The sequence below is a fragment of the Ascaphus truei genome, chromosome 1 (genome assembly GCF_040206685.1).
Source record: "Ascaphus truei isolate aAscTru1 chromosome 1, aAscTru1.hap1, whole genome shotgun sequence".
Classification (NCBI taxonomy): domain Eukaryota; kingdom Metazoa; phylum Chordata; class Amphibia; order Anura; family Ascaphidae; genus Ascaphus; species Ascaphus truei.
In genome coordinates this window covers 459,482,029-459,554,117 of record NC_134483.1, presented here as the reverse complement: position 1 = coordinate 459,554,117, position 72,089 = coordinate 459,482,029, and the positions used below count along the sequence as shown (strand labels likewise).

The 72,089-nt window shown below is 42.5% G+C and overlaps 1 pseudogene; it reads right to left on the bottom strand.

The window, feature by feature from the left end:
- Positions 1-26,745: 26,745 nt before the first annotated feature.
- On the bottom strand, positions 26,746-59,422 carry LOC142502744 (AP-2 complex subunit alpha-1-like; annotated as a pseudogene).
- Between the last annotated feature and the right edge of the window lie 12,667 nt (positions 59,423-72,089).

The window sequence follows — 72,089 nt, the reverse complement described above, 5'->3', positions numbered from 1 at the left end:
TATATATCTTTTGCGGGGTTCGTTTATGTGCTAATGTGCACTGTAGGTGTTTATATTTGTATTTGTTCATATAGATTTAATCTTTGTTATTTATGTATATTGTATTCTGTCATTTGATTTATTATTTTTTTATATTGGTTATTTATTGGTTTATATTGGGTTTATATTTTATGCATTTGCTCTATATTTATTTAGCCCAATATTTATTAATAATATATTATTTCTTATATATTTAAATGGGATTTAATATTGATTTATTTTGATGGTTCAGTTATTCAATTTTATTATTGTTATTTTAATATGTTTCATGACTTATTTGTTATATCTAATAGTTCATTTTGAACATTCATTAAAGATATGCATTTCAGGTGAAATGGTTATTATGTCAATCCCTCCATATTGACCAATCAGGTTAAAACTAGGTCTTTATATGTTGATTGACATTTCCACAGGACACACCCTTGATGAAGTTGGCGCAACAGCTGACGAAACACGTTCGTTTACATCACTGTGTCCAGTAGCTGTGTGAGGAGTGAGGAGGGAAGATATTTTAAGTACATGCTGGTTGTATCAATTGGAAGTCTGCAACTTTGTTACATCTGTGGCCGAGACTGATACTTTCTCCTATTTGAATTGGAGACCCACACATTGGAGTGTGCATCTTTAAATCTACATATCTGTGCCAGGCTGGGGGAAAAGGCAGGAGACCGACTCTAGTGTTACCCAGATCAGCAACACATGGTCATCGAGCATCGTCTTTTCGCGTGGTGCAGCTGACGGAAGGACGCGTGGACCATTTGGGGTTCATTGTGTATACACATTGTGGTGAGATCGTCCCTCTATCCCCAGTCCCTGCTAGTGCTTGTCGTCTGTTTTCAGCATATTAACTATCACTGTCACTCTTCTTAACCAGCTCCCACCAGTTTCAATTTTTCTTATTTGGCTTTACACTTATGACTTTAGTTTCATTTTTATTGTTTGTTCATTATGGATTTTGATGGCAAGGAAGAGCAAAGACTTGTTAGCGCAGATGTTATTTTCTCTATTGATCAGGAATTAGATGTAGTAATTACACCTGTGGTTGACAGCACTGAGATTGATCTCATTAAAGTTTTGAAAGTATTGCTGATTAAGCAAATGCGCACAGGATGGAACAAAATATCACTAGAGAGATATCAACAAAATAGATTCATCCCACGGGGACTCCGAGTACAAGTTTTCCCTGCTTTTCCATTCCTTAATGATGAAATGAAAGCAAAATGGGAGCTAGCACTTACAACTTGCTCGCTGGAATTGATCGACACCCCGATAATACATGATACGTCTATTTTGCAAGATATTTCACCACAAATTGCAAACCTTAAGAAAGGATTGAGCAGTCTGAACCCAGAAAGTATTTCTCATTTGGAACAATTTGAGGTGTATGGGAGGTGATTTGAGGTGCATGGGGGTGATTTGAGGTGCAAGGGTGGTGATTTGAGGTGCAAGGGGGGAGAGTGATGTGAGGTGCAAAGGGGGAGAGTGATGTGAGGTGCAAGGGGGGAGAGGGATGTGAGTTGCAAGGGGGAGAGTGATGTGAGATGCAAGGGGGAGAGTGATGTGAGGTACAAGGGGGGAGAGCGATGTGAGGTGCAAGGGGGGAGAGGGATGTGAGGGGCAGGGGGTTGTGATGTGTGTGCTGTGCAGGGGGGTATTGTGTGTTTGATGTGGAGGGGGAGTATTATGTGTGTGGGTGAGTGGGAGAGATGGGGGTATGAGAGATAGATGGGGAGTATCGCAAAGGTTGATAGTGAGGGGTGCTGGGGGAGATATGAGGATGATGATGAGGGAGATATGAGGATGATGACGACGAGGTGCTGGAGGAGAGATGATGATGAGGTGCTGGAGGAGAGATGGTGATAATGATGATTTTACCCGTGCGGCCCAATTTTTTTTTCCTTGGAGCAGTTCGGCCCTTCTCACTTTACGAGTTGTGCAGGCCTGCTGTACACTATAAACTATTTGTTAGTCACACTACCTGCTTTTTTCTTTTATCTTTTTTTGTTCTTTACTTTTTCACATGTCCTTCAATAATCCACTTTTTGGTGTCACATTTCCTATTATGTGCTAACATGCCTCACAAATGTAATCTTCCTTAAATGTCATATCTTCAATGACTGTACTTTTACTCTTTGTTGTGGCATATTAGGACAGAATGATCTGTGTGTGACTTTGACCTTATCAAAACTCATACTCGCAAAAGCCTCCCATTGCTATGTGATTGTAGGATATAAATGCATATTTACTACATAAATGTACTGGTGATATATAGTAGTTTCATGTATAAATATACTTACGACTAAAAAAAATGCAAGTAGACAAAGCTCAAATGTGAACATTTTCTATAGCTCACGGTGAACATCAATTACTCATGCTTAAGCATTTAAACCCCTTTAGTGCCAACAACCAAAACAGTAAGTTGATTACATTTTAACAAAAATGGTAATCAAATTATAACCATTGAAAATAAATTAAGGGACACATTGGATTACAGATTAAATAGACATAATAATTGGAATTCACTTTGGAGTCTTCTAACCCTGGACAAAGCAACCATAAAGGGCTACACATTAATAGAAATAATACAGGTTTTTATAGTAATAATGGTGGGGTTTGCTCAAGTGAACATAGAATTCAGGCAGAGAAACAAAAGACGAGGCTGGGTACAAGAGATCAGATAAATATGCAATATGAGAATTCTGATCAGGAACTTAATTTGATAAAATTTTTTCACTAGAAATCAATATAAATTACAACAGACTGATGTCAGAAAAAATCACTCAAAAAATGGAATTTGGAGATCCAGAGTTGATAATGGTCTAAGAGGGAAATTTCATAAGAGAAGGGATTTCCTTCGAGAGAATCCACATAATAGAAATTGTAATAAAAAAATAATTGTCGAACTTTTGATCATGGGAACTAAGTAATATAAGTGAGCTGTTGATAATTGTAGATCAGATGACATTAATGAAGAACACGAATCACATTTTAAGTAACAGACGACTGAGAAAAACAACCTGGTTACTGGACAGACCACCGCTTCTAAATGTATGAAGTCCACTCATACGAAACAGAAATATTTCAGATGAGCTAAGAAAGGTTGGAGCCTTCCCTTCAAGAAAGCCAACCAAACTCTGAAATATTTATTTCTAATGTTTTTTTTTCAATCTGTCTTCTTTAAAATTGGATTATAATCCTATGAAAGTACTTAAGAGAGGGTTATTTTTCTCATCTTCCACCTTTCCAAGTGATTTTGATCTATATATTAATCTCCAAAAATATATTCAAAAACTCACGTTACAAAGACACTATTTTGGTAATAATACAAAAAGTCAAGATAAACATATACTGTAATTAATCCTATCATATTACAAAATCATAAGGAGCTACAGATAAGATTTGATTCATCTGTTGGAAGATAATGGTTTACAAGATATAACTGTAACAAATGTTTTACATACTGTACAAAATTCAAACCTAAATCTGTTTTTTTTCCCCTTATTAATCCAAAGGTAATTTTGTTAAATAGTTTGGAAATTTAGTGGAGCAATTTTTTTTATCAATTTGTATTCCAAAAAACAATTCCATCATTTTAATTAGAATTTGAAAGAAAATAAATCATTAAAAGAACTGCCATCTAATTTAGATATAGGGACATGTGAGGTTGATAAAGGAGGAGGAGTAGTGCTACAAAACAGAGAAGATTGTCATGAAGCAACTCGGCTTCTTTCAGACACGGTCTCATATTGCCGATTAGCTAATGTAGCCCCTCTTTATTTCTATTGATATGAAATGTGGGGGCCTGAGTCCACCTCCCCTGAATATGCGACTAGTCGACTGGCTGAGGTCAGACAATACAGGGCAACACATGTCTTTTGGGGGTAACAGTATATATATATATATATATATATATATATATATATATATATATATATATATATATATATATATATATATTTATATATATATATATATATATATAAACAAAATAGAGAAAAAAGTGTCCCCTGGAGCACTCAAGTATACTCAAAGATATTATAAACATATACATTTTATTAGAAACGTCACATAAAATAACATGTAAGTTTAAACAGTCCCTGACGCTCACCTCTATAGGTTAAATAGAGAGATAAACCCCTCATCGAAAGGAGAAAAGCATTAAAAAGTAAACTACTTTGGTGCAGGAGGGTTTACAGTAAAACCCTCCACCTAATAAGACTGGCCAATCAAAGGATAGATGAATGAATACAGCAGGATATATAAGCATGAATTACACTAAGTGCCAACAATAATGCTAGTGCAGTATAGTAAAAACAGTATTACCCCAGGTGAATCCTAATATACAAGGACAACATTTCCCTCCCCCACATACCAGTCATGAAAGGCAAAAGTAGACACCTCCCTGAATATAATTAGACCTGGAGGTAGTATAGAAGGGAGTCCATAGATGTGTAGACAGCACTGATATACAGTACATGTGCTGTAACACTGCACAACATGAAATGAAGTGTTGATTCAATCTGAGTATCAATTTTTATTTTTACCTGCACCCACTGTCCATATTATGTTATGTTATTTATTTATTGATAAAATGTTTTACCAGGAAGTAATACATTGAGAGTTACCTCTCGTTTTCAAGTATAGTATGCCCTGGGCACACAGTTATCATGACAGATACATGGTTATGTAGCCAGGTCCCCCTCTGCTCAGCGGAACCCCTTCCCTCTCCATGTACTCACCGCCGGTCGGGAGTAGGGCGGCCGGTCGCGGGTGCAGGAGCGGGTACGGGTGCGTGTGCGCGCATGGCGCGCATCATCAGTAAGCAGGGGAGAGACTGGGCAGTAGCGGAGCGGCGTTAGGGACTCCCGGTGCAGGGCACCGCCATCTTAGATTGTGCACGCATGCGCAGTAAGGGTTCTATCGCGGTGGCCAGCCAGGAAGCTCGTGCATGCGCAGTGGAAGCGTGCGAACTGCCACCAATGAGGAGAAGGCTCTAAGCAGGGACTACAAGTCCCATGAGCCTTAGGGGACACCACATGATGCCAGGGAGCCAATAGGGCTGCAGTATCTCCCTGCTCACAGGGATTGATACATTTTGCAAGCTGGGAGACAAGTCAGTCGGCGCCAGGAGAGGCTAAGGGGAAGGAGGTGAGGGTGCAGGGGTCAGTGACCCACTGCACTAGGCCAGCAGCCCCTAGGCCCCAGTTAGCCCTGAGCCACCCAGTAGATTGTAGTGCTTCAGGGACAGGCCCCAGGTTAGGGACCCTGCCCCATTAATATATTAAAGTGCTAGTTAGGGACACAGCGGACGCTGCGCTTCCCATCAAGAGGCTTGGGATCAAGCCTACTCCGCAGAGAGAGCGGAACTGTACCAAGGGTGGACGGTCCTGACCGATCTTCTCACCGGAGGAACCGGACTTCGCCAGGAAGGTTGTCTGATCCTTTGTGAAGATCCTTTGAACGCCCAAGTGCTGTCGCACTGGGCAGGTATTGTTACGCACGTGCACCACACGAGTACTCGCACATAGTGGCAGCATTGACGACGGGACAAGGGGGGTTATACTGTGGACACGGTGTGGGGGTACACGGTGGTGGGAGCGGGGTTACGTTATACTTTACCACAGTGCTAGCATTGAATGTGATATGTATAGAGTATAAGTAATGTACACATGTTTAGTAAAGCCAGTCCTGTTTTACACCAGTGTGCTTATCATGATTGTTTCCTGTGAGGGCCTCCTCCCACTCCATTGGGATCCCTCCCAGGTGGAGGCGTTGCACCACGAGATAGTTATATGTATGTACCCTAGGCTCCCCGAGCGGAGGCTTAGGCTCCTGAGAGCCATACAGGTAATATACAGTATCAGTAGCGTCTGTATTCACAGGGAATACCCATTAAATTTGGAGGCGCTGCTGAGATCAGCCCTGGGGTGCCCTACTCAGTAGTTCAAGTAGTATCATATCAGTCAGCATGCCTGCGCTCACGCCACAACAAGTGGGCGACTGGGCCAAGAGACTAGGAGAATTCCTGAGACACGTAGTCGCCGTAGGAGGGGTACCTGCCGATGTACCCATGTTTACTGTCTGCAGTGCAGTTAGGACATTAAACACAAAAAACAAAACTGTGCGCTACTACCTAACTACCTATAAAGTTTAAATGTATAAATATATACAGTGCAGTGACAATACCATCAATTTAGTGATAAAAATTTTTTATAAAAAATTAAACCACAACTCCCACAGTGAGATAATTAAACATTAAATAATAAGTGCCACATAACCGTGTTGGGGATACTGGCGTCTGCAGCTGTAAACGCAGGGGTGGCTCAGCACCCCACACACACTAAGAGAATGGAAACAAAAGAAAACAGCGCACAACGCCAAATAGTGAAGCAAATTCAACAATATATTATAGAATTAAAAAGGGGGTAATATATCTGCGTACATGAAAAAAGTTGGTAAAAGGCATGTAGTGTGTATCACACTGTTTACCACTCGGCAGCTGTTAGCTGTAGATTCAGGTGCTTGCTTCCCTCTGCTGCTGCAGCTCAGTTGATTCTGGGGCAGGACGTCAGTCTTTTCACTCCCAAGGGGATTTCCCTTCATGCAGCCAGGTTCAGCAGCTGGTACTGGGGCTCGGTGAAATCGCTCCTGCTTCCTGGCCGATATGAAGCTGCTCCTGTACCTCGGCAGGTGTATCCTCTGCACAGAGGTTAAAACGCAGCTTGCTGGGGTGCCCTCAGCGTGCCACGATGCAGCAGTGGTGGATTCAATAGGGAAGTTTGAACAGTCTTACAAAGTCTCTCACAAGTGTCCAAAACAGCACACAGTATGAAATAAAAACAGGACAGGCCAATATATAGACAAAGGCCAATGTAAGCAGATATAAGGCAATAGAATGTAACATGGTACCAGCTGCTGAACCTGGCTGCATGAAGGGAAATCCCCTTGGGAGTGAAAAGACTGACGTCCTGCCCCAGAATCAACTGAGCTGCAGCAGCAGAGGGAAGCAAGCACCTGAATCTACAGCTAACAGCTGCCGAGTGGTAAACAGTGTGATACACACTACATGCCTTTTACCAACTTTTTTCATGTACGCAGATATATTACCCCCTTTTTAATTCTATAATATATTGTTGAATTTGCTTCACTATTTGGCGTTGTGCGCAGTTAGGACATTACCTGGTCTGGCGGGAGCCCGCCTCATCAGTAAGCACTACCACCTTGACCAGCAAGAGAACACCCTACTACTGGCCACAGAACAAGCTCTACACCCTGATAGAGGCCCACAGGTAGTGTATCTACCAGAGACCTTACCGCAAGGATGCCCTCTCATTTACCCTGGAACCGTCTCTAGTTGCGCAACTTCCCCTACTAGACATGCGGGTTGGGAAGGCCAAGATATGGCTGCCAGTACTCCCATCAGATCGGACGTATCCCTACCCCGAGTGACTTTCTTTTCTGAAGCTAGGCAAGGGGCCACCTACTGGGCCGGTAGCCCACCAACATCACCGGCCCCTAACAGATTAATGAGCAGCTTCACACCAACCCCTAACATGGCAGCGGGGAAAGCTAGTTCCTCAGCTAGTGGCGGCTCCATGCTGGGAGTGACATTACCGCAGCTTGTGGAAGCTAGAACTACGTCAGCACAAGCTCAGAATTACCGGAAGCTGAAGGCGTTTTCAGGAACGGTTCCTGTCCCCGCAGGTGAAGAAAGCATTGAGTCTTGGAAGGAACACACCCTTAAGGTGATCGATGAATGGCCCTGCTCTGAAGCGGTAAGACGGCAGAGAATCCTGGAAAGCCTCAGACCCTCGGCATCCACCATGGTCAGTGCACAGCGTGACCAAGACCCTGATCTCTCTGCTCATCAGATGGTAGAGTTGTTAGTCCAGATCTATGGCAAAGATGAAGAGGAAAGTGAGCTGTGGTTCAAATATTATGGTCTCAGACAGAAAGAGACAGAAGACCTGTCAGATTTCCTTCAACGAATTCAGCTGGTACTTTGGAAATTACGAACTTGCGGCCTCATTCCAGCCTCAGATATGGACGAATACCGGCGCAAGCAGTTCCTCCGAGGGGCCATTCCCACGCATCACATAGTGATTATGATTAGGTGCTCCCTAATGGAGGGGCCTCCCCCTACATTCATGGACATTTTGGGGCTAGTCAAGGGACATGAAGCCTATACCAAGCTACATACGTCCACCAAGGTCAAAGAACAGCTTACGAGTGACATTCAGGGAGCCTCCGCTCACCAAGTCAAGAAACCTGTCAAAGAAGAAGAGGAGCCACCCAAGTCGCCCTCAATGAAAGGCCGAACTTCGGGGAAATCTTCCCCCACTTACCCAAGACGGTTTGATCCCAAGGATATCGTCTGCTATGGCTGTGGACAGAAGGGCCATTTCTCCAGAGAGTGTCCCGAAAGAGTCAACCAAGAAAAAAAAACTCCAAGTAAAGGAAGCTCGACTAGGTCCATGATCTGCCGGATACAGACCACAGAATCCAAGATATCCAAGGCCACCCCTGCGCCTCCCGAAGCTCCTACTGACCTAAGCCCCGACGATGGAACTCCACCCGGGGATGCTTACAGTCTGGTAGGCCCATCTGCCATCGTGCATGTGGTATTAGAAGAGATCTATGCCTCTGCTCTACTGGACACCAGATCCCAAGTGACCATAATATACAGACAATTCTATGACCAACACCTCAAACACTGTCCCCTGCGGTCGGCGGAACATATGAAGGTGAGGGGGTTAAGTAACGAAGATTACCCCATCGATGGGATTGTGAGAGTTCAACTGGAGATACTCCAACTGAACACCGGCAAGAAATATCCCATGAATGTGGAAGCAATGGTATGTCCGAAGCCTCAAGGACAGTGTCAATACCCGATCATCTTGGGAACGAATACTGATATAGTGCGAGCTGTAATCAGAGCATACCTGAAAGAGACCAATGAATTACCAATGGCCAATCCACTCCTTGACCCTGTACTACGGGAGGAGTGCAATCGGGTATATGCCTTAGAGCATCACGGGGACCTCTACAATCGTTAACGCGGACTGACTACCATTTTACCAGGGGGAGTGCAATGTATGGCCGTCTGGTGCTGTTATTCCGATCGAGATGAGACCGATCATCTTTTCTCTCTGGAGAGTACCCCTGAGGAAGAGGTTCAGAGAGGATATAGGGTAATATTCCTCTATTATAAATTCCTCTACGAACCTATGTATATGTTCAGAATATCTCCCCATTCCCGATGGACCTTGATGCAGGTCGAAGTTTGGGCCGCATATATCCGGTCAGCCCTGTGGAAACAGTGCCACAGGTGAACACCGCTGCAGTGGACGAGCAGTTAGTCGATCTTGATTTCAACTTCAGAAACTCAACGCTGCCAACTGAGTGGAATGGTTGACTGACGGCCCAGTTGAATGAACGAAGGACGGTGTTTTCCACCAGTGAGATGGATGTGTGTTGCAGTCGCAGTGCCCAACACACCATTAGATTGAGTGACACCACTCCGTTCCGTGAACGCTCTCGTCGCATCGCCCCCAGGGATGTGGACGATGTAAGGGACGGCCTGAAAGAAATGGAGAATGCTGGGATTTTGACGGAGTCTGAGTCCTTATGCGTCACCCATAGTGGTGGTAAGGAAGAAGAACGGATCCGTAAGACTGTGTATCGCTTATCGACCCCTGAATAATCGCACGGTACTCGACCAATACAACCTTCCTCGCATTGAAGAGATTCTGAATGCTCTAACTGGGAGCCAATGGTTCAGTGTTCTCGACTTACGATCTGGGTACTACCAGGTACATATGAGTGCATTGGACCAGGAAAAGACAGCCTTCGTCTGCCCCCTGGGTTTCTACCAATTTACGAGTATGCCCCAAGGTATATGTGGGGCCCCTGCTACCTTCTAGCGACTGATGGAGAAAACTATCGGAGACATGAACCCTCGGGAGTGTCTAGTCTACCTGGATGACATCATTGTCTTCGGAAAAACCCTGGAGGAACACGAAGAGAGGCTGATTAAGGTGATAGACCTTCTTGGAAAAGAAGGATTGAAGTTGTCCCTCGACAAGTGTCGGTTCTGTCACACCTCAGTGACTTATGTGGGACACATCGTGTCTGCTCAGGGAATTGCCACCGATCCGGCCAAAGTAGAAGCGGTAGTGAACTGGCCTCGTCCCGAGAATGTCACGGAACTGCGATAATTCCTGGGTTTCTGTGGGTATTATCGTCGCTTCGTGAAGGGTACTCCAGTCGAGCAAAACCCCTGAAAAATCTTTTGAAGATATATCCCGAAGATACAGGAAGGAAGGCCACGTCGGCCCATCAACCGTTTGGCGATAAGTGGACGTCCGAGTGTGAACAGGCCTTCCTGAATTTGAAGAAAAGCCTGACCGAAGCACCAGTGCTTGCGTATGCTGATCCAGAACAACCATACGTTCTGCATGTGGATGCCAGTCTCAATGGACTGGGCGCCGTCTTACATCAGAAGCACCCCGAGGGCCTTCGGCCCATAGCCTACATCAGCCGCAGTCTGACACCCAGTGAACAAAAATACCCTGTACACAAGTTAGAGTGGGCGATCACGGAAAACTCCACGATTATCTTTACGGTGTTACGTTTGAGGTAAGGATGGATAACAATCCCCTCACGTACATTAATACCTCTGCCAAATTGGATGCATCAGGGCACCGATGGCTGGCAACTTTATGTAATTACAGATTCTCTCTGAAGTATAAGCCGGGGCCTTTGAACATTGGAGCTGACGCTTTATCCAGACGACCAGGACTAAGTGCTACTCCAGATGATGATGAGTGGGAAGATATCCCGGGCCAGGGATACGAGCAATGTGTAGCACAGCTGCCATTGTCAACAATCAAGTGGCATTCTCAGAAATTCGGGTTGCAGATTCCTTAGGATGCCGGTCGCAGGCTATCCCAGCCGCCTACTGCGATCCAAAGGCAATGAATATAACTCACGACAAGGTCATACGATGGAAAAACCTAGTGGAATACCAAATGAGAGATCCGGTAATCAGCATAATTCGGCAAGCTGTTCAAAGGAAGAATCCAGCTCTACTGAAATGTGCTCCCAGAGACCTGATCGCATTGCTAATGCATGAGGTGGACAAGTTTGAAATTGACAATTGCTTACTCTATAGGGTAGTACAATATCACGACCACCCTGATAGGCGACAACTGCTTCTACCCCAAAACTTAAGATATATGGTATTGAAATCTCTACATGATGAACATGGGTATCTCGGTGTAGAGAAGACTTTTGGGTTGGTCAGAGACCGCTTCTTCTGGCCCAAAATGTGAGAAGCGGTTGAACAACACTGCCGCCATTGTTCCCGGTGTATACAACGCAAGACCTTGCCTACAAGAGCAGCGCCCATGGGCCACCTAAAGAGTTCTGGCCCAATGGACCAGGTGTGTATGGACTTTCTGTGCATTGAGCCCGATACCCGAGGAATATGTAACGTGCTGGTCATCATGGACCATTACACCCGGTATGCTCAGGCCTTCCCCACGAAAGACCAGAAAGTCATCACAGTGGCAAAAATACTATGGGAGAAGTACTTTGTTCACTACGGTCTTCCAAACTGGCTTCACTCAGACAAAGGTCGAGATTTTGAGAGAACTCTGATCCGGGAATTGCTCAAAATGCTGAATATTGCTAAATCGCGGACGACTCCGTACCATCCCGAAGGAGACGCTTTGCCAGAACGATTTAATAGGACCTTGTTGGACATGCTCAGAACCCTGAAGGGTGCACAGAAAACTGAATGAGTCGACACATGGAGGCCTTGGTACATGCGTACAACTGTACCCGCCATGAGTCAACTGGATTCTCCCCATACTTCCTTATGTTTGGACGAGAGGCGAGACTGCCAGTGGATGTAGTCTTTGCGTGTCAACGGATGGGATACACAATGCTACCCATTTCATATATGTACAAAGACATAAGGACAGTTTGCAACAAGCTTACCAACGGGCTGAGAAGTCTACAGCTAAACTGAATGCCGGCAACAAAAGACGATACGACCATAAAGTCAAATATCGGGAGCTACGTCATGGGGATGCTGTGTTGCTTCGTAATCTGGGAGTCCCAGGAAAACATAAATTGGTGGACCAATGGAGAGATGGTGTATATGAGGTAGAGTCACAGATGCCTGGCCTCCCGGTCTATCGCATCAAAGACACTGAAGGTCGGGTAAAGGTTTGGCATCATTATCATCTTCTCCCCATTCCACAAGTGGGAGACGAGGAAGCAGAAATATTGGCCATACCGCTGAACGGTGAGTCTGATTCCTCAGAGATTGGTCAAGAGACTGTAAATAATTACACCAACTCTGAAACTCCTGAAGATCCTATGGAAGGACACTCTCAAAGGGACTATTCCACTAAAGGGGCATCTCCCGGAGGAGCTACGGGTAAAGGGCCCCGTAGGCCAATGCCTACTAAGGTGGCACCAACCGGCCAGCCTTTGGATCACAGAGCCCATGCTTTGTGCCAAACAGAGACTGTTCAGAGACATTTCTCCCCTCAAGGGAGCCTCAGGACTGTACCTATTACTCCCCAGAGGGAGTTGCTGAAGAACAGCTCCGTAGGAGACAAAGAGTAAGGTACCCTCCAAACCGGGTAACCTATGACCAAATTGGGGCACCCCATTATGAGGCTGAGCAGTGGGCTCGCAGCAAAGTGCAGTCCATCATTGTGATGTTCAATGAAATGTACAATCTGATATAGAGCTGACAAGTGTAAGATTGTATTTGATTGATGCATTTTTATTATATAATGATGTTGTGCCATTTTTATTATATAACTTCTGTATATAGTTACCTAAGTCATGTGTCCCAAGCGAGGGCGTTGGGGTTTTTACCAGGGGGAGGATGTAGCCAGGTCCCCCTCTGCTCAGCGGACAACCCCCCCCCCTCTCCAGGTACTCACCACCTGGTCGGGAGTAGGACGGCCAGTCGCGGGTGCGGGGCGTGTGCGCGCACAGCGTGCATCATCAGTAAGCAGGGGAGAGACTGCGCAGTAGCGGAGCGGTGTTAGGGACTCCCGGCGGCTCCCAGTGCAGGGCGCCACCATCTTATATTGCGCACGCATGCGCAGTAAGGGTTCTATCGCGGTGGCCAGCCAGGAAGCTCGTGCATGCGCAGTGGAAGTGCGTGAACTGCCACCAATGAGGAGTCTAAGCAGGGACTACAAGTCCCATGAGCCTTAGGGGACCCCACGTGATGCCAGGGAGCCAATCGGGCTGCAGTATCTCCCTGCTCACAGGGATTGATACATTTTGCAAGCTGGGAGACAAGTCAGTCGGCGCCAGGAGAAGCTAAGGGGAAGGAGTGAGGGTGCAGGGGTCAGTGACCCACTGCACTAGGCCAGCAGCCCCCTAGGCCCCAGTTAGCCCTGAGCCACCCAGTAGTTTGTAGTGCTTCAGGGACAGGCCTCAGGTTAGGGACCCTGCCCCATTAATATATTACAGTGCTAGTTAGGGACCCAGCGGACGCTGCGCTTCCCATCCAGAGGCTTGGGATCAAGCCTACTCCGCAGAGAGAGCGGAACTGTACCAAGGGTGGACGGCCCTGACCGATCCTCTCACCGGCAGAACCGGACGTCGCGAGGAAGGTCGGCTGATCCTTTGTGAAGATCCTTTGAATGCCCTGGTGCCGTCGCACTGGGCAGGTATTGTTACGCACGTGCACTACACGAGTACTCACACATAGTGGCAGTGCTCACCATGGGACAAGGGGGTTTATACTGTGGACACGGTGTGGGGGTACACGGTGGTGGGAGCAGGGTTATGTTATACTTTACCCCAGTGCAAGCATTGAATGTGATATGTATAGAGTATAAGTTATGTACACATGTTTAGTAAAGCCAGTTCTGTTTTACACAAGTGTGCTTATCGTGATTGTTTCCTGTGAGGGCCTCCTCCCATTCCGTTGGGATCCCTCCCAGGTGGAGGCGTTGCACCACGAGATAGTTATATATATGTACCCTAGGCTCCCCGAGCGGAGGCTTAGGCTCCTGAGAGCCATACAGCTAATATACAGTATCAGTAGCGTCTGTATTCACAGGGAATACCCGTTACAAAACAAATACATTTCTACATTAGGTGAACATTATCTATAAAGATGTTTCACGAACAGTTAAAGATAAACAGTTGATGTAACAGTTACAGACCAGATTAAAATGTGAGAAGCTTTAGTTTTGAAAGAACAGACTGGTGTCGGCTTTGAGAGTCTCCGGTTGTGGGGTGCATGGTAATATAAGGCAGAGCGGCCGGATACTTTGTTGAACCTTGAGACTGTGAACAGTCCCTTGGAGTCAGATCTCAGGTGATAAGTGCTGTGTGTGGTAGGAGCGAGGCGCTTGTTCAGATATGGGGTAGCTTGCCCAAGAATTATTTGAAGGCAAGACAGGAAAGATGAACTTTGCGCTTAGACTCAAGTGATGGACAATTTAGTTCTTTGAGCAATTTGCAGTGATGTGTGTTGTAGCTACATTGGAGGACTGTAAAAGATGTGTGCAGAGGTATGCAAATGGAGACCATTTAGGGTGAAATTAACATATTGTGAAAAAATATGGTGTCCTCTGACGCGTAGTCTCAGTACATCATAAAGATATGTGGAAGACAAAGTTTAAAGATCTTTCAACTTCCTAGCGAATATTAAGATCCCAGATAAGCACATATTGAGGGTTGTAACCCTACCAATACATAGAAATTACCCTCTGAGGCAGCTTGCAAAAGCAACACGTGTAGGGTGACCCTCACAGGACATCGTAGTTTTCGCCTAAGACGCTGTTTTCTGCCTGCCTGACACCTACACCGGTAAAAACCTGACAGACAGGAGTTCGTCTAAAGAAGCCTGGTATGATCCGCGACCCCGGCTGTGCACGAGCCAAGGAAGAGGGGACATTGCGACGAGACCCTGAACCAATTTCAAACTTGGAGGGGGCAAGGACTGCCTGTCTAAAGAAACGGAGGAAAGCAGGCAAAGCGGAATCCCAGAGACCTTCGGTCATAGCAGACCAGGAGGAGGCAAGATCATACTGTAGCTGCTACAGGCTAAACAGCCCCATCTGCTACTGCGCAAGTAATTACCTGCACCTGTGAGTATATTTTTGCCAGTTATGTTATTTAAACGTATCCTGCCATGGAATTTTTCTCTATTTTTTGAGAATCATATAACCTCTTACATATTGTTTAGTTGGGAGATTATGGGGTCACCCATTTTAGTCTATTCATATACAAGATATACAGGTGCGCCGACGAGTATTCTAAAACTTGCCTTAAACTTGCCTTTTAAAACCTGGGGCTATCACCATCAAGATCCAGGTACATGCTGGGTACATGCTGCAAATATTTCAGTGACATTTTTGCAGAGACGAATGGCCCATCGGATTAACACAGCAGGGGTCCCTGGTAGTCCCATTCAGTTTGAATGGGACTGTCAGGGACCCCCGCTGTTAATCCGATGGGCTATTAGTCTGTCTGCAGAAATGTCACTGAAATGTTGCAGCATGAACCCAGCACGTACCCAGGATGTACCTGGGTCTTGTTGGTGATTGCCCCAGATTTGTTTTAGTCGGCTCTACAATAGCAGCATAATCTGACTAAGTGGTAAACTACATAATTTAACCACAGAGTGGACCAGGATTTGGGTTAACCTTTAACACAATTATCATTATCAGGGCTACCTAAATCAGGAGACCCCTGAAAAGAACCCCTTGTTTTTTACATCTACTAATTTATATCTATAGGTAGGGTTACAACCCTCAATATTTGCTTATCAGGGATCTTATGAGATCACCTATCAGTCTATTCAATCTGACTAAATGAGAAGCATAAACTGCTAGCCCCAGAGCGAAAGAGGTTGTAATTAATTAACCCTGAACAACAGCAATTCAGAGAAAAAGAAACTCAAGCTTACTCCTTAAAAGGAACTGTGTTTGTGTTACCAACTTTAGTGATCTTAATATTCGTTAGGAAATTAATGAACTTTAAACTGTGTGTGCAATATTATACTGTCACATATTTTTTCTGTTTTCCAGATATTTTTATGATGTACTGAGACCCCGACGATCTGACATGGGCAGGGTTTTTATCCCTTTTGATTGACCCCTGTAGTCTCTTTTTTTCATAGTCAACTAATGTTGTAGCTGTAGAGGTGTGCGCACCAAAACAGTTCTGCCTCGTTCTAGCCAAAGACGGAATCTTTCTAGCGGCTATTTTCCTTGCTTGAGCCATGGGGCCACAGTAGCATGACTGTATTGGTATTGAGCTTCTCAGTCGTAATTCGGTTCTTCTTTCCTGAATTGTGTGGAAAGTCGCTTGTATTACTGAGATGGCATTGGGGGTCCTTTACTATCTTTTGGAGCTGTGCAGATTTCTTTGCTGCTTGCCTCAGTTTATGGACCTTCTTGCATAAGTGGCTTGTAAAGCCAATACAGCCTGCTGCGCGATTCACTGAGCAGTGATAACAGCTCTTTATCAGCCGTAAAAAGGCATTTTTTCAGCCCTGTGAAAAAAAATCCGTCCGATCAGGTATAAAAATGGCATCCTCGCCGTTTTATTCAGTCAGCGGGATTCACTAAGCAGTGATAAGTCAATCGTGCTTAAAAACACGCCCGATTTTTGCACCAACTAAAGGCTGGTGCAAAAGAAATGGAGACAGTCAGAAAAGCATTGTTTAACTTTTTTTCAACACACCATTAATACAACATGGTGTGGGTATTGTACCAATTGCCCAGCCATTGCTCATTGAGCAATTCTGCAGTTGTCCACTGCTTGATTTGGTGAAGTGGTGCATGGGGCAAGAGTGGAAGACCCCTGAGGATGAGTGGTCTGTAGCAACACTTGTGGACCTACCACTATGATGTCTGCGAGGGGCAGTGTCTGCTAACATGTGCAACCTCACATGTCTTTAGACATGAGGATCCTGCTCCACGTCCTAACTAATCCTTCCTGCTGCTGGGGATCTCCTCTAAGCCTGAAGCCAGACATACACACCTGATCTCACCTACGCCTCCCTGCCATCTTTTCCCCTTTAAATGGTGTTAACCTTTTCATTTAACACCCATCTATAGCACTTATTCCCTCACCTGCTGTCTCTGTAAGTTTCCCCTCAAATCTCTTAGATTGTAAGCTCTTCGGGGCAGGAATTTCCTTTCCCATTGTCTGATTTTTGCTGCACTTATTGTATTTTTAAAATTCCCTGTACTGTATTCTTTGTGAAGCGCTGAGTACACTTTTGGCGCTATATAAATAAAGACATACAATACAATACTCACCCTGCACATCTCTAGCAGGCGATCACACTGCTTTTATTAGTATTTTAATAACATATTATTGTAGCAGGGGGTCTCTGGAGCTGAACTTTAATTTCAGGTCTGGGGACCCCTGCTTCTAGAGATACAGGCCCCGGTATGGGGTGCCGATATCAGCAGCACGTTTAAATGTCCCTGTCATGTGGCGCAGGAGAATTAAATGCGCTAGGGATACCAGATTATGGGGTTTATACTGTGTATTTTATGTCATTCATGTACAGTATACATTGAGTGCTGCACTCCTGATTCGTTCAAGAATATGGCCTCTTTGACTGTGTGAAAGGTCTTTCTGGAGCAGTAGCTCATTAAATATGGGTGTATTTATCCCAATTTCAACATATATGGATATATTCTATATATGTATACAGATGCAGCCACCAGTATTAGATCACTTGCCTTGGAAAATCTGGGGCAATCTCCCAATAAACTGCAACATTTCTGTGAGATTTCTACAGCCAGACTAATGGCCCATCGGATTAACACATCGGGGGGGTGGGCGGAGGGGTCCCTGCAGTCCCATTCAAACTTTATGGGACTTCAAGGACCCCTGCTATGTTAATCCGATGGGCCATTATGAATCTCACAGAAATGGTGAGGCACGTTGAGGCATTTACTGAGAGATGCCTTAGGCTAAGGTCCCAGTGCCTCACTGCACGCGCGCCAGCGAGGCTGGCGGCGCGTGCAGCCGATTCCCTGGTCTGCAGTGAGCTGCAGAAAGAGAGACCGAGGGGGGGCGTGGCGGGGGAGTGACGGGGGCGCGGCCATGACGTCACACGGCAGGTTCGCCCTATTGAGAGCAGGAGAAACTCTCGCCACAGCGCTGCGGCCCCCCCTCGCAGCGGGCCCGGCGCCATTGAGGGAAGGGCTCTCGTCCCTGCAGTGTCCGCCACAGCGGGTGCTGCAGTAGCAAGCGGGACCAAAGCCTATGTTTTTACCCAAGCAAGTGATCAGATACTGGTGTCTGCATCTGTATATAAAGTAAGTTGCACTGAACTTTTTTTTCTTCATTTATTTTGCAGTAAAATTATTATTTTGCAGAGTAAATACCTTAATTGCTACTGCGTTTGAAAAGTTTTTACAAATTACATAACTGTTAAATTTGTATCACTTTGAACTCTTGTACTTTGCATTACCTTACTCTATCTTCTAGTTCATCAAGAGAAGTAGCTTACAGTACGCACCTTGAATTCCAGTGAGTCCTCTTGGTCCTGGTAGTCCACTAGTTCCTCTTTCTCCTTTTAATCCAGTGTATCCTGAAAAGTACTTCAGTTAAATTGAATATATGGTACTCTTTCAAATTGTAATCTTTTGGGAAACCATGTTAAAAAAAACCCAGTCATGAATATATTGTACAATGCCTGCAATACAATTGATATATTTTCTTATTTGATTTTGATAGAACTGTAATTGCAATTAAGTTAAAAAAAAAACAAGTCTTCCCAGTTTACACAGATTTTTAGTAAAATATTTCTAATTATTTAGTCCCACTTTGGAACATATGATTTAAATAAAATAAAATCAACCAGACATGGCCTACTCTCTGACTTTTAACATTTGTTTAATAATTTGGTGCAAAGGGCCGGATCCACTAATCTCTGTTGTCAGTGCAAATGAAGTAGCATTACCTAAAAAGGTAACAGATATTATTTCCCCTGCATTTTAGGGGTATCCAGAAAGCTCATTATATGCAAAAACAACAGCTGTTAGTTATTTCATTAGAATAGGCTCAACATCATGTTAAGTTAGCACTGTCTTGTGTTAACTCCATCCGCACACTGAAATATTGGGAGAGGAGAGAGACAACCAACAGGGTCAGAACCCACAACCTCTGCTATTAAAGTCAGCAACTCTAGCATTGAACTATCTTAGATGGCGGATAGCTTTACTAACACCGCATATTTTTGACCTCCGCTGCTCTCATCTGTAGCTACAGAATAAAAAGCAGGGGAACAGTGTCACACAAATACAACAGCATAATTATTTTCTTCAACAGGAAAGGTGCTTAACCCCATAGAGTGTGGCCGCACTCAGCAGTATACAGGAACAAACAAAAAAGGGGCATCTAGTAATACTTTACTAGTCACTAAGGTAGCCAAGAGAGCAGGTAGTGTACTTTATTATTTATTAGGTAGTGTTTTTTTGTATTAATATTTGACTGATTGGGCTATTGCCCATTTAGTATAAAGGGTGGGTGTTAGGTTTGTTGGGGGTGGGTGAAGGGGGTAGTTGCCCGGGAGGGTGGTAAACCCATCCGGTTGGTGATGATAAAGGTTAACCCGTAGCAATTCTTTACTAGCCACTAAGGTAGCCAAGGGGGGAATGTAGTATAGTTGAAGGTTTATATTAACCCCTTTTTAACCCTTGTGGTCAGATAGTCATAGTAAACCATGACTAGTTGAACACATGGTACAAAGGAGTTAATATGTACTCTAATGTATTTAAGGTTATGTTTTATAACCTATTTCTAGTTTGCTTAGAGTATCTCTCTATGTATATAATGGGCAATATATTGGTCATTATATATACAGGAAAGATAATGCTAACACCAGCCTGAAGTAGGTGATTTAAAAATTACAATATTTCTGTCATTAATCCTGTTCCGATAAATACGGAAATGTGATGTATGGGCGATACAGTAAGTACCGAAAAATGCGGTATTTAGCCTATTTTGGACCGGATCTGATATGTTTTCCCGAATCTGATAAAAAATGCGATATTTTTAGGGGTACTGCACTGATGTATAGCACTATAAAAATAATGCATTTGTTGAGTGGTAAAAATGCATTTTTTTTCTTACTGCAGCTTAGAGCAAAAGCCAACAGCGCTGGAGACAGTGATTGCCACGATCGTACTGTGGAAGGTCCATGCTTTTTAATGGGGTCCCCCGCAGTGTTAATTCTCCAGTGCCACGACCACAGCTGTTGCGTGACCATGGGTGGCAGAGCCACCAAAGACTTTAGCTAAGCTACATCTGTAGATAGGTATGCTGACTCTGACAAGGCCTGTTTGCTTGCTGGAACCATGCAACTTTCCCAGGTATCCCAAGAATGTAGATTTTTTTCAAAATAATGAATACCTCAGAAATTACTGCAGAATGAATGTTTACCTATTAGAAATTATTTTAAAGATCACACACACACACACACACGCTCTCCTCCATAATATTTTCTGTAGTTCTATTTAATAGAGGAACACCCATTTGGTTATAAACCTGACAGCAGGGGAGAAAATGATTTATAATCTTTTTAAGTCTCCAAGTCCACGTTCACTGGGTTGTAACAGATCTATTTCAATGTAATAAAATACCAGACAGCATAAACCACTCAGTTTAGTTTATTTCTTTTTCTTGCAGAATTGTATTCTAGGTCCCATACTTGCTAGTAGAATTGTACAGGTAGTACATACTGTATGAATAAAAACCATTGTAATCAAAGGCCTCATTCTCTACTTAGCGGCAAACATCTTAGTGGCAATATATTCCATGCTCTAAGTTTGTCATTCCATCTACTAAACATTTTGATCAATTGAATGGAAGTTAGCGCATTATTCACTGTGCATTACACCACTTCTTACCATATTGTATAGGAACATAAAAGGATTTTAAATCAAAGACCCCTTTTATGTATCAAGACAATGTCAGAGCAGAAATTATGCAAGCAGTGTTTAATAGCGTCAGTGTATCAAGGAGTTTGCTCCAATGTCTGTCTATTTGTCTCTATAAGCTTGTGATTGGGGAGCATCAATAGGAAGAGTTAGGTGGGAGTTAGGAAGGAGTTACAGTGCATGATGCACATGTAGCAGGGTAGTCCTCCACACATATTGGGGGAGTTGATTCAACGCTTTAGGCAGGTTCTGCGGAGGTGCATCGGCCATGTTGAGGTTGGCAGAGCTGAGATTCTGGACATGCTCCTTGTTATGCCGAGGCACGGAGGCCATGTTGGGGTTGGCAAGACTGGCGAGGAGAGACAGGATATCCTCTAGAGACAGGATATTCTGGGGGACTGGAGACTGCAAGGTCAGAGCTGCCTGAGCCAGCCCACGGAAGGTAGTGTCAAGGGAGCTAATCAAGCTGCCTGGGCTAGGCCAGAGTAACCCCCATAGGCCGCAGTTAGCCACATATCACCATAGAGGAGTTTTGTAGGGACGACCATAAGTCAGGGATCTGCCTATTAGATCGATCGTTAGTAGTGCAGCGGAGCATGACAGAGTGCTGGGGAGGATTCCCCAGGCTTCGATGAATGACCATGTGGCTGCCAGAAGTAGAGAGGGAAGGGATATTGTTGGGAGGCCCTGCATCGTGGGACCACGGATGCAGCTCTTCTATCTGCAGAAGGATTCCCTGGTTGTCTGAGTGTAACCAGGAATGTAACCACATGCCCCACCAACACACGGGGGGGGGGAGCGCTGCCCTTACACATACATTTGGGATTGCTTTGGCAGACATCTGGTTTCCTCAGGTAGCTAAGGAACATTAGGGGTGTAATTGTTCCCACGGAAATGAGGATGGGGTTGTGATGTTATTACTGTTGCTGTGCTATTAGTGTGTGGATGTATCTTATGGGATCCTGCTGGTAAAGAGTTATTGCATATACAGTTGTTTGTGTGTTTATTCACTGTATATGTTTACAGGTTCCTGTGAGAGATCATCCCGTCTGTGGCAGGATTCTCACAGGTGGAGGCGCTGCACCTTGCACCTCAAGCTCCCTATGAGCGGAGGCTCATTGCCTGCAAACCTGTCTTAGGGGAGGGGGGGTGAAAGGGTGTTACACACATATGATAAGGGTAATGTATCAAATACTTTATCAATGTGTTTCACTTTATATTTTTTTTTTTGTATCACTTTTTTTTATTGAGAACAACATACATCCAAATGATAACGACAATGTCATAGGCACATGACATGACTTTTCAACTGAGTTAAACAACATGTTGTCCCAAAATAGGTGTTTTTCAATTGGTGGGGGGAGGACTAAGGGGGGAGGGGAGGAAGACATACTGGGGGGGAGTGTGGGGGGAGGGGGGGAGATCTCTATTTCCTTCCTCCTTTTCCATCTGTTTGAGAATGGCCTAATGCAGGCCTAGTCCTAGCGGGCCACCCCAGGGGTCCCAGGTATCCCGAAACTGTGGCATTGTTTCATTGAGCATAGCTGTAGGTTTATCCATGGCCATGACTTCGTCTATTCTTCTCAACACCGTGTTTCTCGCTGGGGCTTTGGTGTGTTTCCACGCCGCCGCTATTGAGCATCTGGCTGCGGTTAGGATTGCTGATACTAGTCTACTCAAGGGGGGGGGCAGGTCGTTTCTGGGTTTGCTCAGCACAAAGGTCAAGGGGTCCAGGGGGAAAATGGCCCCATAGTCTCTTGTAGGAGCTTCTGGATCTTGGTCCATTACCTCTGAATCTTCGGACATGACCACCAAATGTGGGCCATGTCCCCCTTTTGGCCACATCCCCTCCAGCACAGGTCAGGAGTGCCGGGGAAGATCTGGCTCAGCCTAGCCGGGGCCAGGTACCACTGGAATAGTATTTTATATATGTTCTCTTTTGTCACTGTACAGATTGAGTCTTTGAGGTCTTTGTGGCCAACTCCCAGATATCCTCCCACTCGTCCATATCTATCTTTACATTGAGGTCCTCGGACCATTTTTGCATATACTGGTGGGATGGGGGGCTGGTTGCCGACTCCATCCCCCTATAGATCTCTGAGATCAAACCTCTCTGGTAGGAGCTTTTGCTACAAAGGGATTCAAACCTGGTTAATGGGGGGAATTTAGCGTTTGGGGCTAGGGATAAAAGGAAGTGCCTAATTTGCAGGAACTTGAACAGATGGAGACCTTGGTGTTTATGTTTGTCGCGGAGTGCCTGGTAGGAGAGGATCTCCTCGTTTTTCAGCAGATCGGCAATCAGCCTTATTCCTAGACCTTGGAATTGGTCGAATTGTTTTTTGGAACACCCAGGCGGGAAGTGTGGGTTTCCAAAGATGGGGGTAAGTTGGGATGGGGTAGCTAGCAGGCCGTATTTCCCTTTGTTCTTGAGCCAGACATCCCATGTGCATCTCATTGCCCCCAGATCAAATCGCCATGGTCCTCCCTCCCTTCCTGCAGGAGACCAGAGGTGGACCTGGAGGGTGGCAGGTGCAGCATGATGTGATTCGATCGCTAGCCAACAGGTGGAGGCCGAGTCGTAATTCCTAACTACAGCCTGCTTCAACTGGGCCGCCGAATAGTATCTGATCATGTCGGGGACCCCCACACCTCCTCTTGTTTTGGGGGACAACATCACAGACCTTGGTACTTTTGTCCGTTTATCATTCCAGATGAATTGGAACATAAGGGCCTGGATATGTTTCAGGGCTGCAATTGGGACGGGGACAGGGAGTGTTTGGAAGAAATAAAGAAGTCTCGGCAGGACGTTCATTTTTATTGAGATAATTCTTCCAAACCAGGAAATTTGGAACTTTTTCCATTTTTCCAGATCTTTTTTGATTTGGTCAAACAGGGGGGTGGTAGTTGAATTGGTATAGGGAGCTATAGATGCTTGAGATTCTGATTCCAAGGTATTTAATATGGGTAGTGCTCCATTGATATTTATAGTTAGCTTGTAAGAGTCTCCATTCCTGGTCTAATAGGGATACGTTTAGAGCTTCTGACTTGTCCATATTGACTTTGTAGTCAGATACTGTGCCAAATTGGGATAGCAATCTTTGGAGATTGGGGAGGGAGATGTGGGGGTCCGCGAGGGTCAGGATCACATCATCAGCAAATAGAGAAATTTTGTATTCTGTTTCACCAATCCGAATACCCTTAATGCTCTGATCTTCTCTAACTGTGGCCGCTAATAGTTCGATTGTTAGGGCGAATAACAGAGGGGAAAGAGGGCAACCCTGCCTAGTCCCATTTCTGATCTTAATTGGGTCCGAGTAGCCACCTGAAATTTTTACGTATGCTGTTGGGTTTTGATAGAGGGCTCTAACCCCCTGCTGGAAGGGGCCACTGAATCCAATTTCAGCATTGTTTGATCTAGGAAGGACCATTTGATTCTGTCAAACGCTTTTTCTGCGTCGAGGCTAAGGATCATCACTCTGGTTCCTGTGAGGTGCACCTATCTGCTTGCACTATAAATCAATATGTTTGCTTTCAATATATCCTCTTAAGCCACATTTTCAATCTGTAATGAGAGTTAGTTATATTATATTATTATAATATATTATATCCACAATTTTGCGGGTGTTGTCAGAGGCCTGTCTACCTGACACAAATACTACTTGATCTATATGAATGAGACGTGGGAGAATTGGGTTGAACCTGTTTGCCAAGATCTTGCTGTAGAGTTTTAGATCGTTATTTAGAAGGGAGATTGGCCTATAGTTGCCACAAAGGAGAGGGTCTCTACCCTCCTTGTGGATAATTGCCAGGTTTGCCGCGGTGATTGTAGAGGGGATCGGTTCCCCTTGCAGGAAAGAGTTGAACATATCTAAGAGTAGGGGGAGAGAATCGGCAAGAATGCTTTATAATAAGCGTTGGTGAAACCGTCCGGGCCGGGCGTTTTGGCTAATTTAAGGGAACCAATGGCTCCCGATAGTTCCTCCTGAGAGATTTCTTTGTTTAGATTGTCTAGTTCCTTGTTCAAAAGGGATGGGAGGTTACAGTGCTCCAGGTATTGTGTAATTGTTTCGAGGGACGTCGGGTCATGGTTAGGGGGGTGTAGGTTGTAGAGGTCAGAGTAAAAATCCGCATATTCCTGAGCTATCTCTTTCTCTATATATGAAATTTGTCCGTTTTTAGTACGGATTTTAGAGATTTGTGATTTGATTCGGGTGCCTCTGAGTTTAGTGGCCAAGAGCTCATCGGCCTTGTTGCCCTTGTCATAAATTTTTTGTCTGGACCATGTCAGTGCTCTCTCTACCTCTTCGAGTTGGGTGTGTTTGAGGGCTACTCCAGTTTGGTTTAGTTGTTTGAATAGTTTTTTGGAGGCTGTGTGCTTAGGCTGTTGTTCAAGTTGCGCAATCTTATCTGTAAGGTCTTTTTGAAGCTTGAGTTTCTGTTTTTTCTTATGGGCCGCGACTGATATTAGGTCGCCTCCGATTGAGGCCTTTTGGGCCTCCCACAGCATTGCTGGGGCCGAGACTGACCCCTTATTAATTTGAAAAAAGATAGAGAGTTTTTCTCTGACTATCATACAGAGAGAGGGGGGGATGGGAGGGGGGATGGGGGTGGAGGAGGGTGGAGAAGGAGAGGGTGGGGGAATGGGGGGAGGGGAGGGCACTTTTTAGTAAGACGTGCTAGGATGTGGCACGTTCTAGTTGGTGTCGGGGGTGGAGGGGAAGGGCAAGGGCAGAGTGCCGCGGTCTTCTTTCCCGATCTGAGGAACGACGGCCGGGAGGCAGTTGATTACCCAGGTTGGTGTTCGGCTGGTTCGGCTCCGCTTCTTTCTCTCGAACCGTGGAGGGAAGCTGGGTGGGGGGGGGGAGCCCCAGGTTGGTTATGAGCGAGACTGGAGGCGCTGATCCTGGTCTGAGGCGTTGGGGAGCTTCTGATTTGCTATGCGTTCAGAGGCTCTGGGCGTTTCTGCTTCTTCCTGGCGCACTGTAGACTTAGAGGGCCCTCTGCTGTCTGGTGGTGGGGTGAGCCCCAGCGCTTTGAGGAAAGAGGGGGAGTCTTCTGGTCTGGAGATGGTATGATGGCGGCCATTTCTCAGAACCATCAATTTGAAGGGGAAGCCCCAGCGGTAGGTGATGTTACGGTCCTTTAGAATGTTAATGAGGGGCTTCATCTCCTTCCTCCTGGCCACAGTGACCCTCGACAGGTCGCTGTATATCTGGATTCTGTTATTTTCTATGTGGAGGTCTCCTGCTTTTCTGCTCGTGGATATGATTCTTTCTTTGGCGGAGTACATGTGAAATTTAATAATCACATCTATGCGACGGTTTGGATCAGAGGATTTCGGGCCTAGCGCTCGGTGAGCTCTGTCCATTTGTAAATCATGCTCCGTCAAGTCTGGGACCAGGGACCGGAACAGCTTGTGCAGGTAAGGTTGGAGGACCTCAGGTGTGACTTCTTCAGGTATATTTCTTATCCGGAGGTTCTGCCTGCGGTCCCTGTTTTCTTGGTCCTCAAGGGAATCTTTTAACTCTTCAATGACCTGTCCCAGTCTGATAACCTCTTCCTCTGTGCTATTTTGCGATCCTATTACATCTCTGATCTTGTGCTCTAGCTTGTCAGTGCACTTCGTGAGGCCGTTGATATCTGCCCTTAGGCTCTCCAGGGCAGCATTCACGTCTTCCTGGACTCCTCTCCTCATTTGGAGGAAAAGGGCATCGAAGTATTGTTTATTTAGGCCGAATTCCGGCGGTTCTCAGCTGTCTGTGTCTGGCGCCTGATCCACATTTGAGGCCTGCATGGCCTCCTCAGTGCCATCTTGCGAGTCGCAGCTCGGCTCCGGCAAGCGCTGCGCGGGGGTAAAGTACTTGGTGACCCCTTGATTCTGAGTCGCTTTTCCATTTGATAACATGGTCCCCTGTTCTTGTATGTTTTGGGGGTGTTTTGGCGATTTTTTGGTGGCGGTGGGTGCTTAAATGAGCGGGTTATCGGCGAGGGTTTTCGGGAGCTCCTCTACAACCCGACCATGCTCTGTGACATCACCGGAAGTCCCCCCCGAATGAACATTTTTATTGAAACAGGGTCATTCTATTGATTGGTTTTCTGGGAGGTTCTGGAGTTATGGGGACAAGAAGGGGGGGGGCAGAAGGGAGACAGATCACAGCCTCTCCTCTCCAGCACCTCCTCACCTTCCACTGCTTTGGGGCGCCCCTTTGGGAATGAAGGGGAGGCTCACGGCTCCTACGCCGCACCCTGTCGCAGAGGGTCAGGCCAGCTGACCAAGGGGATGTCTACAGGTCCTCCCCTCACTGCAGCAGACCCGCGCCAGCAGTTTGGGGTGCCGGGGGAAGATACAAAGATACAGGCACCTCCGCGGATCGTCGATCCAAAATGGCCACCGGTCCCTTCAATGCGGCTCTGTTGGCAGCTCTCAGCACAGCGCCAGGGTCCGCGCTGTGCCAAGCAATTGTTTGGGAAAATCCCCTGCCTCTTAGAACACTGCATTAGGCGAACTTGATGGCTGCGCCCCCCACCATTCTGCCGCCCTAGGCGGTTGCCTGATTTTCCTAATGATTAAATCGGCTGTGTATATCGATAGACTATTAGGCACGGTCCTTCATCTTGCCTAGAAGCCTATCAATCTACCCAGAGATGGTTTAACCATTCAGCAAACTAGGGGTGGCATAATGTGGGGGGCGGCAGCCATCAAGTTCACCTACTGTAATGCAGTGTTTTAACAGGCAGGAGATTTCCTCAAGCCGGGAGAGAGCAGGGCGGAGGCTGGGCAGTTTCCAACCATCTTGATTGGCTGCTGCTGGGTATAGCAGCCAATCAAGAAGAGCTCTCAGGAGCATGGGGGCAGCACCAAGAAGAAGGCTGCAGCATGGATAGCAGGAGACAGGTGAAGCTGTGTGTCTCAGTGTGTGTCTCTGTGTGTGTCTCTGCCTGTCTTTATGTGTCAGTGTGGGGGGCGAGAGAATGTGTCAGAGGGGGAGAGAAAGTGTGTCAGTGAGGGGGGGGGAGTGTGCAGTACGGGGGAGAGAGTGTGTCAGAAGGGGGAGAGAGTGTCACTGGAGGGAGAAAGATTGTCAGTGTTGGGGGAGAGTTAGCGTCAGTAGGGGCAGAGAGAGTGTAAGTGGAGGAGGAGAGAAACAGTCAGTGGGGGGGGAGAGAGTCAGTGGGGTTGGAGAAAAAGTTTTAGTGGGAGGGGAGAGGGAGAAGGAGTGTTAGTGGGGGAGGAAGGAGATAATTCCAAACCACTAAGGGCCTTATTCAGAAAGCCTCGATAAGGCCCTTATCGAGCACTTATCGACCTAAAATGGCTACTGGTATTCAGATAGCCTCGATAAGTGCTCGATAACGGCCTGTATCGACGCAAATTTTTATCTCCGTCCGGAATTCGCTGACTGAGCAGCTATCAGGCCCTTATCGACCATTTTTGGAGGGTTGATAAACTCCCGCTATTCAGAGACCCGCGAGTCGGGTGTCGCGGCCCATCGCAGCCCATCGCAAGCCTAAAAAACGATGTTCTCCCCAAATCCAATTCCCCACAAAATTGTTGGACAATTGGTGGGGAAATGCCTCGATGAGCTGCGATGGGTCGGGACATAGAAGAAATCAGGCCCCTTTCCTGCCTCGGATTGATGCCGGGGGTCTCCGGAGCTGATAGCCATTAATAGCAGCTTCGGACCCCCCCCGGCATGCATCCGAGGCAGGAAACATGAATGTAAAGCAACTTCATTACCTTAGCGGCTAACTGCTAAGGCAATGAAGGGGTTAAACACCCGTGCCAGGCTTACTGTAATAAACATACAGTACAATGCAATACTGTGGCTAGCGTGGGTGAGTGAAGGGGGAATTTGGCCCTTAGTGGCTAGTTTAGGCATTGCGGGGGCGTTGCGGGGGGAGTTAACCCCTTCATTACCTTTGCGGTTAATACCGCTAAGGTAATAAAGGGGTTAACCCAACCGCTACCCCCCGCAAGGTCTAAACACCCATTCTTAGGGCTAATACCCCCTTCACTCACCCGTGAGGCCTAAGCACCCACCCCAGACTGACTATACCCACCCTATACCCATTGAGTAGTATAGTGGTACATCATACCCATATAATAATATTATGGGCATGATAAGCCTCTATAGCACTCAATGAGCACCTTAATAAAAATACAGTAATACACAAGACACACAGTAATAAAACCTAACTATACTCCCAATAAACACACTTCACTAAATAAAATCAGTAGCCAGCTAATCCAATCAATATAAGCAATTACAACATCAACAATGAATTAATTAAACCATTACCCAATCAAACCAATTAATCCCTAAAGCAACTCAAAATGAATAGTAACACTAACCAATGTAAACAATGAATTAATCCAACATTAATTAATGTGACCATTAAAAGACAAATAAATAAATTAAAACTATCTCAGAAGTATCCATAAAACACATTAGCTAACATAATATAACATTAAGTACAAGCGAACACCAATCGCAAACCTTTTAATACATTAACCATAAACAAACAATCACATCCACATCAATAACAAGCGAGAAATGCCCCCCAAATATTGGCATAATTATGTATTAATCTGTACCCTAAAGAGGTACAGATTAATATATTATCAGTCAATGTGCCTCCCCCAAAAAATCAAAAAACACACCCAAAAAATAGACCTGTAAAAAGAGACATTTACAAACATAGAATATCTTACTTACCATTAGAAGCGGTGGCCCTCCGACTCCCGGGGTAACAGGAAGCTCAAGTACCTTGAAGGCCTCCAACAGCATCCGATGCCATCTGCCATCAGGATCCTGCTCAGGTACCCCAAACTTCTTTTTTCTTTCTTTACTCACCGTCTTCTATCTTCATCTGTTACCATTTCTTGTTGTTCGTTATCTTCTTTCTTCATCTGTCAATCCATAAAACCCCATGTTAAATCCCAGCCGATGCTGTCTCGTCGGCTTCTTGGGCTCAAATGTGGCGTCACGGCTTTAAATATGGCTTGTGACGTCACATTTAACCTCACAATGGTTAACAGCCACCTGATGGAATTGGTTCCCACGATCTGATTGACTGAAATACCTTGTGACACAGCAGCCATCTTGGATTTACCAACGTCATGTTAAAGGTAAATGAAGCACAGCCATTCTGATTGGCTGGCATCATTCTCTTTAAGTGACGTCACGGCAAAAAAAATTGCTTAAGTCTGCACATGGTTTTAACAGCCAATCAGGTGGCTGTTAACCACTGTGAGGGTAAATGTGACATCACAAGCCATATTTAAGGCCTTGACGCCTCATTTGAGCCCAAGAAGCCGACGAGACAGCATCGGCAGGGATTTAACATGGGGTTTTATGGATTGACAGATGAAGAAAGAAGATAAAGAACAACAAGAAATGGTTACAGATGAAGATAGAAGACGGTGAGTAAAGAAAGAAAAAAGAAGTTTGGGGTACCTGAGCAGGATCCTGATGGCGGATGGCATCGGATGCTGTTGGAGGCCTTCAAGGTACGTGAGCTTCCTGTTACCCCGGGAGTCGGAGGGACACCGCTTCTAATTGTAAGTAAGATATTCTATGTTTGTAAATGTCTCTTTTAACAGGTCTATTTTTTGGGTGTGTTTTTTGATTTTTTGGGGGAGGCACATTGACTGATAATATATTAATCTGTACCTCTTTAGGGTACAGATTAATACATTATTATGCCAATATTTGGGGGGCATTTCTCGCTTGTTATTGATGTGGATGTGATTGTTTGTTTATGGTTAATGTATTAAAAGGTTTGCGATTGGTGTTCGCTTGTACTTAATGTTATATTATGTTAGCTAATGTGTTTTATGGATACTTCTGAGATAGTTTTAATTTATTTATTTGTCTTTTCATGGTTACATTAATTAATGTTGGATTAATTCATTGTTTACAGTACATTGGTTAGTGTTACTATTCATTTTGAGTTGTTTTCAGAATTAATTGTTTTGATTGGATAATGGTTTAATTAATTCAATGTTGATGTTGCTAATGATTATATTGATTGGATTAGCTGGCTACTGTTTGTATTTAGTGAAGTGTGCTTTTTTGTTAGTTTATTTGGCTTTTCTTATTGTGTGTCTTATGTATTATTACTGTATTTTTATTAGGGTGCCCATTGAGTGCTGTAGAGGCTTATCATGCCCATATTATTATTATATGGGTATGATGTACCTCTATACTACTCAATGGGTATAGGGTGGGTATAGTCATTCTGGGGTGGGTGCTTAGGCCTCCCGGGTCAGGGTGGGTTAACCCCTTAATAACTATAGCGGTTAGGAACTGCTAAGGTGATTAAGGGGTTAGGAGCCATTAGAATGTATTTTTTTTCAATATATGCTTTCTGGCAATGGAGGACAGAGGGACCTTCTGTTGTGGTAAGTATAACTGTATTTATTTATTTTATTTATGTATGCGACTGTAGTGTTTAATAATGGGCAAATAATATATTATCCATATCTGGATAATAGTTAATTTGCCCATTACTGTACTGTATGGATTTGGGCAGAGGGGCGGGGGGGTGGGGGGCGTGTATTGATGTGTTTTTACATATTAATTTTAATATATATTTCTTTAATAGTGTAGAGGTGCAGGGGGTCTCCGGAGCTGAACCACGTTGGTTTTATGTCCGGGGACCCCCTACTTCCCGAGATACAGGCCTCTTTATGGGGTGCCGTCATCCCTCTGCATTGAAATGTCCCGTGTCACGTGACCGGGACATTTCCTTGCATAGGAGATACCGGCACCCCATAAAGGTGCCTGTATCTCGGGAAGCAGGGGGTCCCCGGGCATAAAACCAACGTGGTTCAGCTCCAGAGACCCCCTGCATCTCTACACTATTAAATGAATGTATATTTAAATAAATAAATTTCGGGCGACATTTCCGCTGGGAGAGGCGGCTCTTCAGAGCAGCTCTCTCTGCAGCAGAAATGAATCGCTGGTTTTTGCCTTTTCAGAGGCTCTCGACTCTCGCTGGCAGCAACTCGCCAGTTGTGGGCATTCTGCTATCACAGGTATTCGAGCCTTTCTGAATACCGTGATAGCAATGCCCAAAAAACATTCATTTTAATTTCCCTGGCGAATTTTTTTATGAATGTTCTCTGAATAAGGCCCTAAATGTTTTACATTTAATTAAAAATGTCAATATGGAAGACCTGTATTCTAAAATATGGGTTTCTTTATGGATTTTGTTAACAATGCCTCTTTCCATCGCCACTGGTGAGCTGAGTTTTTCCAAACTTAAACTCATTACGACTTGTTTAAGATCAAGCATGTTCCAAGAAAGATTGAATTTTCTAGCTACTTATTCAATTTAAAATGGCATCGCTCAAATCCTGTATTTCTCTGAATTGGTCAAAAATTTCGCAAAAATGAAAGCGAGAAAAGTTAATTTTTATTACAACATTTGTGAGTACCAAACTTTCCATTCTTGATTATACCCTTTTTCTATTAAAGTTAGTCAAATTTTCTATTAAAGTTTTTCATGTATACATGTGTATCTATTTATCAAGGTTATTATGAGCGTCACGTCCGTTAGCCCCCCCCAAAAAATGATTACTTGAAAACATTATCAATATGAAAAAGACAGGGAGCACCCAACATGTTTTCACACAGGACGCCAAAATGACTAAAACCATCCCTGTTTTAGTGTTAGTCTTATCCTCAGTTACTTATTTATTCCTCACCCATTATATACATTGGTACAACAGATGTAGCAGACTTTGGCGTTCCCCAACATGTGCAACATAATTAGAAAAACTGCAGCTGAGAAATCTCTGAGCTACAGCTTTCATATTGTTAAGGAGGCAGCGAACATGGACTGTCGCAAAACCTTTAACCCGTGTAATTGAAACTCTGAGTGTACATAAGTTAAGGGATAAAAATGTATAGGATTTTGACTATAAATCATGACCTGCTTAGTTTAATGAATAGTATGTACAGTACAGTAACTGAATATCTACCTCATGGGCATAGAAATGTACATATTGTATAAAATATTTTGTGAAATAAAAATAATAGACTTTCATTATAAAGGTCATTGCAAAATTATTTATAGTTTTTAAAACCGCAGTTTGTAAATAGTTTAGGTATTAGTTTACAATAAAAGCAATGTCTAAAATACTGTAGATAAAATGTCTATAAAAAATAGCTTTTATCGTTCTGAGCCTGATACTCATCCATCTAAACATATAACAATTCATCATTCATGTGGTTTATGGGTTGGAAATATGTTCATCATTTTTTTTTGTCCATCTTTGAAAAATCTACTTTAAAAATATGAAAAATTTGGTTTTCTTGCTTACTGCCTACGCGTTGCATATTTTGTTCATCTATTGAATTGCTTGGGACTTATATACAAAACTGGAGACAAATATATGGCTTGGAAAAAAGATGTATAGATGTTTCCCATTTTGAATAGACTACATAGGACCCAAGGTTGATAAGAAACTGCTTTAAAATATGAAATACTTTTTGGGATTTACATTCTTATACTTTACATAATATTCCATGGGAGCGTAAGTTAATTTTGCTTTATAAAACGATTTAGCTATTATTTTTTAAACTTATAAGATGCATCCCAAACATCAAATGTTTAACCTCACATACCTCTCAATCCTTGAAGTCCTTGTACACTAGGATCTCCTTTCATACCTTTGTCTCCTTTATCTCCTTTTGGCCCAGGAGGACCTATAAAATAAAAAAAAAACAGAAACTTTCTTAATTTAAAACAAAATTAAATTACTTTTCATGTTAATTAACAGCATTTATGTAAAAAGGGGTTGCAACTGTTTTGTTCTGGGGAGGCCCTTTAAAGTAGCAGTTCAACTGCCGTTTTACATTTTTTTCTTATTTTTCACATTCAATACAGTATGTGCATCAATACAATCTGCACACTGACAAGTGATGAGCTAAGTTGACAATTGATCCGTTCTCCTGTGATTGATCAGCAAAGATTCGGCTCGGGGGTTCTCTAAATCACTGTCAGTGCTGCAGAAGATTACTCAAGATGCAAAGTTCTGTGTGGAAGATCATATGACAAAAATTATTGTTATAGTTATAGTACATTAGAAAACATTAACAAATGTCTTTAAATGTTTCTTTTAAATGCTACAAGTATTTTCTCATAGTACTGAACTGATTTATTAATAAAAATACACATGTAAGATATTGCTTGAACTGCAGCTTTAATGCTGAAGGCATCACAAAATTAATAACCTACTAAAATGTTCTTCAATTTGTAAATTCAAATGTAGTAAACTGGTATAATTCCCTAAACTAAATTCTTAGCATTATTTATCAAAGTCTCCCAGCAGCAAACTGGTACAAACATGGGACAAAAACAGCATTGTATATACACTCAGAGGAATAGTTTTGATTTTTTCTGATGTCATATATTTGCTAACAGAAGATCCTGGAAACCAAACTGTTGCTGCAGTCTAGGTACTTCTGTATTGTAGCCTGATACTGTACCAGTTTATCTGAAAAAAAGGTTATTAACTCCCAAACAGAAGACCCAATAAACAATCATAAAATAATTTAAAATAGTATTTAATAGCTACAGGGAAAATGAGATGCATATGTAGCCATGTCTGGTTTTGGCTACTAATCTGCCCTCCCTGACATGCAAGCCCTGGTAACAGTGCAGGCAGTGTTAGGACCAATCCAGGGTTTTTCCCACTAGCAATCAGCTTCCTTGAGGGACAGGGGAGGAGGTGGGCTAAGGCTTGTGTTCTGCCCAATAAGGGGCTCAGACCCTGGACCTCCCCTTCGGTACTTTAGGGGCTGCACTTCTTTATTTAGGTAGTTGTCTCTCCCTTTGATAGACTGATATAACACAGAGGTGTACCTGCTGTCCCCTCCCCTTGGGGAGTGGGGGGTGATTACCATACCTCTGACTCTATTAGGGAGCCAGGGAAGAGTTTGGACTGCCCTTTGTGCCCCAGGCCAGGGTTGGAAGTACAGTACACTTACATATTTATATTTCTTATGTATTTTATATTTCTTATGTATAATAAATTACATGTACACTAAGTATAACAAATTAAATGATTAGTATCATTAGTATATTTTAGACTCAGGGCGATGTTCATTAAAGACTGATAGGGCTGATTACTTTAGTGCATGATTACATGGAAACTCAAATTGAGGTTAATTGGAGTTCTTGTGTGATTCTGCCCCAATTTGCACTGATAGCGTTTAATGAATAACCCCTTATGAATAATCACACTAGGAGCATGTTTTACAGATGTAAGCTGCCTAACTGTCGCCCCCTGTCAGGGAAACTGTGGAATCCTGACTGTGGCATCACCAGGCAGCAGGAAATCTCTCCTTAGGGGTCCCATTCTGAAGAATTGACCCCCACAGGCAGCCACAGCCTTTACTGTCCATGGAGATGCAGCATTGCACTTTTCAAATGCAGCTTTCACAACAGTGAGTCTGGCTATCTCTGTATGTAGGGAATGCTTTGGATCTAAACACTCCAGATTGTATATCTCATGGGTCTCAAAAAAATCTGTAATTAATCTGCTTCTGGATTATGTGATTATGTGTTAAACTCTGGACTGCTTACCTCTGGACCACCACTGTGGACAACATTTGGATTCTGGGGTCCATCACATATGCTGTGGACTGGCGTATGTGCGACAGGTGCAGTCAGATGTATTGTCGAATATTCTGCCTGACCACTGTCTGCTCACAGCTTCCCCGCCGCCAAACTAATTGCCAAACAGGATAACACAGCGGAATGCCCCTTCTTCAGGCCCGTTAATACAGACCCATTCAGTGACCTTTATCCAACCACATCTCATTTTAGATTTAGGCAAATTTGCCAAATACCACGAGTGGTAGTCTGCGGCAGACTAATGGCCCATCGGATTAACACAGCAGGTGTCTATGCTGTGGGAATCCTACCGAGTTCTACCTGTCTGTGACGGGCAGTAAGAGATAGGCTGAATCAGTCACTCTACCTGCGCGCCTCTACCTGGTGATCGCGGGGTTTTATTTAATTTTAATATTACAGTAATGTAGCAGAGGGTCTCCGGAGCTGAACTGCATTGATTTCTGGTCCGGGGACACCATACTTCCTGAGATACAGATATGGGGTGCCAGTATACCCGCCATGTTAAAATCCTGTGGGTCACGTGGGATTTAAATTCTGCATGGGGATACCGGCATCCAATAAAGTGGTCTGTAACTCGGGAAGTAGGGGTTCCCCGAAGCTGAAATCAACTTTGTTCAGCTCAGAAGACCCCCTGCTCCCACACACTAGTATCAAACAGCCCCCCCACCCCCAAAGAAAAAATCATTACGTTAGCGGTTATCTGCTAATGTAATTAAGCTGCTTACACTATATTTTTATTCATAGTAGCCTCGGGGACCCCCTGCTTCCCAAGATAAAGGCCCCGGAATAGGGTGCCAGTATCCCCGCAATGTTAAAGGCCACCAGTCACGTGATGCAGAGGATTTTAACATTGCTGGGATACCGGCATCCCATACCGGGGCCTGTATCTCGGGAAGCAAGGTGTCCCTGCGGCTGAAATCAACTTGGTTCAGCATAGGAGACCCCTTGCTCACACTCACTATGTATTCAAATAAAATTGAAGCAGTTTCATTACTTTAACGGCTAACCGCTAAGGCAATGAAGGGATTAAGGCAGACTACCAGGTTTATTGGGGCAGAGGGGATGATTGAAGGGGGTAATAACCCAAAAGTGGGTGGTTATGCATCTTGGGTGTGTAGTAGGGGGGTTAACCCCTTCATTAGTAGTAACAGCTATGGTAATGAAAGGGTTAACCTCCCACTACCCACCAAGGTCTGACCACCCACCCTGTGGCAACTACCCCCTTCACCCAATCCCCCTACCCACAATAAACATGAAAATAGCTACAACCTACTGTACCAATACACAACCCACTCCCTATACCCCCATTCTGACTCTGTCTATGCGATTATCAGATACATATGCTTGTACCTCAGGTTACACCACATAAAGACCTGTCCTTCCGTTTTGTACAATTATCAGTCATTGGTTTCTGTCAGATACTATGAACAGTGTACAGACTGATCAGTACTTATGGCTTAGAGCTGTTCCCATAAGATTGAGGTGTGTCTAAAATATAGTGATTATTTTGCTGCTTGGCAATTATTTGGTTTTTGCTCACAGAAGGTGACAATAGAGATGCTGTAATTATTACAAATGTGTCCTTGGTTCAGTTTATTGCTGACTCTCTGCTAATGGCCAGTATGTTTGTTTTTATACAGTAGAGTGCCTCTTAACATATATGATTGCAGAATAGAACCTTTTAACAACTTACTATAATGTACTGTACTTTTGGGTCACAATTTTTCCTCATACTTTTCTGCTGTTATGACTGTAGTGTAACCTCAGTCGCCCTAGCCATTGTCACTTACATAACAACATTAGCTTTCATTGTATTGCCTTGTTCCCTGCACAGGTACAGCTATTTCTCAAGAAACATTATAGTTAAAGTTATACTTTATGTAGCCACCCTTGAGGGGACAATTATAGCAGTGTAAGGGTTAAGGGCCCTAGAGGGCTGTGTGGACTACCACAGAGTAACCCACTCTTCCATGTTATGTCTTAGGATAGTGACATCACCACTAAAAAATATATACCCAGCTAGAATGTTGTATGTTCAGGTTCCTGGAGGAGTAACAGTTGGAGGAGCCTCGCTGTATATATTGTAGATACACCATATGTTTCTGTGTCTATAGAAGTAAGTCAGGAAGGATCTGTCCCCATTTTTTATGTTGTTGTCAGGGCAAGTGTCCCTTCAGTATAAAATAAGGGGAGAGGGGGAAGGGAGGGAAGAGAGAGGGAAAAGGGAAAGCTCCCGCATCAGCCGAAGTACATAGAGTAATAGGTAAGTAGATAGTCAGAGATCGTTTCTGGTGCAAAAGGGGACAAAGAGATATGCAAACAATCAAACGAAAGGTTCCCCCTTGAATGCACTCAGATCGATCTAATTGATATGATGTAGCAAATTAAAATAATTTAATGTATCAATAATAAATAAAATAGTAGTTGTACAGAGGGGTGTGGTAAACAAGTCCAGGACCACCTCCGAATTACATACCAAATATATTACCGTATTACGTACATATACGGAAAAAAGGTAAAGAGAAAAACACTACACCTAAACACACTGGTATATAGCCACAGTCCATATAGATCAACTCCTGCAGAACTAAGTGCAAACCTATTAAAAGGCAGCACTTATATCTAATAAACCGGCAGTCTCAAGTGATGTAAAACTGTCGATGCTAAATCTGGAGGAGATGATTCCTTGAAGGGTAATCTTAAAATACCGATAGGTCCTGGCAGCAGTAAATAGCCAGACCAGTGAAGTGTGATGGTGTAGGTGCAGAAATCAGCGTGAAATCACAGTATCAACACACCCAATTCAATCTGTATAGTCAACATGATGAAGTGGGAGAACCAACTAGCAGAAGTGTAAAGTCCTAGAAAGGGCTAGCACAAAATGTGCAAATGTATAGCCCTGAGGCACGGTTCACTGACCGTATCAAGTTATAGCCTCATAACTAGGAAAACTTCATTAGACATTCACTTTTGTATTAAAAGAAATGTCTCAGTGGTGATAGAATAAAATCACAATGCGTATGGTATATTTTGCTAGTGTCAGTTACCACATTGCAGTTCTCACCCTGAAACACATAGTGAAAGTTTCATGGGAACACACATGCTGATGATAAACAGAAAGATCTACTTCTATACTGCTCATGATTAGTATAAACACAGCACATTTTGCAGCAGTCTCAGTGAGCAGGAAAAAACGCTACACATATTGCATAAGTCTCAATAAGTAGCGACTGTCCAATTAATGGGTAGATACAATTAAATCCTAAGAAACCCTTCATAGTGCATACTAGCAAAATCGTAGCAAGGAAGGGCTATAAACATGATATACTTAGCTTGGTTGGTGATACTCCACGCTTGATCGTGTAGCCCATAAGGACCGTGCTGTAGGGTGACGTCACGCCGTATGGTGACCATACGGCGTGAGTCAACCTACAGCACGGTCCACACTGATACACGCTCCAGCTACATTGTAGCACAGGCTCCTGTTTACCTCCTCCTTATGGGAGATTGAATTGGGTGTGTTGATACTGTGATTTCACGCTGATTTCTGCACCTACACCATCACACTTCACTGGTCTGGCTATTTACTGCTGCCAGTACCTATCGGTATTTTAACATTACCCTTCAAAGAATCATCTCCTCCAGATTTAGCATTGACAGTTTTACATCACTTGAGACTGCCGGTTTATTAGATGTAAGTGCTGCCTTATTATAGGTTTGCACTTAGTTCTGCAGGAGTTGATCTATATAGACTGTGGATATATACCAGTGTGTTTAGGTGTAGTGTTTTTCTCTTTACATTTTTTCCGTATATGTACGTAATACCGTAATATATTTGGTATGTAATTCGGGGGTGGTCCTGGACTTGTTTACCACACCCCTCTGTACAACTACTATTTTATTTATTATTGATACATTAAATTATTTTAATTTGCTACATCATATCAATTAGATCGATCTGAGTGCATTCAAGGGGGAACCTTTAGTTTGTTTGTTTGCAAGTGTCCCTTCAGTTAGTACCCGCAGATATGGCCAAGGTGAAACCAGTCATTCACGACAGAAGAGCTATAGACCCTAAAGAGGTTTCCAAGAGTAGATAGTCGACCATGGGCTTCAGAGTAACTGGGCATAACAGACGTTATGCAGGACATGGAAAGCAATTTTCATGAACTACTGTACAGTACAGGTACAATGATGTTTTAATGCCCACAATGCACAATAGCAGTTTATTGGTTTTAGAATTTGCAGGATTGGGAGAGGGAAACAGGGTTGGGGGTACTCTGTTAACAGATTGCTTAAAATGGCAAGGTGGGTGTCTCCAGAGCTGAATCGTGTGCATTTCACCCCTAGGGATCCTCTGCTTCCCAAGATGCAGTACATACCTCTAAAGGTAATGCGGGGTAAATAAAGAAACAGTAGTACTGCCGGGGTGTAAACCAAAGAGCACACAGGCAGTACATAGAGCACGCAAAGTACGTATGTATCTCTCTGGAATACCCATGCATTTTATTGAAGAACATGGGGTTTAGTTGAAGAACATATGGTGACCAGGAGACACCGACTTATCAACAATGGTTTTGAAAATAAATAATGTATAGCGATTAGATACCTTGTTACCATGCGTCACATAATAGACTAAAATGTTCAATTTTTGCACATCATAGCGTATTTTTTAATGCAATAACTATATACTATCTGTATATACTGTTTATGAGATGGACAAAAATGTTGTGCGTGAAATCAGAACCTACCAGAACCTTTCAGTAGAAAACCAGATACAAAACCAAAACTCTTAAGATCTTTAAAACCAAAAATTATTTGCAACCAAAACCAAAACACGCCCATCTGTAATTTAGGTGTTTCTCTTCAAATCTTTTTAAATTATATTAAGTATTTCAGGTGCAGTATATTAGTTGAATTTCCTAATTGTTAAATGGATTCATACATATTTAAGTATTTGTTTATTTTAAACTTTTCCTGCTTATTTGAAGTTATTTTCCATACTTTGGCCAACATTCAAAACCAAAACTGATCCAAGTTTTGAAGACTTCACGAAATAACGTGGTGGAGGAAGCACACAGGAGCCTTTTCTGTTTGTAAATTGTGCGAGAAACGAGGAAGAACAGAACCTTGTGGCTTTGCAGTACCACAGGAAAATCTACTACAGAACCTGCACAGACCTCCCCCCCCCCCCACACACAGAGCTCCTGGTCTGGTATGGAGATGAATATGGGAACGAGCTTGGTATCAAGGGGGTACGCTGTGGAAAAGTAACGCGCCAGCACCAGTCTGAGGACAACATTTTGAGAAAACGTCGGTGAGTTGGCCCAGCTGTATACTTTGGAGAAGCTTCCCTCTAAATCAGCAGAGAAGAGAATATCCGAAGAAGGAAAAAGACAGAAGGAGCAAAGTAAAGTAAAGCAAAGCAAAGAAACCTTGATGTGAGACCATTTACACAAGGCCGTGTAAGTGTTGATTATATTATACATCCTTCACTTCACTACATATAACAGTCTTGAACTTTAAGCATCTTAGTATTTAAATATTTGTATTATCCCTCAACCTGTTTTCTTGTTTTCCAAGTTTTGACAAATCATAAATAATACAAAAAAAAAGGGAAATCGTTTTTTAACCAAAACCGCATCCAAAACAGTAATTTTTAGAGAGAGGGGAGGGAGAGGGGGAAAGAGAGGGGGAGAGAGAGATCAAAGAAACAGACACACCATACTTGCAGCAAACTTGATACATTATTTCTCGATGTTCTATCCACCCTACTCAGTTGGGTAACCGAAATATCGAGAATTAAAGCATCGAGTTTGCTGTAAATATGGTATGCCTGTTCCATTGACTTCTCTACATTATGCTTTACTAAGCATTTAGACAGTTGCAGGCTCTCCAGTTCTCTGGATGATCTGATTTATAGTGTATCCTGATTTTGTTATATATATATATATACATATATATATATATAAAGCATGTTTTTTTTTATTACTTTGATGTTGTATTTATTTTTTTAATTGTGAGTGTTTAGGATGTAACACATTTTAATATTATGGAATAAAAATGGAATAATAAATTAACATTAAAATTTACATTATAAATAAAAATAATAAAACTAACAATGGATTGAGCTTTATGTACAGTATACTTTACCTTGAATTAAAGTTACATTTTGCAAAGCACATGAATGTTCCCAATCTTTTAACCTGAGGTCAATAGTGATTTTACTCAGCGTTTCCACTTCTTCTTTCATTTCCTGTTCCAGAGTGGCATACTGTTTGTTCTCTTACATTGGCAACTTCTGTTGATGTATTGTAGAAGTATGAACTCAGTTGTGTAATTTCCTTTAAAAAAATATATATAAAAACACGTCATAAATTATTTTTTAAATCACATTAAGATTAGGTGGGTTTTTAGAATATGAGCTTCAAAAAGCGATCACATGATCAGGAAGTGTCAGAGAGTCTGTGGAGATGGTGGTGGCACAACCCTCTGGAATTGACGGGATTAAAATCTCCCTTATTCCATAAAAATTACTAATTTGCCACAGTATCGAAAATTGTGACAGGCCCAAGACAGATTTCCTAAATTTCCCAAATGTTATCGTTTAATGATTCAAACTCACTTTAAATGATCTCAATAAGAATAATTTTTAGAAAGACCACGATAATCCTTGTTTTTACCAGAACCAGAATACTGCCTACCATATCAAATATGTATTTATAATGCATATATTTAGCAGATTCTATTAGTCACTGCTAAACTCATTTAAATCAATGCACTAAATCTGCTGGTTACACACTCAAAAGTAACTTACTAAATGGTGGTAAACAACTAATGGTATGTTTTTAAATGTACTTTCTACATTCCCCAATATCTAGTAGTGTCTTTAGCATATTTGTATTTTGTGATTTGTATTGAATGAAATGCTAATAAACATGCCAGCATGAAATTAGGAAAAGTTATACAGCACACAAAAAGGCACCATAGACTAAATAATCTTCTCTGAAGAACTGTCTCTTTTCCCTTTCAGAAGAATAAATACAAAAAAAGAGGAATGACAGGACAGGCAGCTTTTATTTTATTATGTAAAAGCCGTTCATAATTTTACATAAAACATTTTTAACTTTCTTGTCCTGGAGGGCAGGAGACATGCTTCAAGTACAGTACATTTAAAAAAAATAATTATCGAAACGTTGGAGATATGTGCTATACAGTATGTTCAATACATAATTCTGCTTTGTTACCGTCTGAGTGCTGTCGCCTCTTTGCCGCTTCATGGTAACGTATGGTTTTTTATAATATATATATATATATATATATATATATATATTTTTTTCCAAGAAACCAGAAGTTCAGGGCACTCAAACAGGTATATCAAGAATATATAAAGTTAGTTATCTTTGCAGACAGGGTGCTTGCAGAGCAGCTGGGATCACGATCCACCCGTGAAATTGGACAATATAAAATTAAAAAATATTGTAGCACTCTCTGTAGGGAATAAATAAGGTTTTAATCCATCAAGCAAGCATAAGAGGTCAAATACAGAAAAAAGGAAGCAACTTTTCAGACATCCCGGTCCTTTAGGAGCTTGATAAAGGACCGGAAGGTCCAAAAGTTGCTTCCTTTATATATATATATATATATATATATATATATATATATAATATATATATATATATATATATGGTTTGTTTGTAGGATGGTGCTCTGAAAGTGCTAGGACCGTATGTAATGGAAGGGAGCATAAACTGGGTATATGAATAAAAATAACAGTACTGAACCTTTAAGTGGGCATAGGGTACCCTGAAGGTTGGGGTGGGTTGTCCAAAAACACCCCCCCATCCTCATTGGGTTAGCCCCAGGTAATGTACTCACGTATTGCTTCTTCCCAGAATCTCCCTTCCAAAGCGTGCAGCTGAATTCGTGTAAAAGTTCCAAAGGCCAGGGTGTGCAGCGCACAGCAAGGATGAAAAGAGCAGGTCTTGCAATAAAAATCCTTTATTAATAAATCATCTGGATGTGGGACAGCAGCAAACTTCAACGCGTTTCGTTCCTGAGAACTTTTTCAAGAAGTGCTGTACATTGTAAAATCAACAGTTTAAATGCAGCTGCCCGCCCTGTTTTCGCGCCAATAGTGACATCATTACGCGTCATCTAACCAATAAGAATCGTGTATGCCGCGCATGCGCCGCGCGCCAGAGCACTCTGGGACTCCCTGCAAACCTCAATCATGATCGGCACGCCTTTCAGGGCGGCCTCCCCACTGAGAGCACGCCTCTGATAGCCGCACAGGATCCCCTCCTACTCCCCGCTTCGGCGCATGCGCAGACACTACTTCCAATTCCCCCCAGTTATGACAACCTGGATAGCGGTCCACAACTGACTAGGGGGCAAATCTGTATACACAATAGACTGTGTGCTAACATTTGCACACATACAGGCTGCTGAAAATCACCAGGCAGGCAGCTACAAGTCTGACACATACATAAATGAATATGAGACTATTATATCAATTAAAGACTAAACACAGAAAGAAAGAAATATATACACTTAGTTAAGTTTTAACAAAAAATAATAAGAAAAAGATATAAGAAAAAATATAAGAAAAAATATATACATAAGAAAATACATAAATTAACACAATTATGTATTAGAACAAAACTATTATATCAAGATTGATTTTATTGCTTAAAAGGATTCTAAAAGAGTAATATTAAAACAAATTAAAAAGGTGTAAATATATCTTATACCTATATCTAGAGAACAGCAAATTGCTTGCTCCTATTGATGAAATGGGGTTTATATCATATTTACCATTAAATGCATTTATACATTTATATAATGTGGAGTGCTATATATTAGGCTATGGATTTGTGTACGAAGAGATTTCCTAAACAATCTTACTATACCGTGGTTAAATAGATGAGAGCATAGAGAGATACATGACTTTTGTCACAAATTATTTGGTGCAATATGCATTTTTCAGAAGAAACCAGAATGCATTATTTAAGCAAATGACAATAGATATGCTGAAGAAAACAGAGCGATGTCTTTTTAATGTACTTTTTGTTAATTATAAACCCTTTAACAGAGGTGAATTAATGGGTTCCTAGAATAGAGTGACGTTTGGGGTACATTTGGGAGATAAATGAGTCCCAACGTTATATTTAGCAAAAACAATAGACAGTAAATGTTATTTACATTATCTATAATGTTGACATTTTGTATCTATTTTAGATCTTGATTTATATACTGAATGGTCTTATTTCAGGAAGTGATTAATATTCCATTCAACATTCATCCCGTCTGGGTACCTTGTTTTTAATGTGAATATCCAGTAGGATTCTCTACAGTCTAATGTTTTTACAATATTTCCCCCTCTTTCTTTTTTCATTATCCTCTCAATACCCATGAATGAGAAGCTATTTATTCCTCCCTGTCTGCATTCCGTAAAATGCTTAGACACAGGATGCTCAGTGTCTTGTTTACGAATCAATCTGCAATGTTCCTGCATCCTCGTCTTTAAAGCCCTTGTGGTCCTTCCGACATATCTCTTCCCACAGCCACAAGTAATAAGATACACCACAAAGGTGGTATTGCAATTAATAAAGCTATATATAGTGTGGCGTTTGTGCGGGCTGTGGGAAAAGAAATGTCGAGCAGGCTTCATGAAATTGCACATACTGCAATGATTGCATCTAAAGGATCCTTTGGTAAAGAAACGATCTGGATCTTTCACAGGCGTGGATATCACGCTGGGTGATAGAAATGTGGCCAATGTCTTGGCTCTTCTGTATACGAATTTTGGGCCTTTCTCTGTGTACTCACGAAGAATGGGATCCATTTTTAGTAATTCCCAATGCTTATTTACAATTTTGTTTACTTGATTACTTGATTTGTTAAATTGGGAAATGAACAAAGGACAAGTCCCATCTTCCTTAGTCTCTCTTTTTTTACTTTTAAAATAATTAATGCGAGAGCCATCCCTCATTCTGGATCCAGACGGCAATACAGTTTCACGTTCAATTTCCGTGACTTCCTGTAGTGTAGCTTGGAGGGTCTCCCGATCATATCCCCTCTCAATGAATTTATTTGTCAGTTCCCCAGACTGAGTGATGAAATCGCTGTGGGTTGAACAGTTTCTCCTCAGCCTGAGGTACTGACCCTTGGGTATTCCCTTAATCACAAATCTGGGGTGACAGCTGTCCGCTCTAAGAAATAAATTCCTTGAATTTGGTTTCTTATAAACATCAGATTGTATTTTTTGATTGATGTCTATGTAAAAGAGAATGTCCAGGTAGCTTATGTGATGTGAATGATAATTAATAGTAAGGTGAATATCTAAAGTGTTATCATTTAAGTAATTAATAAATTCTAATAAAGTGTCAATGTTCCCGTGCCAAATAAAAATAAGGTCATCAATAAAACGTTTATAGAAAATAATATTGTGCCTATACGTGTTGGTGCTACTATAAATGAAGTTATTCTCCCACCACCCCATAAAAAGGTTGGCATAGGAGGGGGCAAAACTTGTCCCCATTGCCGTACCCCGAAGTTGCAAATAAAATTTGTGCTCAAAAAGAAAATAATTGTGAGTGAGTAAAAAAAGTATTGATTCCATAATAAATGTGGTTGTTAGTATAGAACTACCTGGGCATTCTATAAAATGGCGGACAGCTGTCATACCCAGATCGTGTTGTATGATCGAGTATAAGGAGACCACATCCATGGAAACCCACAAGTAATCCTGATCCCATGTAATTTTTTGCAATTTTGTGAGTAGGTCCCCTGAATCCAAAATAAAGGAGGGCAATGCCCTTACAAAGGGCTGTAGGTATTCATTAACATATTGAGACAAACCATCTCCCAAAGATCCAATACTGGAGACTATTGGCCGACCAGGAGGGTCGACCAAAGTCTTATGGATCTTTGGGAGATGGTGGTATATGGGTGGGGACTGCTGCTTTGAGCATTGCAAGAGTTCAAGGCCACAGTAACTTATTCATATAACTTACAAATGTACCAATACTTACTGCCTCCGGAGTCATGCCTGAAAATGTTTAACGCTGCGATCCCGGAGATAGTGCGGCTCCGGTCCGGCAGCATCGGTTCCATGCTGCCTGAACGGACCCCCGCAGCGATAACCCTCCGGCACCAGGGAAGATGCGGTCCTGTTGCTTGCCCACGGTGCTGAAAACAGTAAGTCTTGCTCCATCTGTAAGTGATATGTTTCTCGCAACAAAAGCTGTTACCATTAATATATGTTGGAAATCGTAATTAAAAACTAATTTGATAAAATACCTCTTGTTTTAAACAAATCTAAAATATAATGGTGCCACTTTGAATGTACTGTATCTTGTAGATCCTTTGTAGGACCAGATTCATACACACAATTAACCCATTACAAGTAGTCAGACAAACCTACAGTACATGGCAATATTTTTTTTATAATAATAACTTTTTTCATACAGCACATTTCTCTCAATGAGACTCAAAGCGCTTCACAATTACTATATAGTGCACAGTAAGCAGCAATGTACAAGTACATAGAATATTTACAGACAGTACCTGCCTAGAAGATCTTCAGTCTGTTTTTTGTGCCTGAGGCACAAGACGATAAAATGACATTCCCAATGACACAAGGAGCTGACATTGGGAATTGAACCAGGGTGCTGTGATTTAAACTAAGTATCATTGTTTACAGAATCAGTGTCTTTACTCACAGAGCTACTGCTTCAGCTTTTATTTTAATTTTTTACTTTGTGACTATAAAACACAATATAGCTCAACCCTGTTATAACGCGATCCGTTACAACGCGAATCCGCTTATAAAGCGGTGCAAGCGTGGCTCCCAATTTTCATATTTATGAATACTTTACAACACAATTATTGGTATTTTAAATACTTTATTGTACAATGCATACAATTGTACATTATTTCTAACGCGATCCGCTTTTTGCGCGATGTGATTCTTTGGACCTCAAGCACAGCGTTATAAGGGGGTTAAGCTGTACTTTATGTATCTAGTTATTATCTAATAAATGCTATAATTTCTGTATATTAGGCTCAGAAAGGCGTGTGCTGATCTGCGTGACTGGTTGATATATGTGCACTTAGAGCAGCTGTTCCAATGAGCATACCGCTGTGGGAAGTGTGAGCGGGTGGTCTCTTTAGAGTCAGAGATTGCTGATCTGCAGAGGAAACTTGCAATATTGAGGGACATTGACAGTATTGAAAGGGGTTTAGTGCTCACTGAGCAGGCCCTTGCTTCGACTAGTAGTGCAGATGGTGGCGCTGTTGGTGAGGAGCAGGAAGGCAGCTGTGTAACAGTTAGAAGGGGAGGCAGGGGCAATAGGGAGAGGCAGGCCAGTTCTTAGCTGACCCATGCCAATAGATTTGCTGTGTTGAGTGAAGATATTGGGAATGTCAGGGCAAAAATGCAAGGCTGGGGGAGACTGATTCCTCTAGCAGCCAGGGGAATAGTTCTTCCAGCACACAGGGGACTCAGGATGCTCAGATACAAAGAAATATTGTGGTGGTAGGGGACTCCATTATTAGGAAGGTAGATAGGGCAATCTGTTGCCATGACCGCATGAACCAAACAGCTTGTTGTCTCCCAGGTGCTCGGGTTCGGCACATTGCGGACCGGGTAGACAGATTGTTGGGAGGAGCTGGGATTGACCCGGCAGTTTTGGTACATGTTGGCACCAAAGACAAAGTTAGAGAAAGATGGAGGGTCCAAAAAATTGATTTCAGGGATCTAGGCCAAAAGCTTAAGGCAAGGACCTCCAAGATTGTATTTTCTGAAATACTACCAATGCCAGTGCTATGCGCTACCGCAGGGAGATAGTCAGAGATTAGGGAGGTTAATACATGGCTAAGAAAGTGGTGTAGGAAGGAGGGTTTGGGGCTTTTAGAGCACTAGGACTCCTTTTCTGAGAGGTGCATCTTTATTCTAGGGACGGATTTCACCTCAATGAAGAGGGATCTCCTGTGCTAGTGGGGAGAATGATAAAAAGGTTGGAGGAGATTTTAAACTAGGATGGAGGTGGGAGGGGAATGAATCAGATAAGGAACTAAATAGAAAAGATGAGGAAACAAGTTGTTATGGAAGTAAAATGGGGGCAAGTGCGAGTTTGGCAAGCAGCGAGACACTCATAGAAAATAAAGATAATACTAGAAAACTTCTAAAGACTAAACCAAGTTGACGCAGAAAGGAAGGAAAAAATATTATAATAGTACAGGCTGAAAAAAACGTAAATGCATGCTTGCCAATGCAAGAAGCCTGACAGATAAAATGGGGGAGCTTGAATTAATAGCTACATGGGAGCAGTATGATATCATAGGCATTACTGAAACATGGGATGAAACTCATGACTGGGCAGTTAATTTTGAGGGTTAATCCCTTTTTCGGAAGGATCGAGCAAATAGAAGAGGAGGTGGAGTATGCTTATATGTTAAACCGGATCTAAAACCTATTATAAGGGAAGATTTTTATGAAGGGAATGATGAAAATGAAGAGACCTTGTGGATAGAAATTAGCAGTGGAGGTAAAAGTATAAAGAAAATGTTTGTAGGGATATGCTATAAACCACCAAATATCAGTGAGATTGAGGAAGCCAAAATACTTTTGCAACTGGAGAAGGCATCAAAACTAGGTCATGTTTGCATAATGGGTGATTTTAATTATCCAGATATAGACTGGGGCAATGAGATTAGCATTAAAGCAAAAGGAAACAGGTTTTTGGGTGTGCTTAAAGACAATTATATGATCTAAATTATTTAGGACCCAACCAGGAGAGGAGCAATACTAGATTTGGTAATATCAAACAATGTAGAAGTAATAGCAAATATTCAGGTCCATGAACATATGGGTAACAGTTATCATAACATGGTCTCATTTGAAATAAATTATCAAAAAACAGATTACTTGGGTTCAACAAAGAACTTAAACTTTAGAAAGGCAGATTTTAAATAACTGAGGAATATCTACAAGTAATACATTGGGATGATGTTTATGCAGGGAAAAATGTAGAAGATAAATGGGCAGTCTTTAAAACAGTGTTAGAAAAGCACACTCATCAGTATTGTATTGTATTGTATTGTACAGTATGTCTTTATTTATATAGCGCCATTAATGTACATAGCGCTTCACAGTAGTAATACATGTGGTAATCGAATAAATAACAGATAATATAAATAACAGATCATGGGAATAAGTGCTTTAGACATAAACATAACATTAAGGAAGAGGAGTCCCTGCCCCGAGGAGCTTACAATCTAATTGGTAGGTAAGGAGAACGTACAGAGACAGTAGGAGGGAGTTATTTATTTATTTATTATTTATTTATAAAATATTTTACCAGGAAGTAATACATTGAGAGTTTCCTCTCGTTTTCAAGTATGTCCTGGGCACAGAGAAAAACAAATAATACATGGTTACAAGTACAGTTACATAAATGAACAAGGTATACATTATATACAAGACATTGCATGCACAGTTAAAGAAAATATATATTATGAGCGTATGAAACAGTTACAGACCAGGTTAAAATGTGAGACAGCCTTAGATTTGAAAGAACTTAAACTGGTGGTGGATGTGAGAGTCTCTGGTAGGTTGTTCCAGTTTTGGGGTGCACGGAAGGAGAAGGAGGAACGTCCGGATACTTTGTTGAGCCTTGGGACCATGAATAGTCTTTTGGAGTCTGATCTCAGGTGATAGGTGCTGCATGTGGTAGGGGTGAGGAGCTTGTTCAGGTAGCTGGGTAGCTTGCCCAGAAAGTATTTGAGGGTGAGACAGGAAAGGTGAACTTTGCGCCTAGACTTCAGTGATGACCAATCTAGTTCTTTGAGCATTTCGCAGTGATGTGTGTTGTAGTTGCATTGGAGAACAAAACGACAAATTGAATTGTGGAGGGTGTCAAGTTTGCTAAGGTGGGTTTGAGGTGCCGAGCCATATACTATGTCTCCATAGTCAATAATTGGCATTAGCACCTGCTGTGCAATACGCTTTCTGACCAGGAGACTTAGGGAGGATTTGTTCCTGTAAAGTACCCCTAGTTTGGCATAGGTCTTGGTTGTCAGGGTATCAATGTGCATCCCGAATGTTAAGTGGGAGTCAAACCATAAGACCAGGTATTTAAAACTAGTGACAGGTGTTAGGGTGGTGTTAGCGTTGGTTCTAATCAGGAGCTCAGTCACTGGGAGCTTTACAAATTTAGTCTTGGTCCCAAATACCATTGTTACAGTCTTGTCAGTGTTTAAAAACAGTTTGTTTTGGGAAATCCAGTTTTCGAGTCTCAAAACGTCAGACTGAAGTATGTGTTGAAGGTCAGAGAGGCTATGGTTCTGGTAAGTGCGTCTGCAGGGGGCCAAGCTTTATGTATCATGTGTTCAGAATGTTCACACTTGGGTAAAAAGTATAAAATAAATAAGTCAAAACCAATGTGGCTAAAAAATAAACAGGTAGGGGATGAAATGGAAAAGAAGAGGAAGGCGTTTAGATTCTTTAAGTCAGAAGGGTCGAGGCATCGTATCAGAATTATAGAAGAATGTAACAAAAATTGCAAAAGGGCAATCATATTAGTAAAAATGGATAATGAAAAAGGATTGCAATAGAAAGTAAGAACAGCCCCATAAAGTTCTTTAAGTACCATAATAACAAACAAATGAGGAAAGAAAATATAGGACTTTTCAGTGTGAGATAGACAGGCAAATTATTGGAGATAAGGGAAAAGCATAAGTATTAAACAAATTCTTTGCTTCTGTGTTTACCAGGGAAGAATCAATTTCAATTGTAGTGCCGCAGGAGAAAGCAACAACCTCCATATTAATGAACAATTGGTTAACTGATGAAGAAGTTCATAGACAAAAATTGTAAGTAAATAAGGCACCTGGCCCGATGGCATACATCAAAGAGTTCTCGAGGAGTTAAGTTCAGTAATAGCCAAACCATTACTGCTGCGGCCAAGTTTATTCGAGCATTTGCCCGTTCTTGGCCGCAGCAGTAGCCTGGCGCGCGCCCGAGTGTGACGGGCGCGCGCCGAAGCAGCGGAAGAGCGCCCTCCGATCGGGGCGCTCTCCCTACCGCTGCCGGGTCCGCCGGGTCCCCCGGAACCCCCTGCCGCCGTCCCGCATATCGCGGGACACCAGGGCTCCCTCGGGGAGCCCTGTACGCGTGTGCAGGGGGCGCAGGCTCCCGAAGACGCGTGACCGCGCGTCTATGACGCGCGGCACGCCGAGGGGCGGCCACTAGCAAGCCGGGAAATCTCCCGGCTTGCGGTACCGACCACACTGCAATAAAGTGTGTCGGTACTGTACATTTAATATTCAAGGACTCCATTTCCAGGCTCAGTACCACAAGATTGGTGTAAAGCAGATGTGGTGCCTATATTTTAAAGGGGAGCTAGATCACAACCGTGGAATTACAGACCTGTAAGCGTGACTTCAATAGTGGAGAAACTACTTGAAGGTTTAATACGGGATAATATTCAGGAATACCTAATGGAAAACAAAATTATTAGTAATAGTCAGCATGGATTTATGAAGGATAGATCTTGCCAAACTAACCTTCTTTGTTTCTTTGAGGAGGTATGTAGGAATTTAGACCAGGGTAATGCAGTTGATGTGGTATACTTATATTTTGCAAAGGCTTTTGATTCGGTTCCACACAAGAGGTTGGTGTACAAAATAAAGCAAATTGGACTCAGTAAAAAATATATGCACCTGGATTGAAAACTGGTTGAAGGACGGACAACAGAGTGTTTTATTAATGGAACTTTTCAGGTTGGGCTAGGGTCGTGAGTGGATTACCTTAGGGATCGGTATGTCAGTATATGCAACTGAAACAATCTTAGGTAATATCCTATATCTGAATCCTGTCTGCTTCAACTCTTTGCTGTGTGTATGTCAGTATATGCAACTGAAACAATCTTAGGTAATATCCCATATCTGAATCCTGTCTGCCTCAACTCTTAATTGAATTAAGTGTTGCCACCTACTGTAGGCAGGGAACACCCTGTGTAGAAAACCATCTGTTTGAATGTGCCTCAGATGTGCTAATTAAGCAGACAGAACAAAACTGTGAGGTGACTTTTTAGGCCCATATAAACCCAATCAGAACAGCTAGTCTTCCTGCAGCCCATCTCCAAGTGGCCCATTATAAGTGGCAGGACTACTGAACAACGGAAGTTTAAAAGGAAGGTCAAAAGAAGTGAAGAAGTGGACACCCCCAACTGGCCCTGATTCCTGCATTTGAACTACGCTGGAAAGGAGGATATCATCTATACCAGACTGCATCATTACTGCTGTGATGATGTCTTTACCATTTATATTTGCTGTGACTTCACTTATTCTCAAATTATGTACTTCTTTTTACCAGCCTCAGTATGTCTCTAACTCTATTCATATATCTCCATCTCTCCTTCCTTCATCACTTCTCTGTTCACATGAACTCTTTTCTTACCGTTGTCCTCTGACACCACACAGCTATATCCCCATGCACTAAAAAAACACCCCTACAAATCATCCTCACATATCCTCTTTCTATCCATGCTTCTCCTCCTTGCTTCTGGGGATATCTCTCCCAATCCTGGTCCCTGCCTTATTCCTACATGCTCTCGTCCTCGCCTGCCAATTGCAAGCTCTACTCCTTCTGGTGTCAACCCCTCAACCTCATACCCATCCCCTGCCACCCTCCCTCCTCTCTCCCTTTCTCCTGTGTCCTTTGGAATGCTCGCTCCCTTTCTAACAAGTTCCTCTCTGTACATGACTTTTTTCTCTCTCACTCTCTGCTCCTATTTGCTATAACTGAGACCTGGCTCACTCAGTCTGACTCTGCTCTGGAAGCAGCCCTCTCCTATGGTGGCCTTTCCTTCTCCCACACTCCGCGCACTGATGGCAGGGGTGGAGGCGTGGGGCTCCTGCTCTCCTCTCTCTGCCGTTACCGAACCCTTCCTATTCCTCCATCTCTTGCTTTTCCCTCCTTTGAGGCGTACACTGTCCAGATCTTCTCTCCTCTCCCTGTCCATGTGGCGGTCATCTATCGCCCACCTACCTCTACTCATCCCCCTTTTGCCTTTCTCTCTCACTTTGAATCCTGGCTCTCTTTCTTTCTCTCCTCAGACTCCCCTGTTCTTCTCCTTGGGGACTTCAATTGCCACATTGATGACCCCTATCTGCCTTGGGCTTCCCGCTTTCTTTCTCTAACCCTTTCTTTTGGCCTTCAACAGTGGACTGCAGCCAGCACCCACAAGGATGGCCACTACTTAGACCTGGTTTTCACTAAAAACTTCTCTCTCTCTGATTTTTCCATTTCCCATTTTCCTCTATCTGACCATCACCTCATCTCATTCTCTCTATCTCGCTTCTCCCCTTCTCCACCTCCATATACCCCCCCCCCCGGTTCTGCAGAAATCTGCGCTCTATTCACTTATCTGACTTTGAGTCCACTTTACGCTCCTCCCTCTCCTCTCTCAGCTCTGCTACAGACCCTGACAACCTGGTCAGGAACTACAACTCTGCCTTGTCCTCCTCTCTTGATCTACATGCCCGGCTTTCTCTCTGCCACCCTCGCCAGTTCTAACCCTAGACCCTGGCTAAATTCCCACACACGCATGCTGCGTTCCTCCACTCGTTCCTCTGAATGCCTCTGGAGGAAATCTCATACTCTCGCAGACTTCCTTCACTGCAAATTTATGCTATCCTGTTTCAACTCTGCCCTCGCAAGCTAAACAAGTCTACTTTTCTTCACTAATCAACATGCACACGTCTAAACCACGCTGACTGTTCTCTGTCTTTGATACTCTACTCAAACCACCCTCAGCTGCCTCTCCTTCCGCCATCTCCCCTCAGGACATTGCTGACTATTTTAAGGAAAAGGTGGAATCCATACGTCAGAACATCCCCTCTGTTTCTTCCTCCCATCCTACACCTCTTCCTAACTCTCCTCCTGCCTTCCTTGACTCATTTTCCACTGTCTCAGAGGAGGATGTGTCGCTGTTGATCGCCTCTACTCCCTCTACCACTTGCCCTCTTGACCCCATTCCCTCCCATCTCCTAAAACCTCTTGCTCCTACTAAAATCCCTACGCTCACACACATTTTTAACTCCTACCTCTGCTCTGGAACCTTTCCATCCTCCTTCAAACATGCAACAGTTATACCATTGCTCAAAAACAGCAAGCTTGACCCTACCTGTCTTTCTAACTATCGACCTGTCTCCCTCCTGCCTTTTGCCTCTAAGCTCCTTGAACGTCTTGTATTCTCTCGCTTGCTCCATTTTCTCAACACCTATTCTCTCCTAGACCCTCTACAATCTGGCGTCCGCACTGCTTACTCCACGGAAACAGCCCTCACTAAAATAACTGACGACCTCCATGCTGCCAAAGACAGAGGTCATTACACTCTGTTCATACTACGTGACCTCTCTGCAGCATTTGACACCGTGGACCACCCTCTTCTCCTTCACATTCTCCATACTCTTGGTATTCGGAACAAAGCTCTATCCTGGATCTCATCCTACCTCTCCCATCGTACTTTCAGTGTCTCTCCTGCTCACACCTCCTCCTCCTCTATTGATCTCTCTGTGGGTGTACCCCAGGGCTCAGTCCTGGGACCTCTTCTCTTTTCTCTGTACACACCCTCTCTAGGTGACCTAATAACATCTTTTGGGTTTAATTATCACCTCTATGCTGACGACACACAAATATACTTTTCAACACCCGACCTTACACCTGCTGTACAAACCAAAGTTTCTGAATGTCTCTCTGCTATATCATCATGGATGGCCCTCCACCGCCTTAAACTCAACATGACTAAAACAGAGCTCCTCATACTTCCTCCCAAACCTGGCCCTTCTACCTCCTTCCACATTACTGTTGGAACTACGATCATTCACCCAGTAGCCCAAGCACGCTGCCTAGGGGTCACACTCTACTCCTCTCTCACATTTTCCCCTCACATTCAAAACATTTCTAAAACCTGTCGCTTTATCCTCCGCAATATAACAAATATACGCCCTTTCCTCTGTTGCTCGACTGCTAAAACTCTGACTCAGGCCCTCATTCTCTCCCGTCTTGATTACTGTAACCTCCTGCTGTCCGGCCTTCCTGCCTCTCACCTGTATCCCTTACAATCTTTCCTAAACGCTGCTGCCAGAATCACTCTACTCTTTTCTAGATTTGTCTCAGCATCTCCCCCCATGAAATCCCTCTCCTGGCTTCCGATCTCACACTCCATTCTTCTCCTCACTTTTAAAGCTTTACACTCTTCTGCCCCTCCTTACATCTCATTTTGCACCATCCAGACTCTTGCGTTCTTCTCAAGGATGTCTTCTTTCTACCCCCTTTGTATCTAAAGCCCTCTCCCGCCTTATACCTTTTTCACTGACTGCCCCACACCTCTGGAATGCCCATCCCCTCAGTACCCGACTAGCACCCTCTCTATTCACCTTTAATACCCACCTTAAGACACACTTGCTTAAAGAAGCAAATGAATAGCACTGTGGATATTATGAACACATGATACATAAAGCTTGTCCCCCTGCAGACGCACTTACCAGATCTCCTACTGTCTCTGTACGTTCTTCCTACCTACCAATTAGACTGTAAGATCCTCGGGGCAGGGATTCCTCTTCATTAATGTTACTTTTATGTCTAAAGCACTTATTCCCATGATCTGTTATTTATATCATCTGTTATTTATTTGATTACCACATGTATTACTACTGTGAAGCGCTATGTACATTAATGGCGCTATATAAATAAAGACATACAATACAATACTGGGAACACTGATTTTTAACGTGTTTATTAATTTATTTTATTTATTTATAAAATGTTTTACTAGGAAGTAATACATTGAGAGTTACCTCTCGTTTTCAAGTATGTCCTGGGCATAGAGTTATAATGACAAATAATACATGATTACAAATACATTGTTACATTAGTACAACTTTGTTCAAAAAGGGACTACCCATTAGGATCTGCTCTGTGATTATTACAGTTCGAAATTATTCTAATTAATAAAATGCCAGATTTTGTGTTATTATGAGTCTTTCACAAAACACAACTACAGTCAAAATTAAAAAGGAAGCCAGGAGTCTGAAAACTGATCTTGTACAAAATATACGCAGTTGTACACCAAAAGTCACCCATGATTATGGAGTGATTTATCTAACCTTTTATACTAGGCAAATGCATTTACTAAAAATGTACACCTCCACACATGGGGGCACTTACAAGGACATCAGTGCTGGCGATGGAGCTCAGTTTGAGATACTCTACAGCCCTCTGCTGCAGCTCCACTTCGGCATTTCTGATCTGCTGTCAGAGCGAAGTACATCTTGGATAGTGGGTTTTGTCTCCGGGAAGAGGTTGATGAATTTGATATAGGTGGAGAGCAGGAGGGCTCGGGTAGACGCGCTACACAGATGGAACTTGGAGTGCAGTAGGTTGAACTGCACCAGGGGGCTTGACCTAGGGTCTCCTGCAATTAGGTTACCAAACTCGCCTAGGATGTAGCCTCCCACCTTCACCATGTTCTCATGGCAAGCTGGGGCTTGCAGGGCCTCAAAGACGGTCTTTGCAGCATAGCCTTGCAAATCGTCCCGGTTGATGACGATCTGGATGACACGGTACCAGACCTCTTCGCTGACGTAATCTCCAGCAATGCGGATTAGGTTCAGAATAGTATCCACGTACCAACTGTAATCCACAGCGTATTTTTCTGCCAAGATGGCTACCTCTAGCACTATTTCCTCGCGAATGGAGTAGTCTGCTGTTTCCAGGTAGCTCAACATTTCAGACACGATCTATTTAGCGTTGGTACGATCGCACATGGCATAAAGGAGATCTGCAGCTCGCTGTCGGACACTGACATCTCTCTCAGTCTTCAGTGCATTGATGACTGTTTCAATGTGAGTTTTCACAGCCTCGTGAGAGAATTCTTAGCTGGCCAGCGTGCACATACTTTCCATGGCCAAGTATCGCAGATTGGTCTCCCGGTGCTGAAGGAACTGGCCAAGCTGGTTGCAGGCTCTCACCAGCAAATTGGGTTCACTGTCATAGTGGATAATGAGGCTGATAGCCTCAAACAGTATAGCGTTCTTGGCGTTTGAATGTTGCACATTCTTGAACTTTTGAGGCTCTTGCGCTTTGTTTAAGATGGTCTCCAGGCACTCCACCAGATGCCCCTTCACAGCAGCATCCTCTGGTGGAGGATAGCATTGAAGAAGGTGCAGGAGCTTAACAGAGAGCCAGGGAGCTGGCACAAAGTAATATGTGTAATCCTGCAGATCTGTTGAGGCTGAAGAGACAATCCTGCTGAGCCTGGAGACTGCCAAAGAGACACAGGTTTTGAAGTAATCCGGGTTTTTCCTGCAGAGGCAGGTTATGAGACTAATAGAAACAAAAAGAAAACAGCGCACAATGCCAAATAGTGAAGCAAGTATTAATATGTAATTAATAATTAATAGGTAATATATCTGCGTACATCAAATTGAAAAAATTGGTGCATTTAGTGTATACCACACTTGTTACCGCTCAATAGCTGTTAACAGGAAGGTCTGATGCTTGTCTTTTCTCTGCAGGAGCCTCTGCAATGGTTCTGGGGCTGAATTGTTTCCTGCACTCCTCAGCTAGCAGGACGTCACTCCCAGGGGGGTTTCCTTTAAACAGCCAAGCTTCGCTGCAGATTCAGATACTCAGTGGAACCGCTCCTCATCCGATGATGTGCCGCCTCCAGGGGGATTTCCCCTTGAGTGACCCGTCTCTCCTGCAGCTGATCACTGCTCGATAAGGCCACTCAGACTTACAAGCAGTCTGGGGCCGTTGGAGTGGCTCGGCACATAGTCCCGCTAGGCGGACGCCAAACCGCAACTTGCAGGGGCACTCTCAGCGTGCCACGATGCCGCTCCATCACGTGGTACTGCGTGATGACGTCACAGTCTCCGCAGCGGTGATGGGATCGGCGGGAAGGAGGAAACAAGTCCCTTAGAGTCTCTTAATAGTCCAAATAACACCAAACTAGCATAAAATATGATGTAAATAGCAGAGCGAATCCAGCATATGACTAATAGCAAATATATGGCATAGAATAATAACATCCAACGCGTTTCGTAGAGCTAACTCCCATGTGCTGGTCATTAAGGAGGTGAACCAACCTTGATGTCCATTCACCCATGGGCACAAGGTCCAGGGAGGTCTTGTACAGTCTCAATAGACACAGTGCAGCACTCTGCTTCACGCTGTCCATGGTGTCCCCCGCAACCAGAATCCTGGGGATCTCGGAAGCAAAGGCTTCTGCCATTTCCCTGCTGCCTACATTTGCGATGCAATGCAGAGCCAGGCACATGAAGGTGGGGTTGTGGCTGGCAAGGTCATTCTTGAGAGCATTGTTAATAAGGCGAATCAGTTCACTGTTGGAATTCACCAGCACCGAGATGAAAAGGTAGCCAATCTGCTTCTCTGCGTACCTGTTGGAGCTCAGTAGGTTCACAGCTTCCATGTGCCCAAAGTCGATATCATGCCCCAGCAGGAAGATGAAGAGGAGTTTACAGACATTCTTCTTTTTACTGTAGCCATCCAATGCTTTATCTCCCTTGAACTTTGATCTAATATTGGCCAACTCCTTGTTGATTCTTTTAATTTCAGCTTCTTTACATTTACAGTTCCTTATGTCAGAGATAAACACGGCCAGCCCCCGCATCCCGTCGCCTTTAGATACGGCCGACATCTTTCCCGCTGTGTACGGTCCCTCCTCGCCCCACAGCCGAGCTAATTAAGTTGGGCGGCGGCGGCAATGGGTGATGCTGGCAACAACGGCAGGGTCGCGAGGTGACCTTGAGGTTGGCATCGAGAGCAAAGTCTCCATCTTTGCTGATGATACTAAATTGTGTAAGATAGTAGAATCAGAGCCTGATGTAATTTCTCTCCAGATGGACTTGGTGAGACTGGAAACTTGGGCAGGTAAATGGCAGATGAGGTTTAATACAGATAAATGTAAGGTTATGCATTTGTAAAGCAAGAATAAACTGGCGACTTACAAATTAAATGGGGATAAATTGGGGGAATTCTTGATGGAGAAGGATTTAGGAGTGCTTGTAGACAGCAGGCTTAGCAATAGTGCCCAAAGTCATGCAGTAGCTGCAAAGGCAAACAAGATCTTATCTTGCATTAAACGGACAATGGATGGAAGGGAAGTAAACATAATTACTGTATGCCCCTTTTATAAAACATTAGTAAGACCACACCTTGAATAGGGAAAACAATTTTGAGCATCACTCCTTAGAAAAGACATTATGGAACTAGAGAGAGTGCAGAGAAGTGCCACAAAATGAATAAATGGGTTGGACAAACTAACTTACAAGGAGAGGCTAGCTAAATTAGATGTATTTACATTATAATGAGGCGTCTAAGAGGGGATATGATAACTATATACAAATATATTTGGGGACAATATATGGATCTTTCATAAGAATTATTCATCCTAATGGCAGTACAAAGGACACAGTGTCACCCCTTAAAGTTGGAAGAAAGGAAATTTCACCAGCAACAAAGGAAAGGGTTCTTTACAGTAAGTGCAGTTAAAATGTGGAATTCATTACCCATGAAGACTGTGATGGCAGATACAAGAGATATTTTCAGAAAAGGTTGGACATCTTTTTAGAAAGGAAAGGTATACAGGGATATACCTAAAAAGTAAACATGAGAAGGATGTTGATCCAGGGAGTAATCTGATTGCAATTATTTGGAGTTAGGAAGGAATTTATTTTCCCTCTATGAGATATTATTGGATGATATTTCACTGGGGTTTTTTTTGTTTGCCTTTTGTCAGGATCAATATACTGTAAATACAAATATAGGATAAAGTATCTGTCATCTACATTTAGCATAGGTTGAACTTCATGGAGATATGTATTTTTTCAACCTCATCTACTATGTAACTGTAACCTGAATAAATACAGCTGTGAATCTTTACTGAATACTTTACCTTTCAGTCCAATTATAACTATAAGACCCAGCACAAGAACATACAGTACACCAAGAGCAATGACAACAAACTTCAGTTTTCGTTGAATACTTGTTAAATTGGTACCTATGAAAGTATTGAAAGACAGTTAATACACATATTAAAATATTGCATTATCCAGTATACTAAGAAAAAAACAATGATTATACTGTATTATTATATTATTTTTCCTAGTACAATAATTGGGATAACATTACTGTACTTTAATAAGAAAAATGTAAGTCAATAAGTTAAGAGAACATGCAAATATTAATTTGAGAACAATAATAAAATAATAGCAATACTGTAGTTACTAAAAAGTATAAGAATGAGCCTTTAAGGTCAAATACCTCTAAATCTTTACCTTTTATACAGTATATTCTTTTTATAATAGTTATATTTTTACATGAGTATTTATCATATATAAACACAAATCCGTTTCCTTTATACTGTACCTAAGAATGCAAACTTTTAAGAAAAAATATTTTTTCCTGATTTTATATTTCTATTTTAAATTTATTGGAAATGTTTCTTCATAAAACAAAATAATTTTTTTGTTCTTATGTTTTTAAAATCTTACTTTCAGTTTTGCTTTCTTTTAGCATGTAAATGGAATTACGTGAAAACTCTTTGGAATATAACTCATTCTCTATTTTAAACATGCCATTTTCTTTTTGTATAACTACTGATGTCACCCTTATTATAGCTACACTGGCAAATTTCTGTAAGATTTATCATGCTTTTTCTACAATGCATTTTACCATGTTAGCTGCATCATTGCAAAACATTTAAGTGCCCATGTACTCAAATCATATTTTTGTGCAAACCTTCATAAAATGTGTGTTGTATGTATGAAGGCTACATACTGTACACCATGCCATATAATTTCTTGTTTAAGGGGAATTTGGATGCATTACACCACATTGAATATCGGATTAAAGCCATTTAAATTTAAACAGAATGATGTGTTCACTTGTTAGAATCAAATATCATTATTAGGGTATTATTATTTCTATAAAAGTAGCTTTATCTGTGTTGTATATAACGGAAACGTACAATAGCATTAATCAAGCTGGAAGTGTAAGTGGAAAAACTTGTGGGAAATCCATATACTGTATGTCACAGGAAACAAAACACTTACATTGTGGAAGTAGAGATTTCAGAGATTTCAGAGACTGGTTATCCAATTGCACAGAACCAGATTGGTCAAGATAAGCAATGCTATCGGAAAGATCCGAGGATCTTGACCACTTTGCCATTTAAAAAGCTGTAAAATAAACAGAAAGATAACTTAATTGTAATTCAATAAATTAAGAAATTGATACAAACCGTTGGTGCAAATACAGTACATCATGTGAGCAGATTTTCTAAAGTTGTAGATAATTACATGATTTAATAAATAGGGCTATTGGATTTTTCTTCCTTTCTTAATGTCTAAATATTGTTTTAGTATGAGAGCTTTAATTTAAAGCATATTGAATAGGAGTACAAGGAGGAAAGGTACAATGAACATTATTCATCATATTGTTTACCCGTAGGGTGATTTATTTATTGATATTTAATTTAATGTGTTTAGACTTTAACACCTACTCCAGCTGACTTGCTTTACTGATCTGTCCAATTGATATTTTAGTCAATAAACACGGAGGAAGAACTAGCAATATCACTAGCCTGTGGTAGATGATAAACATCACTAATTGATATAAGCAAGGAAAAAAAGGGTTGAACTAGTGATGCTAACATACTGTATGCATTATAAAATAGTTATGGGGTCAATTCTCCAAATGCAGTGTCTTGTTTTAGCACACAATATACGGTAAATCAGAGCATCAAATTTAAATATTCATATTCACATCAATGTGTGATTCACCTAACAACTTACGTTCATTTAAAAATGATAATAATTGACGGGATTACCTACTACATGAATCTATAATAACTAATCAATGAGATCCATAATGCTAGCTATTTTCTGTTTTCTTTTAGTGGCCTAAAATACAGAACATCAATGTTGCAAGTCAAAATTTGACTTGCAAAATTGACATTTTCCAAAGGAACATTAACAAATTAGGTTGCTCAAACTGTGTGTGGAGCTGGGTGACAGACAGCCAACTCTCATAATAGTTACTTTTCATGAATGCTGACATTCTTGTAACAAGAAGGGAACATTGCAAAGTAACAATATTGTACATATTATATAGATTAAAAAGAATAACAATTACTTTTGCTATTTTGATATAGCACTTTTGGCATTTTTAGAACTTTTTAAAAATAATTCAACCAGAAAAGATACTTTAAGGTATTAAGCTTGTTAGATGAACACTTTATTTTTGGTAGATGGCATGAGATTTATGGTATTTCAACTCAAGGTAGATACTTTTACTGGTGTTTTAGGTCTCGACATTTTTCAGGTTTTGGTATTGCTGGACCTCAATTAATGATGGTTTTCTAAAAATCAAGGAAGAAAATTAAGATAAGCAGGAACATGCTAAAATAACATCATAATAAAAAATGCTTACAAGCAAAAGAGGGAGAAAGCGCACAACCACTCATAGTGTAGTAAATATATATTAGCAGTATAAAAGGTGAGTATTGCACGTACAGAAATAACATTATAAAAGAGCTTTTGACAGTAGCTCTCAGTCTGTCCACTGCAGGATCCAAGTTCAACCGATCAGCAACTTGCTCTAATTATGAGGGCACTTGGTCAAACCAGATCATTATCGGCAACAGATAAATTATTTTAGAAATGATCAAAAGAGATATAACTTTGTACCAAAATTTGGACAGATCCCCAATAATTATAAAGAGTCTAATTTCAAGGGACATAACTCTAATAGGAATATGATTCCATTGAGTAATAGATACAGTATCATTCTCTAGGCTGCCCTACATTAGTGATGCCTCTCCTGGTGGGTCTTGTTTAGAAGATGTTTAACATCTAATCCCTATATTCACACATTTTTAACTCATCCCTCTACTCTGGTACCTTTCCCTCAAACTTCCAGCAGTTATACCATTACTCAAAAACAGCAAGCTTGACCCTACCCATCTTTCTAACTATCGTCCTGTCTCCCTCCTGCATTTTTCCTTTAAACTCCTTAAACGTCTTGTATTCTCTCACCATCTTTTCTCTCCTAGATCCTCTACAATCTGTCTTCTTCACTACTCACTCCACTGAAACAGTCCTCATTAAAATAACTAATGACCCACATGCTGTCAAATGTCATTATACTCTGCTCATAGTAGACTCTGTCCTGGATCTCTTTTCTCTTTAAACACTCTCACTAGGTGACCTAATCACATTTCTTGGGTTCAAATATCGCCTCTATGCTGATGACACACACATTTACTTTTCAACACCTGATGTACAGACCAAAGTTTCTGAATGTCTCTCCGCTATATCATCCTTGATTGCCCTCTGCCGACTTAAACTTAACATGTCAAAAACAGAGCTCCTCATACATGGCATTTCCTCCCAAACCTGGCCCTATTACCTCCTTCTACATTACTGTTGGAAGCACTATCATACACCCAGTATCACAAGCACCTTGTTTATCGGTCACAGTCGACTCCTCCCTCACATTCTCCTCTCACATTCAAAGGGTAACTAAAACCTGTTGTTTTTTCCTCCGCAATATTGCAAAGAAACACCTTTTCCTCTGTTGCTCTAATGCTAAAACTCTGACACAGGCCCTCATTCTCTCCCTAAACTCTTCTGTCACTCCTTACATCCGGCCCTAATTTCTCGCTATACACAATCCCGGCTCTTGCGTTCTGCTAAATGATGTCTTCTCTCTACCCCTTTTGTGTCTAAAGCCATCTCCTGCCTTAAACCTTTCTCACTGACTGCCCCACACCTCTGGAATGCCCTTCCCCTCAATATCCAACTAACACCCTCTCTATCTACCTTTAAGACCCATCTTAATACCCACCTCCTTAACAAAGCATATGAGTAGCTCTGTGGCTGATGCTATACACCTCATGCATCGCCCTTGGCTCCTTGCAGAAGAACTTACCAGAACACCTTCATACTCTCTATTTGTTCTTCCTACTTACCAAATAGATTGTAAATTCTTCGGAGCAGGGACCCCTTTTCCTAAGTGTTACTTTAATGTCTGAAGCACTTCTTCTCTTTATGTGTTATTTGTAATATTTGTAATGTATATGATTATGTCACGTGTATTACTACTGTGAACCTCTATGTACATTAATGGCATTTATATAAATAAAGATATACATACATACATTGAGGAGTTTTTCCAACAGGGGACACATACCACAAAAATGGGACAAATCACAGTCAGGCCCAGACCAAGGTATAAAAAGAGTGTGGCCCCTATAAGGGGAAGAATAGGGGGTCCTCAGTCAAAAATAACAGACTCAATGCAAGATTACCAACAGAGAATGACAAATGTATTATCATCAGAAGGACCTTGATGACTTCTTAAGATACATTAATAAAAACAACTACAATTTGGTATTTACACTACCGACACACTTTATTGAAGTGTGGTCGGTACCGCAAGCCGGGAAATCTCCCGGCTTGCTAGTGGCCGCCCCTCGGCGTGCCGCGCGTCATAGACGCGCGGTCACGCGTCATCGGGAGCATGCGCCCCCTGCACGCGTGTCCAGGGGCTCCCCGAGGGAGCCCTGGTGTCCCGCGATCGCGGGACAGCGGCAGGGGGTTCCGGGGGACCCGGCGGACCCGGCAGCGGTAGGGAGAGCGCCCCGATCGGAGGGCGCTCTTCCGCTGCTTCGGCGCGCACCCGTCACACTCGGGCGCGCGCCAGGCTACTGCTGCGGCACAGAACGGGCAAATGCTCGAATAAACTGTGCCGCAGCAGTAGGTCAAATATTCGTAATACTCATATTGATTACTTGATTTTAGATTTATCATTATCACCTTACGGATACATTAACACATTTTAAATATGTTCAGGCCTATAGTTTGCTTATGGTGAGTAGTAACCATAACAGAATCTGGTTAGACAATATCCCTTTGGGGCAATTTTCGAGACTGAAGTGGAATTATAGCGCTGTGGAAGATTATACTGCTCAAACTAAGATTTGTCCAAGTTTCCGGAGAGAGGCTACAGTCCTTATTTGTTAGATAACACCATGGTTCAAACAAGTAAAGTAGATAGGACAACACTATTAAACCACAAAAAAATAGGAAAAGAGAGCAGAAGCAAACTCTGTTAGAGCTACAACCGTTAACTGTATTCTCTTTTTCATTAGTTACATTTCGATAGGTATAAACATGAAAATATGAAAAGGTGTGACAGTAAAATAAAGAAACTAACTACTAGCCTGAAATCCCTTACTCACCTTAGCGGTTATTAACCACTATGGCAATTAAGGGGTAATCCCCCTCCCCTCCTTCTACCCTCCCGGAGGGCCTAGCCACTCTCCCCAGGGCACCTACTTGCACACTCCACCCCCATTATTGGATGTACCATGTGATGCCTTTCTTTTTTTGGAGTGATGTGGCGTAACCAAAAAGGGAGGCAGGCTTCATACATGATTGACTGGCTTCCTTCCGTTTTTGGTGGCATCACATCACTCCAAAAAAGGAAAGGCATCACATGGTACAACCACGAATCCGATTGGTGGATGTACCATGTGATGGCTTATATTTATTTTTTGCGGAAGTGACATCATCTTAAAGGGAGGGAACCATATGTTAACTGATTGGCTGGCTCCCCTCCCTTTAAGATGATGTCATATCGTTAACACACACATTCCCAACCTAGTATGGTTTTCCTCCTCATAAAGAGGTAAAAGGGAAGGTTCACAGTGTAGTGTTAGGATCTGCAAATTTGGTTATACCTTGACGTTAGTATGCATGCTTAAGACGCTTTGGCCAAAGGGTTTAACTAAATAACCAAGAAAATATTATTATTGAAGTATTTAACTTTTTACTTATTACCATATATGTTTTGTCAATTGGATGTAGCATTGGGCTCCCCTGTCTTTTGTTGTATACATTTGCCACGCTCAGTAGCACTCCTTTTGACACACACAAACACAAACACACACACACATATATATATATATATATATATATATATATATATATATATATGATGTGGTGGATGTGTGTAAATTCAATTTGTAACTGGCAACTGTTGTTTGGAGGTAGGTGGCCCCTCCTAGAGCTCACCCCCCCACCTTTTTAACTTGGGAGTTTTTTTCATTTTGTTGTATGGACAGGACCTATTATTGTTGGTCCCCCTCAAACAGAGGTAAAGGGGAAGGTTCACAGTGTAGTGTTAGGACCTGCAAATTTGGTTATACCTTGGCATTGGTATACAGGCTTATGACACTTTGGATAAAGGGTTTAATTAAATAACTGTCAGGATCCGTGATCCTCAGCGCGCTCCTCACTTCCCACAACCCGCAAACCAGGTCTTCCTCTTCTCCCGCCTCCTGTAGCACATCTCACCTGCCGGCAAATACCAGAATTCCATCTAGGGGCGATTGCGGACCCCATTCTGCACTAAATGCCGTTCCCTCTGGCCCAGGCTACGTTCGTGCGGTGACACGGTCAGGCAGCGCGCACCCACTATGCGCGGCACTCGCACACATGCGCCGAACTTTCCTCGCTCCTCTGCCTATATATACACCTGTGCTGATTCTCTCCAGTCAACCACAGCTAGGCATTCTACTAAGTATGCTCTCCTCTCATTGGATAATCTCCCTTTATATGTTCAGCTGCCACACTGGCAAATTGGCTGAGCATAAACCTTCCTATGAGTGAAGTGTTCACTGCTGTCTTGCCTCCACAGTCTTGTCGTGCTTCCAAATCCTTGTTCCTGGCCTTAGCTTTTCCTCCAGACTCCACTCTTCTGTTCTCCTGACCTCGGCTACATACAGGTACGACGATCTGCACCTCTCCAATACTGACCTCGGCAAAGTACCTCCTACGATCCGCTACTCTCAAACACCGACCTCGGCAAGTATTACTGACTATCCATACCTCTCCTACCCCGACCCAGCTACCTCGACCAATCTACACTCCAGATGTGCCCACGTGGCTGTGGGTTGGTTTTATATCAAATCCCCACCTCAGCATCGCGGTCATGCCTTGTTTGTGGTGAGCACTCCGTTACAATAACCAAGAAAATATTATTATTGAAGTATTTAACTTGATACTTATTACCATATATATTTTGTCAATTGTCTGTCAGGGGATGTCCTCTGTCTTTTGATGTATACCCCAACATATGAGCTGTGAATATTTAAGGGCTTATCACTATTTCATCAATATTCTCACATTTATGGGTCTCTCCTAAATCAACTCATTACAGCTTTATCTACATTCTGTTTTTACCCAATTACTGGGAATAACTGGTCAATAACTTTTTCTTCTGCCTCAGAAGGGTGGTTAGGCCTCCCAGGTGGGTAGTGGGAGGGGTGTGGTTAACCTCTTAATTACCATAGTGATGAATAACCAGTAGTTAGCTTTTTATTTTACTATCATTGCCCACTGAAGACAAGGGTGGCAGCTTTCATCCTGGCAAAAGCTTGAGAAAGGACCGTGTGTGTCCGAAACGGACGTTGCTCTAAGTTTCGTTGGTTGCCCCGGGTTTCAATAAATATTTTTTTTTAATTTGGAGAGTGCTGCGGACCCTTTCTTTGTTAATATATATATGTGTTTACATATTTTTGTTTAAAAAATACATGTGCAACACTTCACAGTCTAGAAATTATACAATAAAATCTGCCAAACATTAAAGGACATTACATGGAAAGTAATAGTTGTGGATAGTGCTAACGCAAAAATAGAATGGGAAATAGAACTTTATGTATTATGAAAACTGCCATTGACTTGAATTGATTTGGAGCATATTAAATAAGGCCTGTAGAGAGAAAACAGAGTTGAAATATAGAAGGCAGAAATATGAAGTTGCCCTTTTCTCAGGAAAATTTCACAAAAATTACAACATTCGCAACAATTTTGCAAAGCATCTAAAGTCAATGTGCATTGCAAAATCAACATCATTTGTCTTCATTTCTCAATTTTCATTTACATTTAGCCCCATAATTATAGTACGCGTTATTAGTCACACTATCGATCAATATATCGTTATCTCTAGCATGAGGACTAATCTGAGATTTCTCATAGCTCTCTCCAGGCAAACGGAGATGTGAGATACAACATTGTGAGATTTCGCATACAAATCTCTCAATGTAGTGCAGAGTAAAAATGCCTGCTACAGTTGTAATTCCCCTTACTGCAGAGACTATAAATAGGGAATACATACCATTTAACTTGTGGAGGTGCAATGGAGTATTAATACAGACAGTGAAAAAGATCTAGTTGTTTTGACAAAAGAGGAAGTTTGAGAAGGTGGTGTAGTTGTTGCTGTCATTGCCATGGTAGTGGCCATGGCAGGAAAGGGCAGTACTGGCAGTACTGTATGGGGTGGTACTAATAAAAAAAATAGAATATGCTCTTGAGCACCAGCAAGTTTCAAGAACTAAAAGAAATGCAACAAAAAAAAGAAGCTGAATTAATAGTCATCAGTCTCAGCAGTTGTAACATGTATCACCATCACTAGCATCCCCCTCTCACACTACCCTATGAATTTAGTGTTTTGATCAGAAGACCCATAAAGCGGCTGATCATCTTTCAAAATTACAGGTGGTTATTGAGCTATGGCTTTCTCTGAAGTGCCGAGAGATTAGGCTAGTGGCAGGATATAATGGACATTGTTACATTGTTACATCAGGACAACCTGATTCCCATTCCCTGATTTGTTCATGTACTCAGCTTGCTACTTAATCATTTCTTTTAGCAGTTTGAGGAAGTACAGGAAATAATATCAGCATCTACAAAAATATGTGCCCACTTTAGATGTTCACACAATGCTTATAATGCACTATGTTGTCTGCAGGAGAATGAGAAAAGTAGAATGATCCAGGGCAACTTCGGATGTCTTTAGAAAAATTTATTCAGCTCAAAAAACACAACGTTTCATCCCTCCTAGGGGACTTTATCAAGTGACTGGCTTGCAGAGACTACAAAAATGTCCAGTATAAATAGTTATAACATTATAAAATGTCAGCAGGTCACATGAACAAAAAGTACACTGATTGTGCACAAATACAACCGTGTACTATTTACTGGATGCTGATATAGTCCCAAAGAGTTCCGAGGATGCAGATAACTGGAATCAGCCATTGCTCAGCACATGAAAAATGAATAAATAAAACAACATAGTGTAATACTGTTAAGGGACAATGCACCTTAAAACAAACAAACAAAAAAAAAAACAATATGGGATAAAGTGATAGAGCAAGCACAGAAATGACTAAAAACTATTTAATAAAAAGACAAAAATCAAATAACAAAATTAACATTAAAAACATCCACTGATCCTGCGTCCAGCAACTATAAGAATCCTATTTACAAGTTGCAAGTAGGTAAAGCGCATTGAAATAACTCTGAAGGGCTGCTCCTCTGCTACACGTGTGCTGTCGGGATGTCCTCTCCTTCTCTTACCCAGACCAGCTGGGTGTGCGTAAAGGACCACCGTCTGCTGGGGAGTTGGTTTGGTAACCTTCAGATCTCTGCTGCTCGCAATCTCCAGCACTCTGCTCCGCCTCTCTCTCTCGCGAGAGACTCCGCCGTCGGAAGGGGCTGGTGCTGGTGTTTGGCACCAAAGATTACTCGTTCAGAGAGGGTATGGAAATGAGAGCTCAGAACGCCGAGACGCAGGGTGTGTGACGTGATGTGATGTGCATCTTACCCCTGAAGAAGCGGATCAATCCGCGAAACACGTAAGGTGACGTCACACACCCTGTGTCTCAGCACTCTGTGATATGGATTCTCAATGTAATTAGTCGTCCTATATGGGAGCCTGTGGTATTAGTAGAACCCATACCCTTTGTGTCAGTTAACATACTTATTTATTTATTATTTTATTTATTTATAAAATATTTTACCAGGAAGTAATACATTGACAGTTACCTCTCGTTTTCAAGTATGTCCTGGGCACAGAGTAAAACAAATAATACATGGTTACAAGTTCAGTTACATAAATGAACAGGGTATACATTATATACATTGCATGCACAGTTAAAGAAAATATATATTATGAGCGTATGAAACAGTTACAGACCAGGTTAAAATGTGAGACAGCCTTAGATTTGAAAGAACTTAAACTGGTGGTGGATGTGAGAGTCTCTGGTAGGTTGTTCCAGTTTTGGGGTGCACGGTAGGAGAAGGAGGAACGTCCGGATACTTTGTTGAGCCTTGGGACCATGAACAGTCTTTTGGAGTCTGATCTCAGGTCATAGGTGCTGCAAGTGGTAGGGGTGAGGAGCTTGTTCAGGTAGCTGGGTAGCTTGCCCATGAAGAATTTAAAGGCAAGACAGGAAAGGTGAACTTTGCGCCTAGACTCTAGTGTTGACCAATCTAGTTCTTTGAGCATTTCGCAGTGATGTGTGTTGTAGTTGCATTGGAGAACTAAACGACAAATTGAATTGTAGAGGGTGTCAAGTTTGCTAAGGTGGGTTTGAGGTGCCGAGCCATATACTATGTCTCCATAGTCAATAATTGGCATTAGCATCTACTGTGCGATACGCTTTCTGACCAGGAGACTTAGGGAGGATTTGTTCCTGTAAAGTACCCCTAGTTTGGCATAGGTCTTGGTTGTCAGGGTATCAATGTGCATCCCGAATGTTAAGTGGGAGTCAAACCATAAGCCCAGGTATTTAAAACTAGTGACAGGTGTTAGGGTGGTGTTAGGTTGGTTCTAATCAGGAGCTCAGTCACTGGAAGCTTTACAAATTTAGTCTTGGTCCCAAATACCATTGTTACAGTCTTGTCAGTGTTTAAAAACAGCTTGTTTTGGGAAATCCAGTTTTCGAGTCTCAAAAAGTCAGACTGAAGTATGTGTTGAAGGTCAGAGAGGCTATGGCTGTGTACATATAGGATTGTGTCATCTGCATACATGTGTATTGAGGCTTCCTTACAAGCTGTGGGAAGATCATTAATGAACACTGAGAAGAGTAGGGGCCCCAGAACAGAGCCTTGCGGGACACCACAGGTGATATCCAGGGGGTTGGAGTTAGAGCCTGAGATGGACACATGTTGGGATCTTCCTGATAGGTAGGACTGAAACCAGTTTAAAGCATGCTTCCCTATTCCAGAGCTCTGGAGTTTGTTAAGCAGGATAGCATGATCAACTGTGTCAAAAGCCTTTGCAAAATCTAGGAATACTGCACCAGTGAGTTGTCCCCGTTCCATTCCAAATTGGAATTGGCTAGGGAAATTTGTTTTGATATAGAAATCGCTTAGTTGGGAGTGGACACATTTTTCCATGACTTTGGATAGAATTGGGAGAAGTGAGATTGGCCTGTAGTTTGAGACAGTGTTTTTGTCCCCACTTTTGAAGATTGGGACAACTCTGGCAGTTTTCCA